Here is a 72,089-nt window from a genome sequence, read left to right on the forward strand (position 1 = left end):
CCAGTACTTCCAATTGCAACATCATTACTGTTGTTTTTACCACACAACCAGTGATCTAAAGTTTAAATAATATTTTACACATTGTATTCAAATTTATATGAACAAGATAGCAACAAAAAGCAAGCTGTAGATGAAAACAAAAGGTCCACTCACCATTATGATAATCATTTAAAAGCGAAGTCCATTCTCATGTCTTTCTTTATGAAAAGGGCAATGGCAGGTTCATATAACTTGACTTTTGATTTTAAATCCAAAATAAGTTATTTTTCGATTGAGATCATAGCCAGGGCTGACAGTCGGGCCTGTCTAGTGGTATTCCTGGAATATGTCTTGATCCTTTTTAGTGCAGAAAATGTTATTTCTACTGATGCAGTGGACACTGGAATTGACAAAACTAGACTGGAAAGCAGATACAATTGTTGCATACTATCAATTAGTCTCTTCTGCTGGAGAAAGTGGAGCAGATCAGCCGGGCTCTTGTGTCTTGCATCCCCTTGGAACTCCGGTCTCACTCACAGTATCCTCGTAGATGGAATCAAATTTTCCTTTTTCCCTCTCTGTGGTGTTGCAGAACACCACAGAGACACCACAAGCAGAACTGCATGTCAAACTCCCTGTTCTGCAAATATTCCAAATAGCACGTCGGAGTACGCAAATATGGAGTAGAACGCGGATAGCAGGAAGCAGAACTGGAAGCTTGTCAGGTGCATCATGTATCCATCTGCGCTGTGAACGGTGTCTTCATCAGAGTCATCGTGATGGTCTGCTATGTATTCAAAGAGTTCAATGAGTTCCGTATTTTTTTCCTACACAGTGTAAATTAAGCGTGAGGAGAAGTTCCATCGTGTTGGCGCCACTCTGGGTAGTCTTCGCTGGCATATTTCATCCAGTAATTTTGTTCGTTTGACAGATCTTGAAAAAAATGTTGCTAGGTCACCAAAATGAGAAAAAAAATCTTGCATTCTTTTAGTTTACCAGCACCTTGTGACATCACCAGATTAAGAGTGTGCGCATAGCAATGAATGAACAGAGTTTGCGAGATCGTTCACCTTGGTTTGTACTCCGTTTATACCAGAGGCCATGACTGCGGCCCCATCATAACACTGTGCCACAACTTTGGCCGTGCATTCACACTCCTTTAAAAAGCTGATCATTTGGGCAGCAACCGCTTCTGCTTGTTTATCCTCAGTTACAACCTGTCACGACTTCCGCTGAAGTCGGTCCCTCGCCTTGTTCAGGCGGTGTCCGGCGGTCGACGTCACCGGCCTTCCAGCCACCGCCGATCCACTTTTCATTTTCCATTTGTTTTGTCTTTGTCTTACACACCTGGTTTCACTCACCCAATTACTTGTTTATTATTTAACCCTCTGTTCCCCATGTTTGTTTGTGAGTGAATGTTCGTTGTACATCGGTCCGTTATTGTGGGCTCGCTATATTGCTTTGTATTTTGTATATTTTGAGTAAAGTACGTTGATTACTCATATCTGCTGTCCTGCGCCTGACTCTCTACACCAGCTACACACAGGACCATTACAGAATCACTCACCTGGAAGGCAGTCAGCAGGAGCAGACTGTGGCAGTAGAGGAACGCGTCCAGCAGCACGCGACCATGTTGCAACGTCTGGGCACCGCCATGGATCGCGTGCTGCAGACGATGGATCGTTGGAAGAGAGGAGGAGGTTTTCCAGCGCCTCCACCAGCCCCACTACACCAGGCCCCACTGTCCACCCCTCCTTCACCCGGTCCCAGTGTGATTCGACTCGCGCTCCCGAGGGAGTATGATGGGACGGCTGCCGGATGCCAGGGGTTCCTACTCCAGCTGGAGCTCTACCTGGCGACCGTCCGCCCGGCTCCTTCGGGGCGTGAGAGTGTGTCCGCCCTCGTCTCCTGCCTCTCAGGCAAAGCCCTGGAGTGGGCCAGGGCTTGGATCATTTTGCAGAGTGAACGTCTGTTCCACCTGAGGCAGGGGAAGAGGAGCACGCAGGATTTCGCTTTGGACTTCCGAATCCTGGCCGCCAGCACGGGATGGAACGACAGGGCCCTGATCGATCACTACCGGTGCAGTCTGCGCGAGGACGTCCGTCGGGAGTTGGCCTGCCGAGACACCACCCTCACGTTGGACCAGCTGGTGGGCCTCTCCATCCGGCTGGACAACCTACTGGCTACCCGCGGACGTCCGGATCGGGGCCTGTCAGTTCCATCCCCCAGCACCTCCGCTCCGACGCCCATGGAGCTTGGAGGTGCTGCGCTTAGGGCGACTGGAGGAGGGGCCATTCTCTGCACCATCTGTGGTCGCAGAGGGCACACTGCTGGTTGGTGCTGGGGGGGTTCCTCAGGTTGTCGAGGCAGCAGGCAGGGCACTATCGTGTCACCCCAGGTGAGTCGGCACCAGGCTCACCCAGAGCCCCCTGTTGCTCACATGTATGTGTTTATTAATTTTCCTGAGTTTTCCCCGCATTCCCAGCATAAGGCGCTCGTAGATTCAGGCGCAGCTGGGAATTTTATTGATCGTTCATTTGCCCATAGTTTAGGGATCCCCATTGTTTCTGTGGATATGCCCTTCCCTGTGCACGCCCTAGATAGTCGACCATTAGGGTCAGGGCTGATTAGGGAGGCCACCGCTCCACTAGACATGGTTACGCAGGAGGGTCACAAGGAGAGAATCAGTCTCTTCCTTATTGATTCTCCTGCGTTTCCCGTGGTGCTGGGCCTACCCTGGTTGGCCTGTCATGACCCCACTATTTTGTGGCAACAGAGGGCTCTCAAGGGGTGGTCACGAGAGTGCTCAGGGAGGTGTGTAGGGGTTTCCATCGGTGCGACTACGGTGGAAAGTCCAGACCAGGTCTCCACCGTGCGCATCCCCTCAGAATATGCCGATTTGACTCTCGCCTTCTGTAAGAAGAAGGCGACTCAATTACCACCCCATCGACGGGGGGATTGTGCGATAAATCTCCTGGTAGACACAGCACTTCCCAGGAGTCACGTGTATCCTCTGTCACAGGAGGAGACGGCGGCTATGGAAACATATGTCTCCGAATCCCTGGGGCAGGGATACATTCGGCCCTCCACTTCACCTGCCTCCTCGAGTTTATTTTTTGTGAAGAAGAAGGATGGAGGTCTGCTCCCGTGTATTGACTATCGGGGTATCAATCAGATCACTGTGAGGTACAGCTACCCGCTGCCTCTCATCGCCAGTGCGATCGAGTCAATGCACGTGGGGCGCTTCTTCACAAAATTGGATCTCAGGAGCGCTTACATCCTAGTGCGTATCCGGGAGGGGGACGAGTGGAAGACGGCATTTAGTACCACCTCAGGGCACTATGAGTACCTCGTCATGCCGTACGGGTTGACGAATGCTCCATCAGTCTTCCAGGCCTTTGTTGTCAAGATTTTCCGGGACCTGCACGGGCAGTGTGTAGTGGTGTATATTGACGACATTCTGATATACTCCGCTACACGCGCCGAGCATGTGTCCCTGGTGCGCAGGGTGCTTGGTCGACTGTTGGAGCATGACCTGTACGTCAAGGCTGAGAAATGTTTGTTCTTCCAACAGTCCGTCTCCTTCCTAGGGTACCATATTTCCACTTCAGGGGTGGAGAGGGAGAGTGACCGCATTTCAGCCATGCGTAATTGGCAGACTCCCACCACGGTAAAGGAAGTGCAGCGGTTTCTAGGGTTTGCCAACTACTACCGGAGGTTTATCCGGGGTTTTGGTCAGGTAGCAGCTCCCATTACCTCACTGCTGAAGGGGGGACCGGTGCGGCTGCAGTGGTCGGCTGAGGCGGACAGGGCTTTTGGTCACCTGAAGGCTCTGTTTACCTCGGCTGGCTCATCCGGATCCCTCTTTGGCGTTCATAGTGGAGGTGGACGCGTCCGAGGCTGGGATAGGAGCCGTGCTCTCTCAGTGCTCGGGCACGCCACCAAAGCTCCGCCCCTGTGCTTTCTTTTCGAAGAAGCTCAGCCCGGCGGAGCGAAACTATGATGTGGGGGACCGGGAGCTTTTGGCTGCTGTCAAGGCTCTGAAGGCGTGGAGACATTGGCTTGAGTGTGCTAAACACCCTTTCGGATCTGGACTGACCACCGCAATCTGGAGTACATCCGGGCGGCGAGGAGACTGAACCCTCGCCAGGTAAGGTGGGCCATATTCTTTAACCGTTTTGTTTTCACTCTGTCCTACAGACCAGGTTCCCAGAACGCTAAGGCAGACGCACTGTCCCAGATGTATGACACAGAGGAGCGGTCCATGGATCACACTCCCATACTTCCGGCCTCTTGCCTGGTGGCACCGGTGGTGTGGGAGCTGGATGCGGACATCAAGCGGGCGTTACGCACAGAGCCCACTACTCCCAGCTGGGCGCCTGTACGTTCCGTCTGCTGTCTGCGACCATTTGATCTATTGGGCCCACACGTCACCCTCCTCTGGTCATCCTGGCATCGGTTGGAGGGTGTGTTGCCTTAGTGGGAAGTACTGGTGATCCACCTTGGCCAAGGACATGAGGGTTTATGTTTCCTCCTGCTCAGTGTGCGCCCGGTGCAAGCCTCCCAGGCACCTGCCCAGAGGGAAGTTACCCGTTCCACAACGGCCGTAGTCGCACCTGTCGGTGGACTCCCTGACGGATCTTCCTCCCTCACAGGGCAACATCACGATCCTGGTTGTTGTGGATCGGTGTTCTAAGTCCTGCCGTCTCCTCCCTTTGCCCGGTCTCCCTACGACCCTACAGACTGCGGAGGCCCTGTTCACACACGTCTTCCGGCACTACGGGGTGCCTGAGGACACGGGGTCCCCAGTTCACGTCCAGGGTCTGGAGAGCATTCATGGAACGTTTGGGGGTCTCGGTCAACCTCACCTCAGGTTTTCACCCCGAGAGTAACGGTCAGGTGGAGAGAGTAAACCAGGATGTGGGTAGGTTTCTGCAGTCATATTGCCAGGACCAGCCGGGGGAGTGGGCGGCGTTCATCCCCTGGGCAGAGATGGCCCAAAACTCACTCCGCCACTCCTCCAGTAACCTCTCTCCTTTCCAGTGCGTACTGGGGTATCAGCCGGTTCTGGCACCTTGGCATCAGAGCCAGATCGAAGCTCCTGCGGTGGACGAATGGTTTAAGCGCTCGGAGGAGACCTGCGACGCCGCCCATGTTCACCTACAACGGGCCTGAGGCGGCAAAAGGCGAGCGCCGACCGCCACCGCAGCGAGGCCCCGGTGTTCGCACCGGGGGACCGGGTCTTGCTCTCGACCCGAAACCTGCCCCTCCGCCTGCCCTGCCGGAAGCTGGGCCCGCGGTAATTGGGGCCATTCATAGTCCTGAGGAGACTGAACGAGGTATGCTACAGGTTACAGCTTCCCCCAGATTACCGTATTAATCCCTCGTTCCACGTGTCTCTCCTCAGGCCGGTGGTGGCTGGTCCACTCCAGGAGTCTGAGGTGCGGGAGGTTCCTCCGCCCCCTCTGGACATCGGGGGGGCCCTGGCATATGCTGTTCGAGCCATCCTGGACTCGAGGCGTCGGACGAGGGGCCTTCAGTACTTCGTGGAGTGGGAGGGGTACGATCCAGAGGAGAGATGCTGGGTGCCGGTGGAGGAAGTCTTGGACCCTTTGTTGCTGCGGTCAAAGTCAATGTCATTGGCTGTTGTCTTCTATTCAAAGCCTGAGGGCCTAGCTAATGAGCGTTGAGCACAGCTAGATTATTTCTACCAAGAGATGGCCAAAGAAAAATTCTGATTGGATATTTTTTTCTCTTGGATATTAACCCTTCTTTTTCCAACCCAAACTGAATAAATTCAATAGGAAGATCATTACAATTAAGACACAATTACAAATTATAATATATAAAAATATATACAGATTTATGAGGTGGCAGGTTGTCTAGCGGTTAGAGCATTGCATTAGTAACAGAAAGGTTGCAAGATCGAATCCCTGAGCTGACAAGCCAAAAATCTGTCATTCTGCCCCTGAACAAGGCACTGTTTGTTCCTAGGCCATCATTGAAAATAAGAATTTGTTCCTAACTGACTTGCCTAGTTAAATAAAGATAAATGTTTTTTATTTATCCTTAGGCCCTCTCTGAGGGTGTAGAGGGCCCAGACTGCTCTCCACCCAATGTCAAAATGGGTAATTGCAGGAAATTTGCTGTAAAACAGAGATTGCTTTTGTTAATCCCTGCCCCTTTGCGAATTAGTAGGTAGAATTGCAGAAATCTTGCTTTAAAACGGTAACATTTTCTTTATGCCCCATGGCAAAATGTGTTGAATTGCAGGAAATGAAATGGTCCCCACCTTCAATAGGGGGACTTAAAATGTTTTGCAGCGAGGTGGAGGGCACCCCAACCAAATACCATTAACGGCCGCCAAAACGGCTAGAGCAAGCCCTGGAACGAAGCAAAGCTGCATTTTATAATTATTACAACAGGGAACAGGGCCCAGGTAATACAATGGGAAGCCTCTCTCTCTCCCCAGACTGTATTGTCGAAACCTGCCACTACGCAGCGCACTGCCTTCTCTGAAATCCCCCACGACTCAGCCTCCCGCCTGTTTTAACAACGAGGTAAAGCATTATCCATCGCTGAATTAGATTTCATCCTTTAGCCTACTCATTTTCTTAACCTCTTTTTCTGAATGAAATAGCTGTCTCTCTTCAATGACATGTGGATGCCATCATCATCATTTGAACACCACACCTGTCTCTCCACTGACATTGGCAAAGACATCCTGTGAATGATACATACATACATTGTAGACAGCTAACGTTATTAGATTTGATATTATCCTGAGATTGTCATTAGCGTTGCTCATTCCATGATATAGGATGGCTAAATTACAATGTATAGTAGGCTATTGAATAAGGTTTTCTGTTTCTTGCAGCCCGATTTAACACACAAAGGACCTATTTCGTTCTCAGCATGTGCACGCACGCAGGTTACAAAAGCATGTCAGAAAACCTACATGACCTAAAGTGTGATCCTCGTGAATGATAGTAGGCTATCGCTTATCATCATCATTTGTTGGGGGGGGGCTAAAATCATTGATTTATTCCACCGTTTCAGTTCAGCCGGACAATCTTAGCCTAGGCTACTTTGTTGTGATCATTTACACCACAGGACAAGACATGTCCATTCTAACAGGTCGGTGAAGAACAAAGTAGCTTACTAGAAATGGGGTCTTGCATGGGACTTTGATTAAACAGGTTGTGGCGGCCATATAGATCATATTAAATGAATCATTTTAATTATCCTATTAGTATTATATGTAGGTGGCTGGATCAATGCACGTGCAGCAGCTCATAATTCAAGACCCCTTGTGGGCGTAGAAAATGATTGGGGAGAAAAAGGAGGAGGGACAGAAACTCCGCGAAGAGGAAGACTCCAGACAAGGTGATGCAACTCTGAAAATACCGAATTGACACAACCTGCCACCAGATCTATACGACACCACGCTATGGTAAGCAATCAATGACACAAAACATTGCAATAAGATGATCATACATTATTATAGCTAGCTTTCTTGGTACGTTCAGTAGTTTGAATAGGAGCATCAATCAACTTTAATGTTAACCCACAGTCAAGACATGGGCACGTAACTTAGGCTAGCCATGTGTGGATGCTGAAATATATGATTTTTGCCTTGACTTTACTAAAGTTAATTAAAATTAGCTTGCTAGTTAGCTAGTTGTTTACTCTGAGAATGATACACATTTGGTAAGAAAGACGAGATAAATAGCAATTTCAACGCTAGCCCATACAGTGTTAGCTTATTCACTCCAGTTATAACAGGTTATCTGCAACTGGCTGTACTTGCTATTTGTAATATCACCGTTACTTCTTTTTGAATAAACTCATGCTACAGTTGTGCCTTGGTTACAGATATTTAAAACCAATTTCAACATTGCTACTCAACACGTGGCAGTGTCAGATAACGTTAACCGTAGGCTACTTCCCTAGTTGTTGTTATGACATCATGGAATGGATATGTTGACGATTCTCACAGCGTATTTTAACAGACATTAGATGCTGTGAGAATCATCAACATATCCATTCAATGATGTCAGGGCTTCATCAGTATAGAAGAAGTCTCTGTGGTTTCATAAAGCAACGTTGGACATTTCTCAACAAGTTAACTTAGCTTAAGAAGTCAACAAATATTAAAGGCACATTTTGCCGTTTCAACATCCTGACACTGTTTGGTAAACTGCGGGATTGGGTTTGGTCAGCCTGGGGAAATAGCGTAGCTCATCATCCTATAATTCATAGATCAAGCTGGTGTTATTAGACATATTTCGGGGCCTGTTTGTTTACACTCAAATTATAGGAAAACATAAACAATGGACTAATAGAGCCTGAGATCTTCCATTATGATAATATGATACAGTTATACTAAGCATGAGACATGTGTAAGTTATATTTAACTAATTTCACCCATTATAATCAATGTGTATCATTCCATGCGACTGCTGTAAATATTGGACTGTAGCTTTAACTTAACACCTGTAATCCCTATGAACATTTGTGGATTTCCCCTATTTAATGTGTTTGTTAGTAACAGTAACCTTTGGTTGTTGTCAGTTGTTGTCTATAACCATACTCACTCTGATTCTTGTGTAAAAGCTGGGAAATAGACTATGTCTTTAAAAGTCTTGTTAGAATTTTAAAATGGCTTAACAATTATTTGGTTTATTAGTTCCTGAGTGACTGTTATTGTTATTAGTGGCAGTGTGATTTTTTCAAAAGGCCTATTTCTTCTGTGCTGCTGCTGTGAAATGGTGCTACCCCCAGAGGTCAATGTTGCCATTGCAAATGTGATGGTTGTAATGGTGCAATATCACTTGTCTCAGTATTTCAACAGGTTGGACCGAAACCAGTTTAAAATAATATTATGCATTCATGTCAGTTTTATGTATAGTATGAGTTTTTTCTTTTTTCATATTCTAAAAATAGGGTACTTTGTCAGGTACAGGTATGTAAACTACTACTATGGCTTATGAAGTCATCTAGGTTTCTTTCATTTAAATATCCACCCTAAACGCCACCTTGTTTAAGAGGATTATTTTCCAAACGTCAAAAATACTCTACATGAAACATTTGTAGTAGCCTAGTATAACTGCTACTATGTTTTGGGGATTTTTTTTTAACATTCATCACTTACACTGAGTGTACAAAACATTAGGAACACCTTCCTAATATTGAGTTGCACCCCCTTTTGCCCTCAGAACAGCCTCCATTCGCTGGGGTATGGAAAGAGTTCCACAGGGATGCTGGCACATGTTGACTCCAATGCTTCACACAGTTGTGTCAAGTTGGCTCAATGTCCTTTGGGTGGTGGACCATTCTTGATACACACGGGAAATTGTTGAGTGTGAAAACCCCAGCAGTGTTACAGTTCTTGACTCACTCAAACCAGTACGCCTGGAACCTACTAGCATACCCCGCTCAAAGGCACTTAAATATTTTGTCTTGCCCATTCACCCTCTGAATGGCACACATACACAATCCAAGTCACAATTGTCAGGTGTTCCTAATGTTTTGGTCCAATCAACATTTTTGTTTTAACTGTTTGGACTAATGATTAGCCTACACCCATAGGGTGTATTCATTACGGAAACTGTTCGAGAACCAAACTGACGCAAATGGAACGAAACGGGACCTACATGAATTTGTCTAATAGAAACTCTTGCTTGCGTTTTCCGTTTGGAGTAAACAGTTTGTTACAAAATGTTTTGCAACAGACTAAATGTTTTGCCACAGAATCGGCATGAAGAAGGATTTTTCATTTTTGTGACATGGATGACAATTGAGACATGGATGTGTGCCATTGAGGGTTAATGGGCAAGACAAAATATTTAAGAGCCTTTGAACGGGTTATGGTAGTAGGTGCCAGGCGCACTGGTTTGTGTCAAGAACTACAACACTGCTGGGTTTTTCACACTCAACAGTTTCCCGTGTGTATCAAGAAGGGTCCACCACCCAAAGGACATCAAGCCAACTTGACAACTGTGGGAAGCATTGGAGTCAACATGGGCCAGCTTTCGAAACCTTGTGGAGTCCATGCCCCAACAAATTGAGGATATTCTGAGGGCAAAAGGAGGGGTGCAACTCAATATTAGGAAAGTGTTCTTAATATAGGCCTAAATCAAAGGCATGTGTGGTAGGCCTAGTAAGCTTGTAATACATACAGTTGAAGTCAGAAGTTTACATACACTTAGGTTGGAGACATTAAAACTCGTTTTTCAACCACTCCACAAATTTCTTGTTAACAAACTATAGTTTTGGCAAGTCGGTTAGGACATCTACTTTGTGCATGACACAAGTAATTTGTCCAACAATTGTTTACAGACAGATTATTTCACTTATTGTGATAAGGTGCGTCTCGGTGAGAGGTGTAGGAGTCAGGCGCAGGAGAGCAGGGATACTGAGAAGCTTGTTTAATATATATATATAGTCCACCAATACAAAAATGGCACAGATCCCTCTATATAAGGTCTCACAGTTCATAGAGCAGATCAGTGAAAACAAAACCGAAACTCGTGCCAAACGCACGGAGGAACAAACTCAGTTCCGAAAAATAAACTACACGTGCGTAAATACGAGAACAAGAAATATCAACGATCAATGAGCGCAAAACCCCCACAAGCTTAATCCCGCACGAAATAAGGCAGGAAACAAGTACCCTATATACACACAGAAATAAACGCAATTGAAACCAGGTGTGAAAATGAACACAGACAAAAAAAACAGAAAAGGAAAAAGGGATCGGTGGCGGCTAGTAAACCGGCGACGCCGAGCGCCGCCCGAATCGGGAGAGGGGCTATCTTCGGTAGAAGTCGTGACACTTATAATTCACTGTATCACAATTCAGCCTTTCAGGTTATGTAGATATAGGACTTGTTTTACTGTGGATACAGATACTTTTGTACCTGTTTCCTCCAGCATCTTCACCGGGTCCTTTGCTGTTGTTCTGGGATTGATTTGCACTTTTCTCACCAAAGTACGTTCATCTCTAGGAGACAGAACGCGTCTCCTTCCTGAGCGGTATGACGGCTGCTTGGTCTCATGGTGTTTATACTTGTGTACTATTGTTTGTGTAGATGAACGTGGTACCTTCAGGCATTTGGAAATTGCTCCCAAGGATGAACCAGACTTGTGGAGGTCTACAATATTTTTTCTGAGGTCTTGGCTGATTTATTTTGATTTATCCATGATGTTGTTGGAATTGGCCAAACTTTGATAATTGAGATAGTAAATGAATGATAGGAAATGAAAGAGACTGGGTTATGTCAGAAGTTAATGGTTCTATGAAGAAAAACAATGGACATCTGTGGATTAGATGAAGGAACGTGTTGAGGTCAGAAGGTGAAGACAGATTCTCTTAAGGCAGTAATAAAGGTTTATCATCCTGTTACCCTCTTTATTAGCTTCTTGTGGAGCCATAAACTGTAAGGATTGGAGGAGGAGTGTCTTAAGTAGGATGTATATAAACTGTGATGGAGAGAAATGTTTGGCTGTCTGATTACAGCTGTACAGAACATTTGGGAATAATTAAACTTGGTTAAAGCTTCTCTAGTGTCCGTGAGTTATTTACTCTGAAAACCTGAACCTAACAGTGTCAAGCAAAGAGGCACTGAGTTTGATGGTAGGCCTTGAAATACACTGCTCAAAAAAATAAAGGGAACACTTAAACAACACAATGTAACTCCAAGTCAATCACACTTCTGTGAAATCAAACTGTCCACTTAGGAAGATACATTGATTGACAATAAATTTCACATGCTGTTGTGCAAATGGAATAGACAAAAGGTGGAAATTATAGGCAATTAGCAAGACACCCCCAATAAAGGAGTGATTCTGCAGGTGGTGACCACAGACCACTTCTCATTTCCTATGCTTCCTGGCTGATGTTTTGGTCACTTTTGAATGCTGGCGGTGCTCTCACTCTAGTGGTAGCATGAGACGGAGTCTACAACCCACACAAGTGGCTCAGGTAGTGCAGCTCATCCAGGATGGCACATCAATGCGAGCTGTGGCAAGAAGGTTTGCTGTGTCTGTCAGCGTAGTGTCCAGAGCATGGAGGCGCTACCAGGAGACAGGCCAGTACATCAGGAGACGTGGAGGAGGCCGTAGGAGGGCAACAATCCAGCAGCAGGACCGCTACCTCCGCCTTTGAGCAGGAGGAGCACTGCCAGAGCCCTGCAAAATGACCTCCAGCAGGCCACAAATGTGCATTTGTCCAAAAGAATCGTTGCTAGGTTGGAGAACGTCGTCTTCAGAGTTGCAATTAGCAGTAAACATTAGCACGAAAGAGAGAGATACCCAAATTCCTACAGCGCCAAGGAAATAAATACCCGAAAATCGCAATATACTGACATAAACTGATATAATTCGGTTCAAAATAACAAGATTATGATGTCTTTAAAGCCTATATCGAATAAAAACACAGCCGGAAATGTCAAAGATCTATAACCGATGTTTCCAAAAGAACGTCCCAAGGTCCTCAATGCGCCAGAGCGAAGGTGAAAGGAATGAGCCACCTCGTTCCCAATCAATTTATAAACTTTGGGAACTACGTAGAGAGTCCATTTCAAGTCTCCCTATTCGCTAACAACCAGGGGAAGGCGTATGCAGTGCATCTCAACCAATAGAAGACAGTCAGAGTTATCCACAGGTCTGGGAACAGCGAGCAGATTTCAGCATTTTCAAATCCTCATAGGAGAATTGCTCTAAGTCCAGTTCTGTTTCACTTACAGACATAATTCAAACGGTTTTAGAAACTAGAGAGTGTTTTCTATCCAATAGTAATAATAATATGCATATTGTACGAGCAAGAATTGAGTACGAGGCAGTTTAATTTGGAAACGAATTTGTACTATGTCGAAATGGCACCCCCCTAGTGGCAAGAAGTTAACAAGAAATTTGTGGAGTGGTTGAAAAACGAGCTTTAATCACTCCAACCTAAGTGTATGTAAACTTCCGACTTCAACTCTGTATATATACACTGCTCAAAAAAATAAAGGGAACACTTAAACAACACAATGTAACTCCAAGTCAATCACACTTCTGTGAAATCAAACTGTCCACTTAGGAAGCAACACTGATTGACAATAAATTTCACATGCTGTTGTGCAAATGGAATAGACAAAAGGTGGAAATTATAGGCAATTAGCAAGACACCCCCATTAAAGGAATGGTTCTGCAGGTGGTGACCACAGACCACTTCTCAGTTCCTATGCTTCCTGGCTGATGTTTTGGTCACTTTTGAATGCTGGCGGTGCTTTCACTCTAGTGGTAGCATGAGACGGAGTCTACAACCCACACAAATGGCTCAGGTAGTGCAGTTCATCCAGGATGGCACATCAATGCGAGCTGTGGCAAGAAGGTTTCCTGTGTCTGTCAGCGTAGTGTCCAGAGCATGGAGGCGCTACCAGGAGACAGGCCAGTACATCAGGAGACGTGGAGGAGGCCGTAGGAGGGCAACAACCCAGCAGCAGGACCGCTACCTCCGCCTTTGTGCAAGGAGTAGCACTGCCAGAGCCCTGCAAAATGACCTCCAGCAGGCCACAAATGTGCATGTGTTTTTGAGTTAATAAAGAAAATGTACGCTCACCACGCTGCACCTTGGTCCTCATTCTTCAACATCCACAGAACTTCCCAGCAACAAAGGACCAAGCAGCGTGGTAAGAAGGAGGACTGGACATGGGAGGACATCCTAAATGGCAAAGGATCCTGGACATGGGAGGAGATCCTGGCGGGAAAGGATCGCCTGCCCTGGGAGCAGGTAGAAGCAGAGAGGAAGGCGAAGGCAGCAGCTAAAGCAGAGAGGCATCGTAATGAGGGAACACGGCTGGCAAGGAGAGGCACACGGGGAGTGTGGCAGAGTCAGGTTGGAGACCTGAGCCAACTCCCCGTGCTTACCGTGGCGTGCGTCGTACTGGTCAGGCACCGTGTTATGCGGTGAAGCGCACGGTGTCTCCAGTACGCGTTCGTTTTACCCGGTGCGCTATATCCCAGCTCCCCGCATCTGCCGGGCTAGGGTGAGCATCCTGCCAGGAAGGATTGTGCCAGCCCTTCTCTCCAGACCTCCAGTACGTCTCTACGGCCCAGGATATCCTGCGCCGGCTCTGCGCACTGTGTCTCCAGTGCGTCTGCACAGCCCAGTGCGTCCCGTGCCTGCTCCCCGCACGTGCAGGGCCAAAGTCACCATCCAGTCTGGACGGGTTGTGCAGGCTCTTAGCTCGAGACCTCCAGTGCGCCTCCACGGCCCAGTGTATCCGGTGCCTCGGCCAAGGACAAGGCCTCCTGCATGTCTACCCAGCCTGGTGAGTCCTGTGCCTGCGCTAAGAACTAATCCTCCTGTATGTCTCCCTAGCCTGGTGAGTCCTATGCCTGCTCCCACAGCCAGGCCTCCTGTGTGTCTCACCACTCCAGTGATGATCCATGGCAAGAAGCCTCCAGTGATGATCCATGGCACGAAGCCTCCAGTGATGATCGATGGCACGAAGCCTCCAGTGATGATCCATGGCACGAAGCCTCCAGTGATGATCCATGGCAAGAAGCCTCCAGTGATGATCCATGGCAAGAAGCCTCCAGTGATGATCCATGGCACGAAGCCTCCAGTGAGGAGTCATGGCACGAAACCTCCAACGAAGGCCTCCAGTCCGGAGCCTCCAGCAACGTTCCCCAGACCGGAGCCTCCAGCGGCGTTCCCCAGACCAGAGCCTCCAGCGACATTCTCCAGTCCGGAGCCTCCAGCGACGTTCCCCAGACGGGAGCCTCCAGCGACGTTCTCCAGTCCGGAGCCTCCGGCGACGGCCTCCAGTCCGGAGCCCCCGGCGACGGCCTCCAGTCCGGAGCCTCCGGCGACGATCTCCAGTCCGGAGCCTCCGGCGACGTTCTCCAGTCCGGAGCCTCCGGCGACGTTCTCCAGTCCGTAGCCTCCGGCGACGGCCTCCAGTCCGGAGCCTCCGGCGACGGCCTCCAATCCGGAGCCTCCAGCGATGGCCTCCAGTCCGGAGCCTCCAGCGACGGCCTCCAGTCTGGAGCCCCCAGCGAGGGTGCCCAGTCCGGAGCCCGCAACGAGGGTGCTCAGTCCGGGGCCCGCAACGAGGGTGCCCAGTCCGGGGCCCGCTACGAGGGTCCCAGCACCAGAGGTGCCACCAAAGTGGGGTGAGCCAGCGGTGGAGCGGGGTCTGCGTCCCGCACCTGAGCCGCCGCTGCGGATAGATGCCCACCCAGACCCTCCCCTATAGGTTTAGGTTTTGCGGCCGGAGTCAAATATCAAATCATAGACTTAATTATAATTTATTAAACACAGAAATACGAGCCTTTGGTCATTAATATGGTAAAATCCGGAAGCTATCTTTTCGAAAACAAAACGTTTATTCTTTCAGTGAAATACGGAACCTTACCGTATTTTATAGAACGGGTGGCAACCCTAAGTCTAAATATTGCTGTTACATTTCACAACCTTCAATGTTATGTCATTATGTACAATTCTGGCAAATTAGTTCGCAACGAGCCAGGCGGCCCAAACTGTTTCATATACCCTGACTCTGCGTGCAATGAACGCAAGAGAAGTGGCACAATTTCCCTAGTTAAAATTGCCTGCTAACATGAATTTCTTTTAACTAAATATGCAGGTTTAAAAAAATAGACTTCTTTTTAGATTTTAAGAAAAGCATTGATGTTTATGGTTAGGTACTTTCGTACAACGATTGTGCTTTTTTCGCGAATGTGCTTTTGTTAAACCATCACCCGTTTGGGGAAGTAGGCTGTGATTCGATGATAAATTAACAGGCACCGCATTGATTATATGCAACGCAGGACAAGCTAGTTAGCCTAGTAATATCATCAACCATGTGTAGTTAACTAGTGATTATGTTAATATTGATTGTTTTTATAAGATACGTTTAATGCTAGCTAGCAACTTACCTTGGCTCCTTGCTGCACTCGCATAACAGGTGGTCAGCCTGCCATGCAGTTTCCTCGTGGAATGCAATATAATCGGCCATAATCGGCTTCCAAAAATGCAGATTATCGATTGTTATGAAACTTAAAATCGGCCCTAACTAATCGGCCAATTAATCGGTTGACCTCTAGTATAAATGTGAGTTTCTGTGCCTCTGCTTCCACACACATTGTTTTCACCATATCGATTGTGGCGGTAATATATAAGTAGGAATGGTTCAAATGGGAATGATTTTCCCATGATCTAAGGGCGCTCTCTGGTTTATATTTATCTTTTAGATTAGAATAATTTTCATTTGGATTTTTAAGGTTAACCACTTTACAATGATTTTCGCGATCCCGTTTTTCATATCAGGTGAGTCATGACCCCTAGTTTGGTAACTGCTGACATACAGTAGGGTCTCATGGTCCCCTTCTGTGTCTTCATCTGTTTCTTTCTTGTTAACCATTTCCCATCCTGGAGTCTGAGACCTTATAGGAATCTGTGGGAGAGAAGAGGCATAGCGTAGACACTACACATAACTCTACTATCATCATCATCATGATTTATACCATGTTATCCACTCTTACACTCTTAGAAAAAAAGGTGCTATCTAGAACCTAAAAGGGTTCTTCGACTGTACCCATAGGATAACCCTTTGAAGAACCCTTTTTGGTTCCAGGTAGAAACCTTTTGAGCAACCGTTAATAATGTAATTACAAACCCTTTATAAACTCTATACAAATAGAACCTTATTGAAAAGTGTTACCCGATTTTCTTGTCATTTGCTACTGATACATTTAACTATCACTTAATAAAACCGCTCAAAACTGATAACTATTGAACCAAAATTGTGTAGTGCCTAGTTTACGTATACATTTTGAGAACTGCTGAACACTACAAAAAATTGAGTCGAGCATGTCAATTACTCATTCAGTTGTAATGGTGTGCATGCAAATTTGCTACATTCTCCTCTATGCCAATCTACACCTATGATTTTAAAATCCTGTCTTGCAATGGATAAGAGTATCTGTGACTAACGGGTAAATGTAATGTATATGTAAAATTATAAATGTATCAATTGACAACAATTTAGGTTGGTATAGGGTTAGTTTAGATTTAAGCAATAAGGCCCAAGTGGGTGTGGTATATGGCTAATATACCTCAGCTAAGTGCTGTTTTATATGGCCAATATGCCCTTAGCCGTGGTATATTGGCCATGTACCACAAAACCCAGAGGGGCCTTATTGCTATTATAAACTGGTTACCATCTTAATTAGAGTATTCAAAATAAATGTCTTGTCATATGCGTGGTATATGGTCTGATATTCCGTGGCTGTCAGCCAATCAGCATTCAGGGCTCGAACCACCCAGGTTATAATACAACTACTAAGCTGTTTCAGTAACCGCATCAACTATATTTTCTATCAACTTCTGGAAACATCTGTCTGGAAACACTTCTGGAAACATTTTGACCACTTTCCAAACAACTTAGACAAAAAAGAGCATATGAAATCTTAGTCTATAAATAACTTAAACCAATCAAGAGAGACAGCTGCTTTAGTAACCACATCAACTACTTAAATTAGGTTAACTTTCCGCTGTTGAATTTACTGCCTTGGAACTTTCAGAATTGTCAGAGGTGGAGCACAAGGAGGAGCACATTCTAAGACTGATTATGCCACACAGCTCACTCCAACCCACTAAAATAGCCCACTATAACAAACCTACACTCACTAAACACTACAATAGCTATCCCACATAGTATAGCTAACCCTACCTATCTACAGCAATCACTATTACTACTGCTATTAGGCATACTTCTACCACAGTCGCTGCTACTACTACTGCTGGGCTACAGTCACTATTTCCACTACTACGGCAGTCATTACGTCTATTGTTACTATCCAATTAAAGGCTACTATCCCACTGCTTATTATATAGTCAGTACTACACTAGCCTACATTTTTCAACACTAGCCTCTAAAAACTAACATAAATACTTTGACAGCTAAAGCTAGTCACACAATTTTACTTCATGTAAAATTACCCTTTCTAGTTTGTATCAGATCATTTGCATAATGCGGTTAGTTAGGCTATGACACGACACAAGTAGTCTGCTCTTACATAAGGCCAGGCCAATGTTCACGGTCACCGACAACCGTTGTAGGGGAGGGCTTTTCCCTGTGGCTTTTCTCTGCAACTTCACTATTACTATTACACTTCGTTATTATCAGTAACATTTAATTATTATTCAAGTTATTACTTCTAAATATGAGTCTAGTATACAAATTAAGAAATGTCTGATTGGAGAGGAATTCCCCAAAAATACAGATTCCGATTTTGACCCACGAAACCATTCACACCAAGTCCGATAAGTTTCTCTCTCCACTTTTCCGAACAATTCGCATAACGGCACCAACGCTGTGGTCATTCTCTGTAAAAATATTAGGTTAGAGGCTATACATCCTATAGGACGAATCATGAAAGGAGCTTGGCTACGTTTAATTCACTTGCACCCCATTGAATAAGAAGAAATGTAAAACTGGCATTTTAGGAAACTTTTTGAATGGACATAGAGAATTAGTGAACTCATACACACCCACCTAAAAAAACATGAAAGCCGCCTGCAGCGCTTCTCACTCAGAAACATAAGCAAATCACATTTGTCCTTTCCCAAAAATGTATTAAAAACCTTGCCTTAGCATCAACTCCTTTCTGTCGGATATAAAAAAATTGTCTACATAATAGGATGATACAAAATCAATGTAGCCTATCATATAAATTGAAAGGCAAAGTTTTAAGGGGGATGTATAGAAACAGCTGTGATAGGCATGAAGATGAAATTGACAACCATTAGAACATTGAAACACATGCACAACAACCTGTCCATAGCCTATTGATCAACCTGTCCATAGCCTATTGATCAACCTGTCCATAGCCTATTGATCAACCTGTCCATAGCCTAATGATCAACCTGTCCATAGCTTATTGATCAACCTGTCCATAGCCTATTGATCAACCTGTCCATAGCTTATTGATCAACCTGTCCATAGCCTATTGATCAACCTGTCCATAGCCTAATGATCAACCTGTCCATAGCTTATTGATCAACCTGTCCATAGCCTATTGATCAACCTGTCCATAGCTTATTGATCAACCTGTCCATAGCCTATTGATCAACCTGTCCATAGCCTATTGATCAACCTGTCCATAGCCTAATGATCAACCTGTCCATAGCTTATTGATCAACCTGTCCATAGCCTATTGATCAACCTGTCCATAGCCTATTGATCAACCTGTCCATAGCCTAATGATCAACCTGTCCATAGCTTATTGATCAACCTGTCCATAGCCTATTGATCAACCTGTCCATAGCTTATTTATCAACCTGTCCATAGCCTATTGATCAACCTGTCTATAGCCTATTGATCAACCTGTCCATAGCCTATTGATCAACCTGTCCATAGCCTATTGATCAACCTGTCCATAGCCTAATGATCAACCTGTCCATAGCTTATTGATCAACCTGTCCATAGCCTATTGATCAACCTGTCCATAGCTTATTGATCAACCTGTCCATAGCCTATTGATCAACCTGTCTATAGCCTATTGATCAACCTGTCCATAGCTTATTGATCAACCTGTCCATAGCCTATTGATCAACCTGTCTATAGCCTATTGATCAACCTGTCCATAGCCTATTGATCAACCTGTCCATAGCTTATTAATCAACCTGTCCATAGCCTATTGATCAACCTGTCCATAGCTTATTGATCAACCTGTCCATAGCTTATTGATCAACCTGTCCATAGCCTATTGATCAACCTGTCTATAGCCTATTGATCAACCTGTCCATAGCCTATTGATCAACCTGTCCATAGCTTATTGATCAACCTGTCCATAGCCTATTGATCAACCTGTCCATAGCCTATTGATCAACCTGTCCATAGCCTAATGATCAACCTGTCCATAGCTTATTGATCAACCTGTCCATAGCCTATTGATCAACCTGTCCATAGCCTATTGATCAACCTGTCCATAGCCTAATGATCAACCTGTCCATAGCCTATTGATCAACCTGTCCATAGCCTAATGATCAGCCTGTCCATAGCCTATTGATCAACCTGTCCATAGCCTAATGATCAGCCTGTCCATAGCCTATTGATCAACCTGTCCATAGTCTAATGATCAACCTGTCCATAGCCTATTGATCAACCTGTCTATAGTCTAATGATCAGCCTGTCCATAGTCTAATGATCAACCTGTCCATAGCCTATTGATCAACCTGTCTATAGCCTAATGATCAACCTGTCCATAGCTTATTGATCAACCTGTCCATAGCCTATTGATCAACCTGTCCATAGCCTATTGATCAACCTGTCCATAGCCTATTGATCAACCTGTCCATAGCTTATTAATCAACCTGTCCATAGCCTATTGATCAACCTGTCCATAGCTTATTGATCAACCTGTCCATAGCTTATTGATCAACCTGTCCATAGCCTATTGATCAACCTGTCTATAGCCTATTGATCAACCTGTCCATAGCCTATTGATCAACCTGTCCATAGCTTATTGATCAACCTGTCCATAGCCTATTGATCAACCTGTCCATAGCCTATTGATCAACCTGTCCATAGCCTAATGATCAACCTGTCCATAGCTTATTGATCAACCTGTCCATAGCCTATTGATCAACCTGTCCATAGCCTATTGATCAACCTGTCCATAGCCTAATGATCAACCTGTCCATAGCCTATTGATCAACCTGTCCATAGCCTAATGATCAGCCTGTCCATAGCCTATTGATCAACCTGTCCATAGCCTAATGATCAGCCTGTCCATAGCCTATTGATCAACCTGTCCATAGTCTAATGATCAACCTGTCCATAGCCTATTGATCAACCTGTCTATAGTCTAATGATCAGCCTGTCCATAGTCTAATGATCAACCTGTCCATAGCCTATTGATCAACCTGTCTATAGCCTAATGATCAACCTGTCCATAGCCTAATGATCAACATGTCTATAGTCTAATGATCAGCCTGTCTATAGCCTATTGATCAGCCTGTCCATAGCCTAATGATCAACCTGTCCATAGCCTAATGATCAACATGTCTATAGTCTAATGATCAGCCTGTCTATAGCCTATTGATCAACCTGTCCATAGCCTATTGTTCAACCTGTCCATAGCCTATTGATCAACCTGTCCATAGCCTACTGATCAACCTGTCCATAGCCTAATGATCAACCTGTCCATAGCCTATTGATCAACCTGTCCATAGCCTAATGATCAGCCTGTCCATAGCCTATTGATCAACCTGTCCATAGCCTAATGATCAACCTGTCCATAGCCTATTGTTCAACCTGTCCATAGCCTATTGATCAACCTGTCCATAGCCTACTGATCAACCTGTCCATAGCCTAATGATCAGCTGTTGATTTTAGTGAAGCAATGGGTGGTAATTCTGACACTACATTTTCTTTTGAGCGCTTTATCTAAATCTGGGCAACCACTTACTGATAGGGGTAAACGCCGGCAGATATTTTTTTATTTTAGGGTTGCCTATAGCACAGGTAGTCGCCTAGATTCACTTTAGCAGGTCTATAATATGTAGCACAATATATAGACTATATGAATGATGCATTCATATATTAATTCACTTCTAACTTAAATATCTCTCTGTCTTCACTGTTCCCTTCTTGCACAATTCACGCCACTCCACTGACCTATCTCTTTCTTCTCTTTCTAGCTCTTGAACAAGTGGCCTATTTATAGACAATGAACAGCAATATAGTTTGAAACATATTTTGAGCTATTTTTAAAAACAAATATAGGCCTATTTTAGGAGACAAGCATCGATCGATCCTCTTGCTTGCTGAAAGGCTATAAAATAGTGTTACGTCCGTCGTCGGAATGAGACCAAAGCGCAGCGTGGAAAGTGTTCATCGTACTTTATTTGAATGAACACCAAAAAACAACAGGGGACAAGGTCTTGTCCCCTGCCATAATCTCCTCCCATGTCCATGATGTCCTCCACTCACTTTTCTCCCGAGCCCAGGATCCCTGCTCCTCCTGTCCACGCTGCTTGGTCCTTTGGTGGTGGGATGTTCTGTTACGTCCGTCGTCGGAATGAGACCAAAGCGCAGCGTGGAAAGTGTTCATCGTACTTTATTAGAATGAACACCAATAAACAACAAAGGATAAACGAATGTAAAGTTCTGCAGGGCTCAACAGCTACTCTGCAAAAACAGCATCCCACAAACTAGGGTGGAAAACAGGCTGCCTAAGTATGATCCCCAATCAGAGATAACGATAGACAGCTGCCTCTGATTGGGAACCATACCCGGCCAACAAAGAAATAGAAAACTAGAATGCCCACCCAAATCACACCCTGACCTAACCAAATAGAGAAATAAAAAGGCTCTCTAAGGTCAGGGCGTGACAAATAGGCTACAGCATTGGCAATAAACTGGCAGGGAAGTTTGAATGGCGAGAGCGACGTGTAGCCTAGCTCTGGTGTGATGTGATAACATTGGTTACATTGATACCTTGCTGCACTGATGCATTGCAAGCGTAAAAAACAGGCAGAGAGAAATTAATTAATTTATTCACATCACGAATCCACAAACCTGTCAGTAGCAGTGCATGGCCTGTTAGTGGCGGTGTCCCAGATAACAATTTCTATTGGTCAATATCGTATTGCAAAAATCGAACCTGTTACGAATAAATAATTGATTGATTGTTGGAAAACGATATTCATTTATCGTATACATTTTTTTCTTCCAAATGTGTCGGACGAAAATAACGGACTTGGTGAGAAAGGGCCTTTCCTGAAAATAGGCCTTTTACAAGATTAAATCATGACAGGAGCGTTTGATTCTTATTAAAGAGAGAGAGTGCAGACAGGCTACTTTAGAAAACTTTCTGAATGGACATATAGGCCTATAGAGAGAATCAGTGAACTGACACGCACACCCGCGTAAAAGGACCCGTCAATCAAAGCCCCCAGTATGTCAGACTCAAGCAAATATTTCTCCTTTCCTTAAAACATATTAAAAAACCTAGGCCTACCATAGGCTTTCTGAAAGTAAGGTATAAGATAATGAATTGACAAGGAATGTATGAAGGGGAGAGACAGCTATGCGATAGTATGAAGATGAAATTGACAATCATTAAAATAGAAACAAATACATGGAACATGTCCATAGCCTTTTTATCAGCGTTGATTAGTCTATAAATTAAGAAAAGATTCCGTATCAAATTACATCTTGCCAGGTTGGATAGGATTGGTAGCATTGTCCATTTGGCACAACATTAGTGCATTATAGACCTCCGAGCCAGAACAACTTTGTCGGCTGCTGTTTAATAATTAATGAATAGTCAGACACATCCAACCTTTTTTAAAGGTGCACTTTTTGAAATTGCTACACCCTTTCCTGGTTGCAAAAATTATAATAGTTCGCCTAATTTCAGTTTCTGACAAAACAAGCAAGTATAGTGTAAAGAATCATTGTACCATCTTAACCACTGTGAAATATATTTTCCATTACCAAAAATATTGTATTTTCAGCAGTTTGAACCTGGTGTACAAAACCAAAAGTAAACCACACAAAAACAAAACTTAAGAACGGGAAACATAGAAATAGTGCACATAGAACAGATCTACCGCTTCATAGACTTGCTTTCAATGAGAATGACAGATCTATAACTCACATTTTATATGTGGATTTGGTCGGGTCGCCCTCAAAAGTTACATATTGCAGCTTTAAAAGAGACAAGCAAGCAATGAAAACATGCATTGTATAAAAGAAAGTCCACACATCAAATTTTTTTTTTACTGAAGTGCCATAGCCTATGGGCTAGCGCTTCTACATCCCCACACATCTAGCAGATTAGCTGCTTGAGCATCAAACGACAGTTGGAATGAGGAGGAGATGTAGACAGACTACGTTAGCAAAACGATTTCTTATGATCACTAGTAAACAGTACCGCTATTAGGTCAAGTTTATCTACATGAAAATAAAGTTAATAAAAATGAATGAAAAATGAATGTAGGCCTATTTACAAGCATTTCGCTACACTCGCAATAACATCTGCCAATCATGTGTATGTGACCAATACAATTTGATTTAAACAAGTTTTAACTTATTTATGTTTCTCATGGTGGTCTTCATCCATAACCATCAGTTAGAAAGTTATTCAATTACCGTCACAGACATAGCTGCATTGAAATTCAACAATGCACTACATCAAAGCAGTGTGTAGCCTAGACCTACTGAGTAGACTACATTCCAGTTATCACAGTGTGTGAATGAGGAAAGTGTCTCTGTGAGACTCACTTGTGCATTGTGGTAAGACGCTCAAGAGGAGGTATGGGTGAGAGACAGACAAACAGAAACAGCACATAGGCCCTAATGGAAATTTTCAAAGCTCTATAATGAATCTGAAAGTAGATTGCCGTGTCCACTGTGTACTTTTGCTTTCATTGTTGTTTTCGGGAGGGTGTTAGCGGTGCATATCTCACAACTAACCAGGCGTATACAAGAGGACATTTCAGAATGCCAGCCATGCAGTATTTTGAGTAGCAGGGATTAGTGTTGCCACGTAGGGCTGTGGCGGTCACGACAATTCGTCAGCCCGGTGATTGTCAAAGAAATAACTGTCGGTCTTATGGTAATTGCCGTTAATTAACATAAACACATTTTGCATTTCCTGGCTTCCACACATAGCCTACAAGCCACTGATGCAGACCTTTGTAACATCTACATTTTAAAAAGTCTAATACATCCATGTAATATAGCCTACACCTTCACAATGAATCCATTATTTATTTTAGACAGGTCTAAAGAAGCATGATATGAAGAAAATGTAGTCTATATCAGAAGAACAGAGTTGCATAGTTGTCCTGATCTGGCTATGCCAAATGGCTGTGGGCTACACTAGTTAATTTAGCAGACAAGATTTTCTTAGAATTCCATGGCATTATTTTATATTATTTTATAGTATGAAAAATACAATTGAACAAAGCTGAATAAAATAGAAAGGATATTTTCTCCAAATGATTTGAGAGAGTGCGCACATGAGGCTATTCTGTGTTCAGTGGTTAACAAAGAAATAGGTACTCCTATATGCTTAATTTATTAGTTATTAATGTAACTTTAGTTGTTCTACAAATGATGGGCTATATGTTTAGATTTGTAATACGTTGTAAAGCTGCATGATGCAACTCTAGTGATGCTCTCTTCGTTTTTTTGCGCAGGCTGTACACACTTATCAGTCTCTCATTCACAATTTGACAAGCACTTGATATTGCCTCGAATTTCACGGCTGCATCCCTTTTGTGTGGCCGTAATGCACCCTAAAAAGATGCCATGCCTTTTGTGGCCATTGTGCCCTTGGCCCGGTGTGCTGTGTTGTACCCTTCTCCCTGAGTGCTGCGCGCTCTGAAACACCTCTCACATGGGTCTGCATCACGTGATTGGGTTGTTCTCACAGGCTACAAGTGAAGACAGATATGGGACGCAACTGCGCGTGTCCTTATACAATTCCGAGGTGCATATTGAACTGTCCACATTTACTTTTCGTCAGCCAACAAGATGAGTAGGTCTGACGAACAGCAAAATGTGTCAATGTCAGTCTACTATCCCCCATAGTACAAAAGTTGACCTATTCTGTGCGTGAAATAAATATTCCAAACATAGTCTGGGACTATTGTGGAATGTAATAGATCCCAAATGAATACAACCACTAGCATCAACAACAAAAAAATGCATTGTGGCTGACGCAACAGATTAGAACGTTTAGCTTTAAATGTTGATAAACTATTAGGTTATTTCTTCACATTATAAGCTCAGCAATGCGCACATGGTAGTAGGCTATAAGCGCAAATGTTCCATTAGCGGAAAACACCAATATCAAAAGTGACCGCAAATGCAATTTTGCATGTAATGCTTTTATTATAAAGGTGCATTTTTATGGTGAAAATTATCTCCCCCAAACTTGAAACTCACACACTGTTTATGTATGACAGTTAGGCTCTACACCCCTTGTAAAGCAGATTAATGTGCTTAATTTTAGTTTGGTCACTTTAGTTGTGACACAAACCTTATCAAACATATAGGCCTATGGGATAGGCTACATGAGGTGTGGGACTATGATTTGAAAAAGTCGTCAAAAAAAGTATTTATTTGTTGCCTTATGCTGGGCATAATTCACAAGTGATAGGCTAATATTGTCACCCATCACACTATTCTTGATGTAATCTTGTCTTTACATATATTATTTAGTATATGTGTGTATGTTGGCTACTAATGACTGTTTCATATGATACTACAACATTTTTCAGCCATACTGATCTAAAGAACCCGCTGCCGGCTGTTATATAATGTTTATAAAGTTTTTTAAATAAATTCTGTTATGTTTTTTAGGCAACAGCAACTCTTCTCTTGTATGTGCCTGTTCAATAATGTCCACTTCACTTTCATGCACATATCACGTGTGGCAGCTGTAATCTGCCAGCTACATCCCCTTCCAGCCATCACTCACCCGTGCTTCTCTCCGTCTGCTCTTCATGCACATCTATTCCATCAGCTTTTAAAATGTGAAGTTGGAGACCCTGATCAGTCTCCCATTGTTAAATTTGTACATTTGATACATTGGAGAAGCGCGCAGAGCGAGAAAAGTTGATACATGGTATATCGTTTAATCCCTGTATAACCATATAGGCCTAATGTAAGCCTAAACTATCAAAAATCTATCTCTTTCTGGTGCTCCTTACATTCTGTTTGGTGCCCAGTGGTCTAAATCAAGGTCACACAGTGATTTTTGGTAGTCTTAAACAAATCTACTTTGAAAACAAAAGTATACATGTTACACACATGGTTATGGGCTTAAAAAAGGAGACACCTGTACCATGTCAGATATAGAGTTGATTCAATTTTACACTTTATATACAGTACCAGTCAAAAGTTTGGACACACCTACTCATTCCAGGTGACTACCTCATGAAGCTGTTAGAGAGAATGCAAAGAGTGTGTTATTTCATAGTTTTGATGTCTTCACTATTATTTTAAAATGTAGAAAATAGTAAAAAATTAAGAAAAACCCTTGAATGAGTAGGTGTGTCCAAACCTTTGACTGGTACTGTATATCAGAGAGAGAGAGAGAGATTTCCTCTTACTGACACAATGACATGTATATTACTTTCTGCCATTCCTCCAGCCAAATCACAGGTAGGCCTTTGCAAATAGGTAGGCCTTTGCAAATAGGTAGGCCTTTGCAAATAGGTAGGCCTTTGCAAATAGGTAGGCCTTTGCAAATAGGTAGGCCTTTGCAAATAGGTAGGCCTTTGCCATTATATGCAGTATTCTATTATACAGTGAACAGTGGGAAGTTAAATGCAATATGTGTTGAGTAGAAGTGTGAATATCAGTGACAGTTTTTTTTTGTGTAGCACATGCGCATCGCGTTTAAAAAACTGGAACAAGTATGGAACAAGACGCTATGCCACTCTGAAGTTTCCTCCCCATGCTATCACTATACTATGTTGTTCAACATCCATGTTTTGCTGGCCCATAATTGCATGTTTTTTGGGCATTTTTATCATCGTCATTCATGCTGGTATGAAATGATCGGCCTACCCTCATCTGATCTAGTCAAACATTTGAATTATCTGTCCTGCCTCTTCTGTTTGTATTGATTTGAGATTTTATGGCAATAATATGTTAATGTTCTCATTGGTTGAGTGAACTAGTGGAATGCAGGGGGATTTGCCCAAAACCACATCGACTCAATTTCAGAGTAATAACTCACGCATGGCTGTCAATTAGAGATATGCACCAAAATTCAGGTGACTCTCTGATCTTAGGTTATTAGCAGTTACTAAGGTTAGATTCAAACTACAACTTACATAACTGTGTGGTAGCTAAAAACCTAAATGGACAGTGGGGAATTTACTTTACTTTTCCGCTGGACTGGTGGATAATCATGAACAGGTTATCTGATCGAAATTGGAACCTCTATTTTTTTATTTTTTTTATTTTTTTATTTCACCTTTATTTAACCAGGTAGGCCAGTTGAGAACAAGTTCTCATTTAAAACTGCGACCTTGCCAAGATAAAGCAAAGCAGTGCGACACAGACAACAACACAGAGTTACACATGGAATAACATGGAATAAACAATAAACAAGCCAATAACACAATAAACAAGTCAATGACACAGTAGAAAAAAAGAAAGTCTATATACAGTGTGTGCAAAAGGCATGAGGAGGTAGGCAATAAATAGGCCATAGTAGCGAAGAATTACAATTTAGCAGATTAACACTGGAGTGATAAATGAGCAGATGATGATGTGCAAGTAGAGATACTGGGGTGCAAAAGAGCAGAAAAGTAAATAAAAACAGTATGGGGATGCGGTAGGTAGATTGGGTGGGCTATTCACAGATGGACTATGTACAGCTGCAGCGAACGGTTAGCTGCTCAGATAGCTGATGTTTAAAGTTGGTGAGGGAAATATAAGTCTCCAGCTTCAGCGATTTTTGCAATTCGGTTGAAAAGCATGCATTTGGTTTTACTAGTGTTTAAGAGCACTTGGAGGCCACGGAAGGAGTGTTGTATGGCATTGAAGATCGTTTGGAGGTTAGTTAGCACAGTGTCCAAGGAAGGGCCAGAAGTATACAGAATGGTGTTGTCTGCGTAGAGGTGGATCAGGGAATCACCCGCAGCAAGAGCGACATCATTGATATATACAAAGAAAAGAGTCGGCCCAAGAATTGAACCCTGTGGTACCCCCATAGAGAATGCCAGAGGTCCGGACAACAGGCCCTCCGATTTGACACACTGAACTCTGTCTGTAAAGTAGTTGGTGAACCAGGCGAGGCAGTCATTAGAGAAACCAAGGCTATTGAGTCTGCCGATAAGAATGTGGTGAAAGCCTTGGCCAGGTCGATGAAGACGGCTGCACAGTACTGTCTTTTATCGATGGCGGTTATGATATCGTTTAGTACCTTGAGCGTGGCTGAAGTGCACCCGTGACCGGCTCGGAAACCAGATTGCATAGCGGAGAAGGTACGGTTGGATTCGAAATGTCAGTGATCTGTTTATTAACTTGGCTTTCGAAGACTTTAGAGAGGCAGGGCAGGATAGATATAGGTCAGGCTGGTAATAGGGGTTGCAACAATGGCGGCGGATAGTTTTAGAAAGAGGGGGTCCAGATTGTCTAGCCCAGCTGATTTGTACGGGTCCAGGTTTTGCAGCTCTTTCAGAACATCTGCTATCTGGATTTGGGTGAAGGAGAAGCTCAAAATGTATTTGTCACATGCGCCGAATACAACAGGTGTAGGTAGACCTTACAGTGAAATGCTTACTTACAAGCCCTTAACAAACAATGCAATTCTAAGAAAAATAAGTGTGAAGTAAAAAATAGATAAGTAAAAAAATGAATAAAATAAATATAACAAAAATAAAAGTTACAAATAATTAAAGGGCAGCAGTAAAATAACAATAGCGAGGCTATATACAGGGGGTACCGATACAGAGTCAATGTGCGGGGGCACCAGTTAGTCGAGGTAATTGTTTTCAATCAGAGCACGACAGTAAATGCCGTTGAGGCTGGCGGTGAATACTGTCAGCCACCACGGTAGACGGGACATGCCACCAGAATTAAAATATTTCAACGTCTGAGCGTAGCGTTGTTTTCTACCGGATGTTGATTTGCACTGTTTGTTTACTGAAATCACCATAGCAACGCATACTGTCGTGCTTGCTTGCTTTTCCTGTCACCCTCTTTCTTGCTTTCTTGTCCTTTTATACCGACTGGTATGACGTTTTTTGCACCCCTCGTCTAAACGCAGCATAAGTGGTTTGTCAGTATTGAGGTCAATATTTGCCAGATTCCAGTCTGACAACAAGCCCCTACATTACCCTAGCCCTTAAGAACAACCCCCCAGCAGTAACCACAGGAGGCAGTTCTGACTTAAGTTTGATCCTCCTGAGGTGGGTTGTAAAAATCTGCACCTACCACTTGCAGACACAGTTCCCAGTGATATCAACAATACAGTCAGTGCCCGTTACTGAGCCAAGGCCTTATTCCACTAATCCAGTGAAAAGATTAACCACGACTGGCCTAGCGCACGTGCTTCTGTGTGTGTGTGTGCTTGTGTGTGCTTCTGTGCACGTGTGGGGTGTTCAGTGCATGGAGGGCCCGTAGATGGTAGCAGAGATTATGGCCTTGAAAAGAGATTCCACATTCACAGCATTCACAGCATTCACAGCATTCTCAGCAGCATTTGGCTAGAATGTCTGGCGTAGAAGGAGTTCACAAAGTGATCTTCGTATGTCATCACTGTTCATTCAACAATAGCTAATTAAACCACCCCTACCCGCATGTAACCCATTATTCTTTGTTGAGTAACATCTAAATGTTTGTTGTACCTCTTATACCACAAAAACATACATTAGATATATATACAGATACCGTTATATATATATATATATATATAAAGGCTACATTAATTTCTCAGCTGAACAGATACCGTTACATTGTTCCATGAGTTTGGATGCTTCTTGATCATGCTGTAAGTAAATGCCAATGTACAGTTCGAGCATGTACCAACCTGTGTCTATGTCAGTCTCAGTTGTGGTTATTCATAGGTTACCTCAAGCTTCTGTTTACTTGAATAAACTCTGTCATACAGTAGATTCAGATTGATTCTTTACATTTCCACTCGTCCTCATCAAAGTTATGGCTCTTGCTCCTGTTTTACCCTCTTAGCCAATATTTAGTGTGTCTATTTTGAGATTGCCTTATTGTTAGTTGGACTGAAATGAGCTTGTATTTTGTTTTCACCCATTGCAAAGGAAACATTCCAAAGAGAATATGCTTGGCTGTATTACAGCCAAACATCCTTAGCAGAAACCGTAAACCCCAGAATAGTGAAATTCAGTGCTTTGTGCAGCTCCACTAAACCACGAGGCTGACACTAGGCCTAGCTCGTATCTGTCTGTGCCTGGTGTAGTAGTGGGGTGTGTGGTGCTCCATAAACATAGTATTTACTGGCTTAATGCCAGTAAATACTATGATAATAACTTTAAGAAATTGTTTCTAGAATGTGTCTTTCCCAATTTCACACTTAGCTGGTTCAATTTGGTTTTAGTAAACTCCCTCAGGAGGGGTAAAAACACAATCCTAGGCAACACAGTGACTACGGTCTGGTTTCAATGATGGACTCTTTTGGCATAGAGAACCTACGTCACTACTTTATCCGCTGGAATAAAATGCAGAATAGTAGCTAGCAAGATGGAGATCACAGAAGTTATTTTTAATGAGTGCTGTTCGCAAGTGGCTAGTTGGCATCTACTACCTTAACTAAAACCACTGCAAAGGTTTTGCCTGCAAACTTTGTTTTTGAATTGTGACCGGCTGGATGGCTGCCTTGGTATTTGTTGGGAGAGCCCTGATCCCCCCCCCCCCCCCCTTATTGATGTAGGCAGTGATGTAGTTCCTCTATGCCAAAAGAGTCCATCATTGAAACCAGACCCTAATCACTGTGTTGCCTAGGATCGGGTTTTCGAGACTAAGCAGAAAGTGCCATGGGCCTAGCCCAACAAGCAGCAGTGAGGAACTGTAGTGTGAGCTCCCAGTGCTATCTATAGGGTGGTGGGTGGGTGGAGGGCATGTGAGGAGGTGTAGTATCATGTAGCTACAGAGACAGTAGGAGGAGGCCAATCTTACCATAGCAGATTGTCATTACTGCTTGTCCTGTAGTGATGAGGGAAAAATCTATACAGTTACATATTGCAATATTAAGTATTGATTTATTTTTATTTTTAATTATGGGTAGCGTTAGTCGGCTGTACCTGCTTATAAACAAATGTTCTCATGCTCTCTGTCGTCTCTCTCAGACATATAATGAGTAATATGTGTGGAACATCCAATCGCAATAAAATCACATTGTCGAATCGCAATACATATAGAATTGTGATAATCGCAATACATATCGCATCGACACCTAAGTGTTGTGATATTATCATATCGTGAGGTCCCTGGCAATTCCTAGGCCCATTATCCTGCTATTGCTTAGGATAGGAGTAGTGGAGTTGGAGTTCAGCTAACACCATTTAGCCTAAAATTGACCACAAAGAGGCTAAAGGACAAGGGCCAAGTGAGTTTTAGGACCTGTCGACTGGAGAAAGCCATTGTATGAATGAATCTGTTTGATGTTATGGCAGACATCCGCATGCATGTTTTACCCATTTCTTCTATAATCCCTGCCAAAGCCAATAATGATATCATTGTCGTTAGTATATATTATTGTAGCCTACTTCAAATGATTGGGTCTCAATTCGAAGACCATATCTGGATAATATGTATAAGCCACTTCTAGATCCATTTGTTTGGCAACAATAACTGGGTAGCATATCTATCTTGACTGAGAACACATGAGGGCATCCAAACTGTCCACAGGACTTTGAATGCTTTAACATGATTGAATAGAGTTAACAGCACCACCCCGGAATGGCTATTCCTCAACAATTGGGTGGCTAAGCATAATAAACATTCAGTTTGTGATAAAAGCACCAAATTTGGCACACGTTAATTCATTCCACATTCTCTCCCTTGTTTTGAGCCGGCATATCAGGAAATTGACCAAGAAGTTGTTCCTGTAAGTTGTGTGCTGTTTACTCCTTCATCAATGTTAATGCACAATATTTGCCGCATGTGATTCAAGCTGACTCAAATACAGCTGATTCAGGGCCTCCCGGGTGGCGCAGTGGTCTAGGGCACTGCATCGCAGTGCTAACTGCACCACCAGAGTCTCTGGGTTCGCGCCCAGGCTCTGTCGCAGCCGGCCGCGACCGGGAGGTCCGTGGGGCGACGCACAATTGGCATAGCGTCGTCCGGGTTAGGGAGGGTTTGGCCGGTAGGGATATCCTTGTCTCATCGCGCTCCAGCGACTCCTGTGGCGGGCCGGGCGCAGTGCGCGCTAACCAAGGGGGCCAGGTACACAGTGTTTCCTCCGACACATTGGTGCGGATGGCTTCCGGGTTGGAGGCGCGCTGTGTTAAGAAGCAGTGCGGCTTGGTTGGGTTGTGCTTCGGAGGACGCATGGCTTTCGACCTTCGTCTCTCCCGAGCCCGTACGGGAGTTGTAGCGATGAGACAAGATAGTAATTACTAGCGATTGGATACCACGAAAATTGGGGAGAAAATGGGATAAAGTTAAAAAATAAAAAAAAAATACAGCTGATTCAAATAACTAACTCATCATCAAGCTTTTTGAATTTTTGAATGTTATTATTTTTTTTTTTAAGGAGCAGATCAGCTATAATATTGCAGATTGTGGCTTCTATCAATGTAATTGTCTGCCTCATTTCCAATCCCCCATATATTTTTTTCTATCTTTATTATTTGCCCCTAACCCTACCGCCCCTCCGCTAATTGGAGTTAACTAATTAACAACAATACTTAAGCTTCTACTTCCAGTTTATACATACTATATACATTTTTCGGATACAGTATATTTTGCATTCGTTATCTTTTGTTTGTTTTTAGTCCCAGCCTTCAGCTACCCTCAACCCCTCCCATCTATCTCTGAAGACCATCCAGTTTTGATTTCTAGCTGCCATATATTTTTCCACTGTTCTGAGATGTTTTACAAAAGTTCTTAACCTTTCTATTATAATAATTTCTACAGATTGTATGTTAAAGAGAAACATTCATCAAGCATTGATTATTTGAATCAGCTGTGTAGTGCTATGGCAAAAAACAAAATGTGACCCGTTTCAGGGAGCTAGGCGTATGTCACTACTTCACAGGAGAGGCATTTGAAGCGTTATCAAAATGCTTTTTTGGGCAGAAATTATTTCTGGAACTTAAACTTTCATGTGTCTTAATAACAAACTTGTATGCCATCTGTATATACGAATACAATTGTTAAATTACTAGCCAAGTTGGAACCTTCCCGCTAGCCATGATTGAATGAGATAATAATGGGCTGTGCATGCCGAGAGATGAGTTTGGAATGGTCTGCCATGTAGCATGCTTCTGTCTATAACATGAGATGCTCAGTATGTGTAGATAATCCTTGCTACCGCAGCTTTTTTGAAAGATATAACGTTAGCCATGGAGAACTACAAAAGTGTTTCTACCGCTCTCAACAACATTGCTGCCCTGAATTTAGCAGGCACTATCGACAAAGATCAATAGGAAAACGTTGTGATGGACTACTTTCTGCACACGGTCAGTATGAATCGGGGTGACTTGGGACCATGTAAACAAGCTGCACAAACAAAACGGAAATGACACAGGATGTCTTACTTATACATTTTCAGATATTATACGTTTCACATGTTTCAGAAGTCAAAAGTGTTGAAGTGTACTGTTAGCCAGGTAGTAAATGTTAGCTTGCTGGCTCGCTAGCTAACGTTACGTGTATGATCTGTGTTTTGTATGATGATGAGCTAGGGCTAGGCAATATGGCCAAAATATTATATCACGGTATTTAAAATTAAAAAATGGACGGGATTGATGGTATTTTTTGTTTTTGAATAATAAAAGTTCTACATTTGCTTTATGAGTAGTGAGTGATCCTAGGGTGGCAACACATACATTCTAAGTGATTTCAATGAGACTTTCTCCATTGTGATTGTTTTATACTGTTCAATTCAACTTCAACTAAAACAAATTTCAGCACTTTTATAATTACTGCATTTCTTGCACTCAATTGCAGTGGTGGAAAAAGTACCCAATTGTCATACTTGAGTAAAAGTAAAGATACGTTAATAGAAAATTACTCAAGTAAAAGTGAAAGTCACCCAGTAAAATACTACTTTAGTAAAAGTCTAAAAGTACTTGGTTTTAAATATACTTAAGTATCAAAAGTAAATGTAATCGATAAAATGTACTTAGTATCAAAAGTAAAAGTATAAATAATTTCAAATTCCTTATATTAAGCAAATCAGATGGCACAATTTTCTTGTTTTTTAAATTTACGGATAGCCAGGGGCACACTCCAACACTCAGACATAATTTACAAACAAAGCATTTGTGTTTAGTGAGTCCTCCAGATCAGAGGCAGTAGATGACCAGGGATGTTCTCTTGACAAGTGCGTGAATTGGACCATTTTCCTGTCCTGCTAAGCATTCAAAATGTAACGAGTACTTTTAGGTGTCAGGGAAAATGTATGGAGTAAAAAGTACAGTATTTTCTTTAGGAAAGTAGTGAAGTAAAAGTTGTCAAAAATTAAAATAAAATTAAAATACAGATACCAAAAAACGTTACACACTGCTCAATTGAGATAATTTCCACACTGCCACGTTGGGCTGCACGATATGGGCTAATAATCTAGGATTTATTTTTAACCAAATGTTAGAATTGCGATTTGACTTAAGAATTAGAGCAAAACTGTTGGAATCATGGAAATAGAATGACTATTCTAATTCTATAGTTAGAATATAATAGTGGGCACTTTGAATACAGTGTTTGAGATGACAACAAATTAAAATGCCAGAGAGGAATTATTGTGACAGGACGGGAACTAAAGTGTTGATAAGTGTTTCCTAGGGGACCCTATAAGCTTTGGCTACATTGCATGTTTTCTCTTAGCTACTTCATGTAGCTAAAATATTTTTGCTTTGCATATTCCTCTTTGATTTAGAAGATACTGTTGCACAAACAACATGCTGATTTAGGTCTACACCATCACTGATATTATCAGGCTGTATTAGCTAGCTACGTTTGCTCTTACTCAGTACATTTATTAGCTAGCTAGTTAGCTAGCTAATAAAGATAGTCCTGAGTCCTGAGGATAGTCCCGAGGCATGGTCCTAGCTAGTTAGCTAGCTAGCTATTAGCGCTAGCGGCTAACAATTAGCATCTCACAAGATTTAGGGCAACTTGCTAAGAAAAGACAAACTAGCTGTTGTAAGAAACACAAACGAATAGTGTCATTATAGAACGCTAGTGGATTTATATTAAGAAGCAAAGTGAAAACAGCATTGTTATCAACATTGTTGCATGTGCTGCATTGACCATGCAGACTGAACGCAAGTGTCTCGTGGTAGAGGAACATCAAATGCTCTCCATGAGTGACAGGGGGCATGGCTAGGTCTGTGTGGAAAGTGGCATGGAGAGAAAATGCGGAGACGATGACTCAAGTAGCGAAGTAAACTATAGAAATTGACATTACACATGGTGTATCACATTTAACAAACCAAACATTCAAATACCGGTATAGAAGGTAAAGTAAAAACCCAAAGCGGTCCCCTGCTTCAATATCAAATCAAATGTATTTATAAAGCCCTTCTTACATCAGCTGATATCTCAAAGTGCTGTACAGAAACCCAGCCTAAAACCCCAAACAGCAAGCAATGCCGGTGTAGAAGCACGGTGGCTAGGAAAAACTCCCTAGAAAGGCCAGAACCTAGGAAGAAACATAGAGGGGAACCAGGCTATGAGGGGTGGCTAGTCCTCTTCTGGCTGTGCCGGGTGGAGATTATAACAGAACATGGCCAAGATGTTCAAATGTTCATAAGGGTCAAATAGTAATAATCACAGTGGATGTCGAGGGTGCAACAGGTCAGCACCTCAGGAGTAAATGTCAGTTGGCTTTTCATAGCCGATCATTCAGAGTATCTCTACCGCTCCTGCTGTCTCTAGAGAGTTGAAAACAGCAGGTCTGGGACAGGTAGCACGTCCGGTGAACAGGTCAGGATTCCATAGCCACAGGCAGAACAGTTGAAACTGGAGCAGCAGCACGACCAGGTGGACTGGGGACAGCAAGGAGCCATCAGGCATGGTCCTAGAGCTCAGGTCCTCCGAGAGAGAGAAAGAAAGAAGGAAAGAAAGAGAGAAAGAAAGAGAGCGAGAGAGCATACTTAAATTCACACAGGACACCGGATAAGACAGGAGAAATACTCCAGATATAACACACTGGCCCTAGCCCCCCGACACAAACTACTGCAGCATAAATACTGGTGGCTGAGATAGGAGTGGTCGGGAGACACTGTGGCCCCATCCGACGATACCCCCGGACAGGGCCAAACAGGCAGGATATAACCCCACCCACTTTGTCAAAGCACAGCCCCCACACCACTAGAGGAATATCTTCAACCACCAACTTACAATCCTGAGACAAGGCCAAGTATAGCCCACGAAGATCTCCCCCACGGCACAACCCAAGGGGGGGCGCCAACCCAGACAGGAAGATCACGTCAATGACTCAACCCACTCAAGTGACGCACACCTCCCAGGGTCGGCATGGAAGAGCGCCAGTAAGCGAGTGACTAAGCCCCTGTTACAGGGTTAGAGGCAGAGAATCCCAGTGGAGAGCAGTCAGAGACAGCAAGGGCGGTTCGTTGCTCCAGTGCCTTTCCGTTCACCTTTACACTCCTGGGCCGGACTACACTCATAGGACCTAGATGAGTCTTCAATAAAGACTTAAAGGTTGAGACCGAGTCTGCGTCTCTCACATGGGTAGGCAGACCATTCCATAAAAATGGAGCTCTATAGGAGAAAGCCCTGCCTCCAGGTGTTTGTTTAGAAATTCTAGGGAGAGTAAGGAGGCCTGCGTCTTGTGACCGTAGCGTACGTGTTGGTATGTACGGCAGGAAAAAATCTGGAAGATAGGTAGGAGCAAGCCCATGTAATGCTTTGTAGGTTAGCAGTAAAACCTTGAAATCAGCCCTTGCCTTAACAGGAAGCCAGTGTAGAGAAGCTAGCACTGGAGTAATATGATAAAATTATTTGGTTCTTGTCAAGATTCTAGCAGCCGTGTTTAGCACTAACTGAAGTTTATTTAGTGCTTTATCCGGGTAGGCGGAAAGTAGAGCATTGCAGTAGTCTTACCTAGAAGTGACAAAAGCATAGATACGTTTTTCAGCATAATTTTTGGACAGAAAGTTTCTGATTTTTGCAATGTTACATAGATGGAAAAAAGCTGTCCTTGAAACAGTGTTGATATGTTCGTCAAAAGAGAGATCAGGGTCCAGAGTAATGCCGAGGTCCTTCACAGTTTTATTTGAGACGACTGTATAACCATCAAGATTAATTGTCAGATTCAACAGAAGATCTCTTTGTTTCTTGGGACCTAGAACAAGCATCTCTGTTTTGTCCAAGTTTAAAAGTAGATAATTTGCAGCCATCCACTTCCTTATGTTGAAACACAGGCTTCCAGCGTGGGCAATTTTGGGGCTTCACCATGTTTCATCGAAATGTACAGCTGTGTCATCCGCATAGCAGTGAAAGTTAACATTATGTTTGTCAGAGGACAAATCATCCACAGAGACAAACTGATATCTTTCCGACAGATAAGATCTAAACCAGGCCAGAACTTGTCCGTGTAGACCCATTTGGGTTTCCAATCTCTCCAAAAGAATGTGGTGATCGATGGTATCAAAGGCAGCACTAAGGTCTAGGAGCACGAGGATAGATGCAGAGCCTCGGTCGAACGCCATTAAAAGGTCATTTACCACCTTCACAAGTGCAGTCTCAGTGCTATGATGAAGTCTAAAACCAGACTGAAGCGTTTCGTATACATTGTTTGTCTTCAGGAAGGCAGTGAGTTTGCTGCGCAACGGCTTTTTCAAAAAAAATTGAGAGGAATGGGAGATTCAATATAGGCCGATAGTTCTTTATATTTTCTTGGTCAAGGTTTGGCTTTTTCAAGAGAGGCTTTATTACTGCCACTTTTAGTGAGTTTGGTACACATCCAGGGGATAGAGAGCCGTTTACTATGTTCAACATAGGAGGGTCAAGCACAGGAAGCAGCTCTTTCAGTAGTTTAGTTGGAATAGGGTCCAGTATGCAGCTTGAAGGTTTAGAGGCCATGATTATTTTGTGTCAAGAGATATAGTACTAAAACACTTGAGTGTCTCCCTTGATCCTAGGTCCTGGCAGAGTTGTGCAGACTCGGGACAACTGAGCTTTGGAGGAATACGCAGATTTAAAGAGGAGTCCGTAATTTGCTTTCTAATGATCATGATCTTTTCCTCAAAGAAGTTAATGAATTTATCACTGCTGAAGTGAAAGCCATCCTCTCTTGGGGAATGCTGCTTTTTAGTTAGCTTTGCGACAGTATCAAAAATACATTTTGGATTGTTCTTATTTTCCTCAATTAAGTTGGAAAAATAGGATGATCGAGCAGCACTGAGGGCTCTTCGATACTGCACGGTATTGTCTTTCCAAGCTAGTCGGAAGACTTCCAGTTTGATGTGGCGCTATTTACGTTCCAATTTTCTGGAAGCTTGCTTCAGAGCTCGGGTATTTCTCATGACAAATGTTTTTAGTTTTTAGGGGTGCGACTGAATCTAGGGTATTGCACAAGGTTAAATTGAGTTCCTCAGTTAGGTGGTTAACTGATTTTTGTACTTTGATGTCCTTGGGTAGGCGGAGGGAGTCTGGAAGGGCATCAAGGAATCTTTGTGTTGTCCGAGAATTTATAGCATGACTTTTGATGATCCTTGGTTACGGTCTGAGCAGATTATTTGTTGCAATTGCAAACATAACAAAATGGTGATCCGATAGTCCAGGATTATGAGGAAAAACATTAAGATCCACAACATTTATTCCACGGGACAAAACTAGGTCCAGAGTATGACTGTGGCAGTGAGTAGGTCCGGACACATGTTGGACAAAACCCACTGAGTCGATGATGGCTCCGAAAGCCTTTTGGAGTGGGTCTGTGGACTTTTCCATGTGAATATTAAAGTCACTAAAAATTTGAATATTATCTGCCATGACTACAAGGTCCGATAGGAATTCAGGGAACTCCGTGAGGAACGCTGTATATGGCCCAGGAGGCCTGTAAACAGTAGCTATAAAAAGTGATTGAGTAGGCTGCATAGATTTCATGAATAGAAGCTCAAAAGACGAAAATGCAGTTTTCTTTAGGTAAATTGAAATTTGCTTTCATAAATGTTAGCAACACCTCCGCCTTTGCGGGATGCGCGGGGGATATGGTCACAAGTGTAACCAGGAGGTGAGGCCTCATTTAACACAGTAAATTCATCAGGCTTAAGCCATGTTTCAGTCAGGCCAGTCAAATCAAGATTATGTTCAGTGATTAGTTCATTGACCATAACTGCCTTGGAGGTGAGGAATCTAACATTAAGTAGCCCTATTTTGAGATGTGAGGTATCACAATCTCTTTCAATAATGGCAGGAATGGAGGAGGTCTTTATTCCAGTGAGATTGCTAAGGCGAGCACCGCCATGTTTAGTTTTGCCCAACCTAAGTCGAGGCACAGACACAGTCTCAATGTGGATAGCTGAGCTGACTACACTGACTGTGCTAATGGTAGAATCCACTAAGCTGGCAGGCTGGCTAACAGCCTGCTGCCTGGCCTGCACCCTATTTCATTGTGGATCTAGGGGAGTTAAAGCCCTGTCTATGTTGGTAGATAAGATGAGAGCACCCCTCCAGCTAGGATGGAATCCATCACTCCTCAACAGGCCAGGCTTGGTCCTGTTTGTGGGTGAGTCCCAGAAAGAGGGACAATTATCTACAAATTCTATATTTTGGGAGGGGCAGAAAACAGTTTTCAACCAGCGATTGAGTTGTGAGACTCTGCTGTAGAGCTCATCACTCCCCCTAACTGGGAGGGGGCCAGAGACAATTACTCGATGCCGACACATCTTTCTAGCTGATTTACACACTGAAGCTATGTTGCGCTTGGTGACCTCTGACTGTTTCATCCTAACATCGTTGGTGCCGACGTGGATAACAATATCCCTATACTCTCTACACTTGCCAGTTTTAGCTTTAGCCAGCACCATCTTCAGATTAGCCTTAACGTCGGTAGCCCTGCCCTATTGTAAACAGTGTATGATCGCTGGATGATTCGTTTTAAGTCTAATACTACGGGTAATGGAGTCGCCAATGACTAGGGTATTCAATTTGTCAGAGCTAATGGCGGGAGGCTTCGGCGTCTCAGACCCCGTAACGAGAGGAGTAGAGACCAGAGAAGGCTCCGGCCTCTGACTCCGACTCGCTGCTTAATGGGGAGAACCGGTTGAAAGTTTCTGTCGGCTGAATGAGCGACACCGGTTGAGCATTCCTATACCATTTCCCTCCAGAAGCCATGAGAAAGTTGTCCGGCTGCGGGGAGTGTGCGGGGATTTATACTACTATCTGTACTTACTGGTGGCACAGACGCTGTTTCATCCTTTCCTACACTGAAATTACCCTTGCCTAACGATTGCGTCAGAAGATGGGCTTGCAGCACAGCTATCCTCGCCGTAAGGCGATTGTTCTCCTGTATATTATGAGTACAGTTATTGCAATTAGAAGGCATCATGTTAATGTTACTACTTAGATTCGGCTGGTGGAGGTCCTGACGAACCACGTCCAGATAAAGCATCCGGAGTGAAAAAATTGAATGAAAAAAGTAGAGCGAGGGAAAAACTAAAACTATAAAAGTAATTAAAAAGTAAAAAAACATCAAGTTGTCAGGTAGCAAAGTAAGGTTAGCAACAAAACGCACAGCAGCACCTAAACAAGTCTGCAAGTTGTGACCGGAAGTTGTGACACATCGACCGGAAGTTGTGACACAGGCCGCTCAGCAAGGAATACCGGTATATCATAAAATACGGTATACCGCCCAGCCCTTTGATGAGCCAGGTGTGTCTCGGGTCGATTACAGCCATCTATTGTATTTCATGAACATGTCTAGACAATAGTGACCCATCCACTACATGTGGCTGGGTTGTGGTTATAGCATTTATTTCACATGACCCATCAATTTAGACGTGTGCCTGAGTAAGCATCATCTAATAATTATAAAATATCTTTATCTGTACACTTTCTATTTTTAGTATTGCTACTATGCAAATATGCAAGTAACTATTTGACTGTATCGTTTACACCTTCTGTATCCTGTGCATGTGACACACACAATTTTATTTTATATAGTGTCTCTTTACCAGAGATGGTAATGTAAAGAACAACATTACCTTCACCAAAGTCAGATTAGGATATAGGCGAAGGACTAGATAGTGTTTGTTTCCCTACAGTTTTTCCTTACTGCAGGCTACTACTTTCACCACTTTTAGTCTTGAAATCTTTGGTTGTTTACTACACTACATCACTCACTCTGTAATATTTAGTATTAAAACTAACTATGCATGAGATTTTGTTGCAAGCAGAACGCATCAGAGTAGGATTAGGTCTACACAGTGCCTTCGGAAAGTATTCAGACCCTTTGACTTTTTAAACATTTTGTTACGTTACATCCTTATTCAAAAATTGATGAAATAGTTTTTTCCCCTCATCAATCTACACACGATACCCCATAATGACAAAGCAAAAACAGCATTTTAGAAATGTTTGCTAATTTGTAAAGTAAAAAAAACATGAAATATTACATTTACATAAGTATTCAGACCCTTTACTCAGTACTTTGTTGAAGCACATTTGGCACTATTACAGCATCGAGTCTTCTTGGGTATGACGCTACAAGCTTGGCACACCTGTATTTGGGGAATTTCTCCCATTCATCTCTGCAGATCCTCTCAAGCTCTGTCAGGTTAGATGGGGTGCATTGCTACACAGCTATTTTCAGGTCTCTCCAGAGATGTTCGATCGGGTTCATGTCTGGGCTCCACAGAAGAACTCTGGATCTCTATCAGAGTGACCATCAGGTTCTTGGTCACCTCCCACCACCTCTTCTCCCCAGTTTGGCTGTTTGGCTGGGTGGCCAGCTCTAGGAAGAGTCTTGGTGGTTCCAAACTTCTTCCACTTAAGAATGATGTGTTCTTGGGGACCTTCAATGCTGCAGAAATACTTTGGTACCCTTCCCCAGATCTGTGCCTTGACACAATCCTGTTTTGGAACACTATGGACAATTCCTTCAACCTCATGACTTGTTTTTTTTTCAAATCCTTTGCAAATCATGTCCAATCAATTGAATTTACCACAGATGGACTCCAATGAAGTTTTAGAAATATCTCAAGGATGATCAATGGAAACAGGATGCACCTGAGCAAAATTTCGAGTCTCATAGCAAAGGGTCTGAATACTTATGTAAAAATATTTTTTTGTTTATTATTTGTAAATAATGTGCAGAAATTCTTAACCTGTTTTGTCTTTGTCATTTGGGGTATTGTGTGTAGATTGCTAAGGTATGAATTTTTTAAAATCCATTTTAGAAGTGTCTGAATACTTTCTGAAGGCACTGTATATCACGGTCACAAGGCATATGAACTAACAGGTTATAGAGCAAACACTGCAATTAACACAACACATAGGTTGTAATATGGCTTCCCCAGTGATTTTTATCCATGCACCGCTACTGTATCAAAGCCAGAGTTACATTTGTTCATATCCTTTGCTAGTTAGTGAGTTATTAGCCTAGTTATAGATAATTTGAAGTCAGCAATGGGGGAGTGATTGCTTCTTACGAGAACACAAAATGTGTACATTTCTAGACATCTGTGAAAAGTGAGTCAGGTAAAGAGCTTTTTTTTGGTCTTAAAGGGGCGATGTTGTATTTTGAGACAGGCTTGAATAAGCTAAGTAGCCAATAGGCAGAAGTTAGCATAATTTGTCTGATTTTCTGTAATAATGGTATGGAATAATAATACATTTTATTTTGTAAAGTGGTTTCTTGCATCAAACAACACAACATTTTCAATCACCTCCTTGTCTGAAAGACAAGTGGAAACAGGTTTTTTCAAAAGTCTCATGGAATGTAGGCTTAAATTGAACACCACACATTGGCTGCTACTGTAGGCTGAATGATACAACAGCTATTTCCATGTAAAAAATGTATGGGATGCATTTTCTCTGTTGTTTTTGATAGTAAGCCACTCTAGTAGGCCTACATTATGATCAAATAGCCTACTTAACCACTGTCTGATAGTGTAACTCAAAGTGGGTACAGCCTCAGAGTTCACAGTAAACACACACTGGAAGTTGCACAGAATTTTCACAACGTTCAAGTTTGCGCTCAGCAGACCTGAAATTTGGTCAGGGCCAAATTTCTTCTGAGGGAACATTGGTGTGAACGATGCTGAATAGGTGTAGACAAAGAAGAGCTCTCCAGTAGGTGTACCAAAACATTCAAGGGCCAACCTTTCTCCAACGTCGTATAGACTACTCGAAGAAATTCATCAATTATTTGTACATACTCATTCTAGGAAATGGGTATTGAAATTGAGAACACAAAAAAGGGAAGGAGAAGAGACCTGTAATTTCCCACCAATAACTCACTTTCACTCCTCCCAGGGGTGGAGCAACACTCGTATGTGCTATACATACTACTAGAGCAGACCTGAGGGAAATGAACAGAACTGACTGAGTGGAGTGCATGGGATAGTTATAGGTTGGTCCACTCTGCAGACCAGTTAGTTCTTCATTGCTGAGGCCATCTTCTAGTAGCTCCTTTGAAAGCCAACACTGTCTGGTAAAACCCAAAGCCTGTTCTATCTTTGAGGGGAATTGCTCCTTCTGTGACGGTAAGACTTGGCTTTTAACCTAGTTTTATTTTTCTTGTTGCATTAACTTAACTATTTAACCCTGGGGCATGTTTGATTATTTTGTGTGTTACATTGGAATGGGAGCTACACATTGAGTGTACACAACATTAAGAACACCTGCCCTTTAGTGACCAGGTGAATCCAGATGAAAGCTATGATCCCTTATTGATGTCACTTGTTAGATCCACTTCAATCAGTGTAGATGAAGGGGAGAAGATGGGTTAAACAAGGATTTTTAACTCTTGAGACAATTGAGACTTGGACTGTGTATGAGTGCCATTCAGGGGGTGAATGGGCCAGACAGGATTTAAGTGCCTTTGAACGGGGTATGATAGTAGGTGCCAGGCTCACCGGTTTGTGTCAAGAACTGTAACGCTACTGTTTTTTTCACGCTCAACAGTTTCCCGTGTGTATCAAGAATGGTCCACCACCCAAAGGACATCCAGCCAACTTGACACAACTGTGTGAAGCATTGGAGTCAACATGGACCAGCATCCCTGGGAAACGCTTTCATCACCTTGTAGAGTCCATGCCCTGACGAATTGAAGCTGTTCTGAGGGCAAAAGGGGGTGCAACTCAATATTACGAAGGTGTTTGTTCCTAATGTTTTGTACACTCAGTGTACATCATTAATCCTAACACACTGTCAGGTCAACCGACTCCCAACACATTGATGCTGAAGATGATAAAGAGAGATTTTACCCAAGTTACAGAATGACACATTGGTTTTGTTACCGTCTAAGCAGTCCCTGGCACAGGTCCCACATGCTAACTTTTAAGCAAAAGTTTATCAAAAGCTAACTGTTGGGGCTCCCGAGTGGCGCAGCGGTCTAAGGCACTGCATCTCCGTGCTAGAGGCGTCACTACAGACACCCACTAAAGACACCCTAATCCAGGCTGTATCACAACCGGCTGTGATTGGGAGTCCCATAGGGCGGCGCACAATTGGCCCAGCGTTGTCCGGGTTTGGCCGGTGTAGGCCGTCATTGTAAATAAGAGTGTGTTCTTAACTGACATGCCTAGTTAAATAAAGGTTAAATAAAAGTATAAAAAAGAAAATACATGCATTTGTTATACAAATCCCATTCAAGTCATGGGACCGATATTATCATTTTTTGCGCATCATGTCCAAATCTTCCGAAAGTATCAAAAATGTATTGAGAAGCTCAACAATCTCCTATAGATGTTTTGAGCATGATGAGCATGGATTGCTGTTATACCTTGTCCATAGACTGCTTCTAGGTTAAGGAAACCAATATGTCAAAAGATATAGATCATCCTAAATATGTTAAAAGGGCATTGTGTCATAGTACTTTTTTCCCCTTAGAATAAATAGGCATAATAGTTTTGTAATGCCCATATTTGACTCCTGGAAGGAAGCCTTTTTAAATGGTGTAATCATACCTAGTTACATTGTATTATCATGTACATTGCCTTCAGAAAGTATTCACTATGGCTGTGGCGGTCATGAAATTTTGTCAGCTGGTTATTGTCATGCAAAAGCCTGCCGGCCTCATGGTAATTGACCGTTAATTAACATAAACATGTTTAGCATTTCCAGGGCTCCATGCTTACAAGCCACTGATGCACACCTTTGGAACATCTATATTTAAAAAAAAAAGTCGAATAAATACATTTTATATACTGTACACCATCACAATAAATCCATGATTTATTTTAGGCAGGTCTAAAGAAACATTATGATATGAAGAAAAGTTATTTCAGAAGGACAGAATATGAGTTGTCCTACTGTATGTTATCTGGCTATGCGCCATGCCACAAGCTGTAGGCTTGTTAATTTAGGAGATAAGATATGCGTAAGTCCCATGCCTTTATTTTTAGATTATATGATTTTATAGTAAGAAGAATAGAATTGAACTTAACTGAATAAAATAGAAAGGATATTTTTCCCATTCTGGAGCGAGTGCGCATATGAAGTGCATGAAAGTTGAGCGTAAAAGTGATAATTTGAAACGTCCTATACGCTAGATTTAGAGTTATGTGTCAATTTTAGTTGTGAATGATACAAACCTTAGAATGACTTAGAAGTGAAATCATATATCGACTGCATGATGCGACGATAGGCTATTGATTTGAAAAATTATTTGTAAAAAGCTTGTGCTCTGTTCCTTGCCTCAGGCTGCACACGCTGTTTGCTCAAGTGATCATATTTTCACCTATAAGACTATTCTCAATGTAATCTTATCTTTACTAATATGTCAAATTAGTCTAAATTAGATTTAGAATGGCCCATTTAGTATGTTATCCATATGCACTGGAATAGTGAATGGAGGCCGCTTTCCCTCTAGTTCGTTTTTCAGGCTACTCCGGTTATTTCACTCCAAGCATCAACCACTGTTTAGGGAGCATGCAGCCTCTTGCTGCACGACAGGTGATATTCTGCCCAAACTCTGAATGCGATGGGTTCTCCAACCCTGTTCCTGCATTTGACCAGTGCTTAATTTGGAAAACCTAGTGAAATCGTATAATAACATGTATTCATAACTAAACATATTTCATTAAACTGTTGACAGCCCCTCTCTCTGCGCACTGGAGAAAGGAGAGCGAGGAGGAGATGGAAACGCATGGTGGTGAGATACAAATACAAATTCACTATAATTGTAGGCTTAGCTGCCCTGCACAATCAATCAACCAACAGCCCCTTACAAAAATGAACCATGCTAGTACAATGAAAACAATACCAAGGTTTTGTAGTGAAACATGAAAACATGAAAGCATGGTAGTTGTTTACATTGTATTATGATGGTCTGTATCCAACCGTTTTTCAGGTAAGGTGACCAAAAACGTAGTAATTTATGGTACTCACATAATGCAACATTGACTACTCGCGCTGCAATGGTAAGTGTATGCCTAGTAGACTCGTAAACCCATTTTAGCTCATAGTGAAAACCCACATGGTAGTGTAGTGTACCCTCTTAAACCTTGGGACCTGAATAGGGTATGGTGAGAAGAATGAAGGGAGTCTGAAACCTTAAAGATTTAAAATAGTTTGTTTATCTGGTGCTTCTCTCTTCAATACAGTTTTCAGTTGGCTCTCTCTCATTCAACTGACTTGGCTATTCTTATACAATTGTAAATAGCCAACATACTAAAACATTATTTGTTAAAAGGTGTAAATTATCATCTTATCTCATAGATACATTTTCATCATGTAATTCACAACATACAGTGCATTCGGAAAGTATTCAGACCCCAGCACTTTTTCCACATTTTGTTACGTTACAGCCTTATTCTAAAATGGGTTAAAAATAAAATTATCATCAGTCTACACACAATACCCCATAATGACAAAGCAAAAACAGTTTTTTAGACATTTTTGCATATTAATTAAATAAACTGAAATATCAAATTTACGTAAGTATTCAGACCCTTTACTCAGTACCTTGTTGAAGCACCGTTAGCAGCGATTACAGCTTCGAGTCTTCTTGGGTATGACGCTACGAACATGGCACGCCTGTATTTGGGGAGTTTCTCCCATTCTTCTCTGCAGATCCTCTCAAACTCTGTCAGGTTGGATGGGGAGCATTGCTGCACACTTATTTTCAGGTATCTCCAGAGATGTTAGATTGAGTTCAAGTCCAGGCTCTGGCTGGGCTGCTCCTGTATTGTCTTGGCTGTGTACTTAGGGTTGTTGTCCTGTTGGAAGGTGCATCTTCGCCCGAGTCTGAGGTCCTGAGCGCTCTGGAGCCGGTTTTCATCAAGGATCTCTCTGTACTTTTCTCTGTTCATCTTTTCCTTGATCCTGACTAGTCTCCCAGTCCCTGCCTCTGAAAAATATCCCCACAGCATGATGCTGCCACCACCATGCTTCACCGTACGGATGGTATTGGCCAGGTGATGAGCAGTGCCTGGTTTCCTCCAGATGTGACACTTGGCATTCAGACCAAAGTTTGATCTTGGTTTCATCAGACCAGATAATCTTGTTTCTGATGGTCTGAGACTCCTTTAGGTGCCTTTTGGCAAACTCCAAGCGGGCTGTCATGTGCCTTTTACTGATGAGTGTATACCACCCCTACCTTGTCACAACACAACTGATTGGCTCAAACGCATTAAGAGGGAAAGAAATTCCACAAATTAACTTTTAACAAGGCACACCTGTTAATTGAAATGCATTCCAGGTGACTACCTCATGAAGCTGGTTGAGAGAAGGCCAAGAGTGTGCAAAGCTGTCATCAAGGCAAAGGTTGACTATTTTGTAGAATCTCAAATATAAAATATAGTTTGATTTGGTTACTACGTAATTCCATATTTGTTATTTTATAGTTCTGAAGTCTTCGCTATTATTCTACAATGTATAATATATTAAAAATAAAGAAAAACCCTTGAATGAGTCCGTGTGTCCATACTTCTGACTGGTACTGTATGTAAGTGTGATATTTCCGTTTTTATGTTTAATTTCATTTGCAAAACTGTTTTTGCTTTGTCATTATGGGGTATTATGGGGTATTGTGTGTAGATTGATGAGAAAAAAATAACAATTTAATACATTTTAGAATAAGGTTGTAACGTAACAAAATGTGGAAAAAGTCAAGGGGTCTGAATACTTTCCGAATGCACTGTATCTCACATTCTTCCAACATTCTCCCACATTTCATGTTGGCAACACAGGGAACCCAAACATGAGCAAAATACGGTACTATTAATACAGAAAGTATTGCCTCTTTTTCACAGCAACTACTTAACTTTTTCTCTGACGTTGCAGTCAAACTAGGACCAAGAATAGTAGCCTGCCTCTGACTTGTAGCCCGCCCCTGAAACTTGCCCATACTGGTATATAAATTCATCAATATAATGCCAACCAACTTCTTTTGTACCATGTATCTTAATTGTTCATTACCATGTTATTTCCATGATCCACATCTATACCATGGTATAATGGCAGTACAATGGCAGGACCATGCTAGTACCATCATACTTCAAGGCCAAACCATTTCCATCGTTCTCACAGGCTACAAGTCAGACACATCCGGGACGCAACTGCACGTGTCCGTATCCAATTCCCGAGGTGCATATTGAAGATATTGGAAGAACTGTTGAAATGTACTTTTCGTCAGCCAACAAGATGAGTAGGCCTAACAAACAACAAAAGCACTAGCCTATGTCAATCTACTATCCCCCATAGTACAAAAGTCAACCTATTCTGTGCGAGAAATAAATATTCCAAACATAGTCTGGGACTGTTGCGGGATACGATAGATCAATTAATACAACCACACGCAACAGATCAGAACGTTTAGCTTTAAATGTTGATAAACTATTAGGTTATTTCTTCACATTATAAGCGCAGCAATGCGCACATGGTAGTAGGCTATAAGTGCCAATGTTCCATTAGCGGAAAACACCAATATCAAAAGTGACCGCAAATGCAATTATGCATGTACCGGTAATGCTTTTATTATAAAGGTGCATTTTTTGGCTCAAAATTATCTTCCCCAAACTTGAAACTCACGCGCTGCTTATGTATGACAGTTAGGCTCTACACCCCTTGTAATTAATGTGCTTAATTTTAAGAAGTTATTTGGCGACTTTAGTTGTGACACAAACCTTATCAAACATATAGGCCTATGGGATAGGCTACATGGACTACAGGAAAAGGAGGACCGAGCACGCCCCCATTCTCATCGACTGGGCTGTAGTGGAGCAGGTTGAGAGCTTCAAGTTCCTTGGCTTCCACATCACCAACAAACGAACATGGTCCAAGCACACCAAGACAGTCGTGAAGAGGGCATAACAAAACCTATTCCCCCTCAGTAGACTGAAAAGATTTGGCATCGGTCCTCAGATCCTCAAAAGGTCCAAGACGCTTCTATCCCCAAGCCATAAGACTCCTGAACAGCTAATCAAATGGCTACCCCCCTTCTACACTGCTGCTACTCTCTGTTATTATCTATGCATAGTCACTATAATAACTACCTACATGTACATATAACCTCAATTACCTTGACACCGGTGCCCCCGCACACTGACTCTGTACCGGTACCCCCTGTATATAGCCCCGCTATTGTTATTTACTTCTGCTTTTTAATTATTAGTTATTCTTATCTCCTACTTTTTATCTCCTACTATTTTTTGTATATTTACATTTTTTTTGTATTTTCTTAACTGCATTGTTGGTTAAGGGCTTGTAAGTAAACATTTCACTGTAAGGTCTACATGTAACGATGTACACTGAGAGTCAGTGAACAGTGCACCAACATGACAAACAGAAACAACGATAACTGGGGAAGAAACCAAAGGGAGTGACATATAAAGGTCAGGTAATCAAGGAGGTGATGGAGTCCATGTGAGTGTCATTATGCGCGTAACGCTGGTGACAGGTGTGCGCCGTAACGAGCAGCCTGGTGATCTAGAGGCCGGAGAGGGAGCACACGTGACAGTATCCCCTCCCAGATGCGCGGATGACGACCCCGGGGATCAGGAGCGGACCGGTCTCCTCTGCTAGGGCGCGGGAACCTGTCGATCCGGCTGAGGCGCGGGACCATGACAACCTAGAGCGCCGGAGAGAGAGCATACGTGACAGCACCCCCTCCCCGGCGTGTTCGGCTCCAGCCGCAGGACGCCAACCAAAAGGACGATCCCGGGGATCCGGAGCTGACCAGTCGCCTCCGCTGAGGCGCAGAAACCTGACGAACCCGGCTGAAGCGTGAGAGCCTGATGAGCCGGCAGAGACCTCCCCGGTTGCCTCGGTCGAGGCATGGGAACCTGTTCACCCGCTGATGCATGGGAGCCTGTCGAACCCGCTAATGCATGGGAGCTTGTCGAACCCACTGAGGCATGGGAGCCTGTCGAACCCGCTGAGGTATTGAAACCCATCGGGCCCGCTGAGGCAGGGGAACCTGTCGATCTCGCTGAGGTATTGAAACCCGTCGGGCCCGCTGAGGCAGGGGAACCCGACAAACCGCCTGAGGCCTCCCAGGAAGCTCCGGTTCGGACACCCGGACCCGACATCACCTCCAACACCAAAACAAAACAGAAAAAAACAGTCTCTGATGCTTCCCTTTGTTGAGTCGTCATTCTGTAACGATGTACGCTGATAGTCGGGAAGCAAGTTCAGGGAGTGAATACGTTTAATAAATAAACGAATAGCGCACCAACATGACACAGAAACAGAAACAACGACGACTGGGGAAGAAACCAAAGGGAGTGACATATAAAGGGCAGGTAATCAAGGAGGCGATGGAGTCCAGGTGTGCGCCATAACGAGCAGCCTGGTGACCTAGAGGCCGGAGAGGGACACACGTGACACTACACCTGTTGTATTTGTCGCATGTGACAAATAAAATTTGATTTGACATGGGGTGTGACTGATTTGAAAAAGTTGCTAAAAAAAGGCTTTGTTTCTTATGCTGAGCATCATTCACAAGTGATAATTTATCATTCACAAGTGATAGGCTGATATTGTCACCCATCAGACTATTCTTGATTTAGTCTTGTCTTTACATATACTAAATAATATATGTGTGACATTTGTTTTGATTTAGAATGGACCATTATCATGCACCTGTATCGAAACAGGGGCAGCGGAAAAAATACATGTCATCTATGCACTTAAATAGCAAGTGGCGGATGCTTTTCCCCGTGGTTCATTTTCATGCCAGCCAGGTAGGCTATACTCCTGTTGTAAATATAAGCAATGTGCATAATATTAGGAATGTTGAGTAATACATATCGTAGGCCTAGCCTGTAGAAAGCTGATGGGATCCTCCTCTTTTTATTAGCGGTTTTCTCCCACGATTGCATAGCCTATAGAAATGTTGTGCAACATGAGCTCATGGGCTCTCAGGAAGTGTTTGATTAGATTTTCGAAACACATTTGCATTGATGTCAGAGTGATTAGAGGGACAATAGAGTTTTGAGTACCAGGCAGTTAGCAAGTTTGGTAATTTAAATAGAGCAGCATCAGAGCTTAGAGAAGTCTAATTACTGTGACTAAACGGTCATGTGGAATTTGACTGCCTTCATGACTCGTGACCGCCGGTGTGGCGGTAATACGGTCACCGCAACAGCCCTATGCTTAAACTCTAATATGCATATGGGTGTTTTGACTTCATCATCATCTTAGAAAGCGTTGTCCATTTCATTGTGTTAGGCTTTGAAACAACAACCACAATGAACATGTTTTCCACTCAGTTTCAACCTGTTTTAGAACTTCTTTCTTCAAATTGACCAATCACAGTGAGGTGAGTTTTTAAAGTATGATAGGCCTACTGTTTTGATGGTAACAAAACAGTAGTATTGATGTCAGAGTGGTTAGAGTGACAATAGAGCCCTGAGTACCAGGCCATTAGCACCTGATGGTTGTTAGCAAGTTAGCAAGTACTACCAACGCATGTCCAGTGTATTAAGAGGAGATTACTGTGACTCAACGTTCAAGTTAAATTTTACTGCGGTCATGACTCATGACTGCCGGTGCGGCGGTAACACGTTGGCAACACTGCAACAGCCCTAATATTCATACCCCATTTTTTTTAATCCATATTTAGTTTTGTTACAGCCTGAATTTAAAATGTATTAACATTTTATTTTGTCACTGATCTACACAGTACCGCATAATCTCATAGTGAAATTTTGTTTGTCTAATTTTTCAAAAATGAATACAAAATTGAAAGCGAAAATGTTTTGAGTCAATAGGTATTCAACCACTTTGTTACGGCAAGCCTAAATAAGTTCAGGAGAAAAATGTGCTTCACAAATCGCATAATAAGTTATAAATTAGGCCGTGGATGGTGTATCAATACACCCAGTCACTAAAAAGATACAGGCATCCTTCCTGACTCAGTTGCCAGAGAGGAGGGAACTTCTCATGAATTTCACCTTGAGGCCAGTGGGGATTTTAAAACAATTACAGAGTTTAATGGTTGTGATATGAGAACTGAGGATGGATCAACAACATTGTAGTTCTTCCACAATACTAACCTTAATGACAGAATGAAAAGAAGGAAGCCTGTACAGAATAAAACGTATTACAAAACATGCATCCTGTTTGCAACAAGGCACTTAAGTATACAAAGAGTTATGTTTGGGGCAAATCCAACACATCACTGAGTACCACTTTTCATATTTTCAAGCATGGTGGTTGCTGCATCATGTTATGGGTATGCTTGTCATTGGCAAGGACTAGCGAGTTGTTTAGGATAAAAATCAATGGAATATAGCTATAAGCACAGGCAAAATCCTGCTTTCCAACAGACACAAATTCACCTTTGAGCAGGACAATAACCTAAAATAAAAGGCCAAATCTACACTGGAGCTTACCAAGACAAGATTGAATCATGAGTGGCCTAGTTACAATTTTGACTTAAATCGACTTGAAAATCTATTGGCAGACTTGAAAATGGCTGTGTAGCAATGATAAACAATGAACTTGACAGAGCTTGAAGAATTTAAAAAAGATTATAAAAAAATAAATAAAAAATATTTATTTTTTATTTTAAATAGGATTTTATGAAGAATAATATTGTACAATCCAGGTGCGCAAAGCTCATAGAGACTTACCCCCAAAAGACTCAGGTGTAATCGCCACCAAAGGTGCTTCTACAAAGTATTGACTTATCAATTAAATGATCTAATATGTTTTCACCATGTCATTATGGGGTATTGTGTGTAGAGAAAATATATTTAATCCATTTTGAATTCAGGTTGTAACACAACAAAATGTGCAATAAATCAAAGTGTATGAATACTTTCTGAAGGCACTGTATGTATGATATTAATTATTGTTGTGTAATTCAATTTAAATATGGTGAATTTTAGCTTTAGTGAATGTTAATGAATTTCCCCATGGAATTAATTAGCTTATAGGATAAACAGCATCTTCCCCTGATACGGAGAGTAATTGATTTCCATGTGCTCCAAATGTAAAAAAGTGTTTCTGACTTGAACAATTTTACCATTGTCACATAATTGAATAAAAGAGAACAATGCAGACATCAAATTTCAATTCAATTTATACTGGGAAGTCATTAAACACTGTTAGTTTCCCATGTTCTTGGGTTCATTTCGATTACTGCTCTCTGCACTTGTTGTGCAATGTGCAGTCATTGACAAGTCTGAGCTTTTTCTCTAACAGTCGACTAATCTGTTTGTACACTAGCACATTGTTTCAGCGATTAGTTTTCAGAAAAATGTCAATCTAGTTTTCTCCCCAATCTGTGGCATATATCAGCATCCTCACCACTGGTGCCTTTGGTCAGCTAAAGACAAGTGTCTTCAACCATTAGAAAGGGAGGGAGTTTTTTTCCCAGTGATGAAATTTATGTTTGAAATTGGGAAAGGAACTAAAAGTGTTGCCTCCACCCCCCTCCTTGTCACATGTCCCTTTCACAGCATAGAAAAGTTCCTGGATTAGTGGAGAATTAATACAAAGGAGAGACGCCACTTCAGCTTCGGTCGGAAACAAGGGAATCGAGAGAGCAACGGGACGACGTCGCACGCGAGCCGCTGTTACTGCAACATACCAGTGTCCAGAAGAAGACGAGTCCCCAAAAAGAGACGCGCAGCAGCACGGACTTAGACTACATCCTCACGGAAGAGAAAGAGGTCCCTCTGCTTGAAAGCGCTCCTGACTGAAGCATGGAGGAAAAGCAGTTTTCGGGGATTCTGGTGAGTTGAAGTTTTTGTTTATTGTATTTCTATTTAGTCTTTCCCCCTCCCTCCCATACTCATCTCCTCACACACCCCGTCATAGACTGAGGGGAGTAGGACGCCACACAAGTGTCTGGTGGGAAGACTAGAGGAGTCTTGTTTAGGACTGGTAAAATAACTTGTGGAGGCTTCTCTTCTTTAAGGGTGGCAAATCACACTTGAGCTACAGTATTGTTTTGTCAATGATGAGGAATAGCAGTGTGCAGCTGTTGCCCAGCAATTGAACATTAGTTGACCTTATGCTGCTGATCATGTATCCCTTTGTTACTTGGTCACTGGTCTAGCCCTATAGACCAAGGATCAGCTAACTGGATGACAACTGGAAAGACCTATAGTCTACCTAACAAAATGTAGGCTAATGAAATATAAACATGTCTACTGTTTTTGTTGCTTTGTTCAATATACTGTCAAGGCCAGTAGTGAAGTAAAGTTTGTGTTATTTCCCAAGTTTTCTGTTAATTCCTCTCTGTAGCCCTATTGCCACTTTGTAGTCCACACTGAAATGTCAGTAAACACTACAATTTCTGGGGGGGTACTTAATTTTCCCTGAAATATAGTTTTTCTAATGTAATGATTTTGGGTTATAGTGCCACATTTATAATGTTTGTGGGAGATAATCCAATGTTTACTTTAAAGACTATAAATTACATCCAGTTAAAATATAGAATTATTTTGGTAAAGGAAAAATAAATCATGTTTCATACCAAAAATAAAATGTTATTGCATATCAACCAAATATCTGGTTAGTGACTTGAAAGGTCCTTTAGATAATATACAGTATGTACTTGGGTTAAAGTAATTAAATAGCACTTTCATTTGAATGAAATGTTTTTTTGTGTGTGAAGAATTATCCTTTTGGTTTAGCCTATCATTTGAAGACATAGAATAGGCCTATTTATCAAGTCGACAAGGTGTTACCTGTACTTGATCAATGAGATTTTCCAAGATTCTTGCTTGAATTCAGCCAAACATTCCTAAGTGTCCTGTCTATTGTTTTATGTATTTTGTATGTGTTTAATGTTTGTATAACTTGTATGAAATTGGTTTTTGACTATCCCTAATATTTCATTCCATGCCTTTATCCCTTTTGATTTTGACTACTGAGAACACTGGGGAACACTGGGGATAGTGGCTAGCAGCCACCCCTGGCCACAGTATTAGTACTGAAGTTACTGGACCTTGGGTGGCTTTACCCAACCGGACCCCTTGGGTGGCTTTACCCAACCGGACCCCTTGGGTGGCTTTACCCAACCGGACCCATGTGTCTGTCAAGCAGGTATACTGCAGGCTGATTGTTTGACTTGGCCGAGGTGGCTTTCGCAGCAGCCACTTCTGTAATTGTCTGGACAGTGTGTCCCTGGCTGAGGGCCACAGAGAAACTCTCCACTGAACTCAAATACAGCTTACTCACCACTTTAAAACTGCCTTAACTGTAATACATTACACATCTTGCTAGGTTAAATGAAATGATTAATTCATTTAATTGTAGAGGTTATGATGTAATTTTCCAGGAAACTAGCGTAACTTGATAAATCATACACAAAATACATATTTTGAAAAAATGTACAGGCTCTTGCAGGTTGTTCCAAGGTTATACAGTTGAAAGACAATTTGATATAGAGTTAGCTTATAGAATAAGCAAATAAAGATCGCAAGTAGTCACATAAATTATTTGTATTGTATTTCATAAGTGAGTCCTACTAGTCCTAGTCATCAAACCACTCTGTAAATATTTTTCGGCCAAGACGTCAATAACAACATCACATGTTCTTCACAACAACATTTTCAAATTTCACACTGCTGTTAGTAAAACAGAGAAATGGACAGAGAGAGATAGTAAAACCTCTCTTATCTGGACAGGAAAAAAACATACGAGTAAGGTCAAACCTTGAGGTTTAAACGTGAAGTCAAAAGTAGAAAGAGACAAAATCCCTCAACAAAAAAAATCCCTCCAAAAATCCCTCCCCTCTTGTGATTGGTTCCCCCCTGCTCCGGTCCCCATTGCTGAGTCTGTTGTCTTCCACTGAGAGACAGTGATGCTAATCATTTCACAGGACCGAGCCCTTCTCCCGCCATCAATAACTGCCACGGCTCCCCTACATACAGTGTATTATATTACATACAGTAGAATTGCCTCCATCTTTAGATTTTATGACATGATGTATTACTGATTTATAATGTTTTGTTCTTATACATAACCTACAGTAATTGACGTTTTAGTACTTGTATACTTATTTTCACTTACTGCTAAAATTGCTCTTTCTAGTTTTCTATCTATTTGAGAGCTTACTTGCCATGGACATGCTGCTTATTCTGCTTGGGATTGTGCATTAGAAACCCAAGTCTGACTCTTTCCAACCTTTCTAAGAGAGGCATTATCTTCTGAATTGCTCTCCTGCATCTTTTATAGCGTATGGACTCACTTTCCCTGAATTGGCAGCCGGATGAGGTTTTGGTGCACCGTTTTACGAGACAGCTAGCTGTCTTATGCATTGAGAGAGGATATGTTGGGGAAGGGACACGCATCACGTGTCGTTGTGCCTCTTCTGTAATCGTCTAAGACAGTGTTTGCCCTCTCCAGTCCTCCAGTACCCCCAACAGTATACATTTTTGTTGTAGCACCAGACGAGCACACCTGATTCAACTTGTCAACTAATCATCAAGCCTTCAATTAGTTGAATCAGGTGAGTTTATCAGGGGCTACAACAGAAATGTGTGCTGTTGGGGGTCCTGGAGGACTGGAGTTAGGAAACACTTCTCTAAGAAAGCGAAGAGAAAGAATGCATGTGAAACAGACATTGAAAACATATTTGTGCCCGGTAATGACGGGGGTATTTCTGCTTGGCCTGTCAGAGACGAAAGACTAAAGATCAGTAGCAGAGCGACTGTTAACGGTGGTGACTTCTTGCACCCCCCTCCCCTGGGTACTAGGGTAGTGCTGCAGTGAGTTGCATTTCCCATGGGCTGCCTGCTAATGTGGGCTTCTTTGAAGGGTCCCGCAGGACAGGAGCCATTTCTGCCATGTTAAGAACCATTCTGCCATGAAATGGTTTACAGTAGGTTAGCTGCAGACTAAGAGATACAAAAACGTCTGTTCCTTAGCAATGAAAAAGGGGAAAAAATAAGTATATTGCGAATATTGATGTAGTTTGTCTTTTATGTTTCTTACTTGTTAACATTCTCACCTTGGAAAACTGGCAAGACATTTAGTGTAGTATTGAGGTGTTGAGGATCTAAACGACTTGTATGTTGTACATAATTGCCTTGCCATGTGAAGTTTGTGTAAAGACAACGGGTGGCAAGCATAAGTTCGTCTGTCCGTCAAGTCTTCAGTCTGCTTAAAGCTTTTCCTTCCCTTCTTATGTAAGGAGGACCATATTGAGCCGTCAGTCATTCACTTGAATTAGCTTGAGTGTTCACATCTTTGTAACTGTGCAACTGTGCTGCCTTCAGGGGCATAGGAACAGATGTGACGGAGCAAAGGGGAAGTCAAAACATGATTTCTGTTTGTTTGAGCCTCTGACTGTACAGTGCAGTGCACCAAGAAGCAGAGCCAGGGAAAATGCAGCCACTGTGGCGAAGGTACAATGGGGGGACAAGGGCCACCAAATGCCAAACACGTCCACTGCTGCGCTTCCTTTAAAAAGTTTCCCCAACCAAAGGGCCCATTGAGTTTCGGCCTTTAGATTTCATTTGAAGAAACCACTCAGGCTGAAAATGTAGTTTTTTCCTACTTTTCTTCCTCTCTCTTCTGTTTAATGGCAGCCCCCTCCAAATAAAGGATAAACAAAGTTAAAAGAAAAAGGGAGAGACCCACTTTCGCTGGCTACTGTGTGAAATTATGGACAGCAGTTGAGCATTGTGTTCCCTCGAGGCCTCTTAAATCTTCTCATCTCTTTTATTATTATTATTTTCAACGGTCCAATTGAGGTCCTTCAAAAGGCTTTTCACCCCATATTTAGGTAATTTGTTGCGCTTGAACTCCACCTGCTCTGCCCCTTGTCTCGTGAATGGGAGATATAGGCATGGGACGAAGGCGGGTCTGCTGTTCTCAGGGCTCCCTCACAGGAACACCGCCTTCATATTATGTATCACTTTGATTCCGTCCATGTCCAAGGCCCCCCGAAAGCATCTCCAAACGTTTTCTCTTTCTTGCTCACATTCCATTGCACTAGATTTGCAGCGGCAATATGTGCATACACATGTAGCCTAATATATTAATTATTTCTCCAAAAAGGTATTGTTTTGAAGTAATTTACTAATACAACTAATTATTCTGTTGAGTTGTTATCATGACTTGACAAAGAAAAGTCTTCCTTTTTAGAACATAGCTGTAACGATCGTCGTAATATTCTTCCTCCTCCTCGGACGAGGAGAGGCGAGACGGGTCGGACCAATAAGCAGAGTGATTCGTGTCCATGATATTTTAATGAATCGAACTGAACACTTAACATACAAAAAAACAACAAAACGTGACAAAACCGAAAACAGTCCCGTGTGGCACGAACACTGACACGAAATACAACCACCCACAAAACACACGTGAAACCCCGGCTGCCTTAGTATGATTCTCAATCAGGGACAAACGATCTACAGCTGCCTCTGATTGAGAATCATACCAGGCCGAACACAAAACCCCAACATAGAAAAACACACATAGACCAACCCACCCAACTCACGCCCTGACCAACTAAATAAATACAAGAAAAAAGGAAAACAGGTCAGGAACGTGACATAACCCCCCCCTTAAGGTGCGAACTCCGGGCGCACCCGCATAAACTCTAGGGGAGGGTCTGGGTGGGCGTCTGTCCACGGTGGCGGCTCTGGCGCTGGTCGTGGTCCCCAACCCACCATAGTCAAACCCCGCTTCCGTGGTCTCCTCCCAATGGCCACCCTCCATGTCAAACCCACTCTACCAAAAGGCAGCACCGGACTGAGGGGCAGCACCGGACTGAGGGACAGCACCGGACTGAGGGGCAGCACCGGACTGAGGGGCGGATCCTGGCTGGCTGGCTCTGACGGATCCTGGCTGGCTGGCTCTGGCGGATCCTGGCTGGCTGGCTCTGGCGGATCCTGGCTGGCTGGCTCTGACGGATCCTGGCTGGACGGCTCTGGCGGATCCTGGCTGGACGGCTCTGGCGGATCCTGGCTGGACGGCTCTGGCGGATCCTGGCTGGACGGCTCTGGCGGATCCTGGCTGGACGGCTCTGGCGGGTCCTGGCTGACTGGCTCTGGCAGGTCCTGGCTGACTGGCTCTGGCAGGTCCTGGCTGACTGGCTCTGGCAGGTCCTGGCTGACTGGCTCTGGCAGGTCCTGGCTGACTGGCTCTGGCAGGTCCTGGCTGGACGGCTCTGGCAGGTCCTGGCTGGACGGCTCTGGCAGGTCCTGGCTGGACGGCTCTGGCAGGTCCTGGCTGGACGGCTCTGGCTGGTCCTGGCTGGACGGCTCTGGCTGGTCCTGGCTGGACGGCTCTGAAAGCTCAGTACCGACGGACAGCGCTGGGCAGGCAGACAGTTCAGGCGCCGCTGGGCAGACGGCAGACTCTGGCCGGCTGAGACGCACTGTAGACCTGGTGCGTGGTATAGGCACTGGCTGCGCTGGAGAGGAGGAAGGCTCTGACAGCGCTGGACAGGTGGGAGCAGCTGGAGAGAGAACCCGGAGAGACAGCCTGGTGCGGGGGGCTGCCACCGGAGGACTGGTACATGGAGGTGGCACCGGGTATACCGGACCGTGAAGGAGGACACGTGCTCTTGAGCACCGAGCCTGCCCAACCTTACCAGGTTGAATGGTGCCCGTAGCCCTGCCAGTGCGGCGAGGTGGAATAGCCCGCACTGGGCTATGCTGGCGAACCGGGGACACCATTCGTAAGGCTGGTGCCATGTATGCCGGCCCGAGGAGACGCACTGGAGGCCAGATGCGTTGGGCCGGCTTCATGACATCCGGCTCGATGCCCAACTTAGCCCTACCAGTGCGGCGAGGTGGAATAGCCCGCACTGGGCTAAGCACGCGTACTGGGAACACCGTGCGCTTTACCGCATAACACGGTGTCTGACCAGTACGACGCCCTCTCACTCCACGGTAAGCACGGGGAGTTGGCTCAGGTATCCTACCCGGCTTTGCCACACTCCTCGTGTGCCCTCCCCCAAGAAATTTTTGGGTCTGACTCTCGGGCTCCCAACCGCGTCGCCGCGCTGCCTCCTCATACCAGCGCCTCTCTGCCTTCGCTGCCTCCAGCTCCGCCTTGGGACGGCGATATTCCCCTGGCTGAGCCCAGGGTCCTTTGCCGTCCAGGATCTCCTCCCAAGTCCAGTAGTCCTGTGTATTCCACTGCTCGAACATACGCTGCTTGGTTCTGATTCGGTGGGTGGTTCTGTAACGATCGTCGTAATATTCTTCCTCCTCCTCGGACGAGGAGAGGCGAGACGGGTCGGACCAATAAGCAGAGTGATTCGTGTCCATGATATTTTAATGAATCGAACTGAACACTTAACATACAAAAAAACAACAAAACGTGACAAAACCGAAAACAGTCCCGTGTGGCACGAACACTGACACGAAATACAACCACCCACAAAACACACGTGAAACCCCGGCTGCCTTAGTATGATTCTCAATCAGGGACAAACGATCTACAGCTGCCTCTGATTGAGAATCATACCAGGCCGAACACAAAAACCCCAACATAGAAAAACACACATAGACCAACCCACCCAACTCACGCCCTGACCAACTAAATAAATACAAGAAAAAAGGAAAACAGGTCAGGAACGTGACAATAGCAAAACATTTAATTTTGAAATGATTAGAATTAAGCATTTTTGTCTCCTTTTAAATTTTTCACATGTTCACTAACCTACATTATCTCCCTTACACATGTCCGTTACTAGAAATCTGGCATCATTTCAAATACTAGATAAAATCCTACAACCACCCTGGACCAGTTCTGTTTACCTAGCTAGATAAAGGGCCTTCATTCACCATAGCATGTATGCAAACAAATGTCAATTCTACTTTTGAGCCCGTGTGAATATATATATATTTTTTAATGTAGCCTAACTCTTGAAAAAGCACCTGTACTAACCTTGTGGTAGCTATTTCGGACAAAAATTATATTTGGAGTTAGTTTTTTCCCTATAAAGCCCTCTTAATTTTGATCACTTCTCAAAAAAGTCAGGTCGACAACAATTTCTGCTGCTGCTCTTCTAATTTGCTCATTGGTTAATCCACGTGAGGTGAACTAAAGTCACATGTACCTCACTTTCATCCCCAGCAATGGTCCCATATGTTTGTCAAAATGTGTATGTTGTGTGCTTTATCTGGCCCGATTTGTTCCCCAGCTACTCCACTGAGCCCCATTCTCCCTGGAGGCAATCTGAGCTACACGCTATTTATAAAGAATTAACAGCTGGGGCCCTTCCAGCGTAATTACGGAGGGGAGATATTATCATGAAAACTTCATGTTAACCCAAGCGTTAGAGATTGCTCTCCTGTGTCCCTGAAAGCTGCCAGGCTAAGCAGAACTCGCTCTTCTAACTGGAAGAAATGCTTAGGACGTTGTTTTCCGACCATAGCTTAATGAATTTGTCCTTTTGTTGTCCTGACAAAGACTGTCAGATGCGCCAAAAAAAGGGAAGTTTCTGACCTCTCTGCTTTCTGTCCTCCACGTTACCTAGTCTGTCCGGTGAGAGAGATTCCCCAGAGCTATTTTCAGTCACTTTTCTGTTTTTCAGTCTGAACTGTTGAGAAAATGTAGGGTTATCCTAATTTTCCTTGTACCAAGCTTTCACGCACCCCATCACTTAGGTGAAACTAATCAGAGGTGATGAGCTATTAAGTAAATTGCAATAATGGACAGAAATCTAAATGCAGGTGGATTTAATAGGACCAAACATCATTACCATGTCCACGGGAGAGCTGAATATCTCTGAGCACTGCACTGGGTACTAGATGTATCACTGAAGAAGACTAGACCGAGAGATCCATCATACCAATCTACTGAGAGGTCTCTATGATAATATTGGGAATGATTACTAAAAGCTTCCCTGTGACCCTGTCTACACCTGTATTAAAATGTGTAGTGTATCAGATTCTGTACAGTGAGATCAGATAACACTCAATAGTTATTTTGATCCCAATAGTTAGACTATTGTTACCTTTGTGCAAAAAACAAATCACTATTGCTAAAACAGTTAAAATGAGGAGAATGGTAAGAATGATTCCTACATTTTGAGCAAGGGCAGCTCAGTGTTTTCCCCTATATTCATTGCCGGCATGCCAAAAAATATGATTATGGGGAGGGGAAATAATTATTGGGATGGTAAAACGTTTTCAGTGTAAACTTAAACGACTAAAGCCAGATATAAAATATGTAGAAAAGATAATGGTTCTATATATTTTTAAATAAGATAATCTTTGAGAACTAACAATTACTATCTAAATCACTACCCAAATGTCATGGCATGGGGCCCCTATTGATTTTCTTATCATGTTTGAGTCATAAGCCATGGCAAAATGTGTAGAGTTGCAGGAAATTAGCTTTAAAATTGCAATTTCTTCTCATCCCCATGACAACATGTGTACAATTGCATCAAACTATCTTTAAAACTGTAACATTTTCTCTCCGCCCCATGCCAAAATATGTAGAATTGCAGGAAATGTTGTCTCTGCGCCAAGAGGAGGGCCTTTAAAATGTAGGATCGGAGACCGCACCATTGGCCATGGCCACTACGACGCACCCCAGTTGTGTATGTTTCACTCAAAACTGAATGAGATTGCTCACAAATGGATTTTCTATGTGTGTGCTTTCCTATTATTTCAAATCAATCAGCAACAAGCTTTGTGTGTCAAGCGGTGGGGTAACAGTCATGTTGGTTTGCGCTTGCTTTTGCAATATTTGTGTGTGCGTGTCTGCGTCAGTATCTCTAGTCTGCAAACCAACTGAGTGAGAATACGATCCGGAAACCGCACATCAATAGGGCAGTAAGTTGCGAAAGTGACATGTTTGGTCAGCAGTAGTAATTTAGCCCACACTGAAGTCCCTTGTTTGGCTTGTCAATAGAGGCAGCGTGCTTTGAATAGGAATGAGTCCCAAAGGCGGCTCATTTCAAACCGTCCTGGAACCATTCTGTGTCACTTCAGTGATTTGTTTTGTTTGAATAAGATTGAGATGTTGTTGTGTAATAATAGAGGGATTTTCTATCTTATACCTGATATAACGCTAGCCATACCCTTCCAATAAGTATTTAAAAAATGCTTGCAGATGTGATGGGCTAGACTAGAACTCAGATGTTCTCAGCAAATGAAATTGGCATGTGGTGAGATCTACTCTCTGATAGGAGCGTAGTAGGAAATAAAGACTGCAAGTTAAGAATTGAAATGGAACACCCAGTGTTAATCCACACACTGCCCGCCCCCCCTCTGTCACTCTCTCTCTCTCCCGCACGCTCTGCCTCTATTAGGACTGTGGCCTACCCCTGCTCTCTATAGCAACTGGGCTTTTCTCAGGCTGCCGGGCTGCCTCATTGATGGGCTGTGCACAGCCAGACGATCCTTCCTAAATTCTTGCATGCCTTAGTCGGAAATTGTCCCGTCCCAATGGCCCCCCTCACCCTGCCCCCTCGCCACTACCATATTCAGTATCATTAGTATGAGGAGTGTAGTGATGATGATGATGGTGAGTTCTCATGGAGGTCCCGGTCTCCCTGTCTCATTTGGGGGTTAGGGTTAGCCTATGTATTCTTAGCAGCAGGGTTGTGTGTGATGGGCAGCGTATGACCCGGGTATGACTGACGCCCAGTAGGGAGGTGCCATGAAAGGTTTAGTTTTACCTGTTAACCCCAATCCTCTGTGGAGTCAGAAGGTTGAACTATGCTGGAACAGTCCACATTTACTTTTCCTCTGCAAACAAAATTAGTAATGAATACAAAAATCCAACACCCTATAGTTGACTAGTTTATCTATTGATCTAGTCGGCTTGTTGTTGTGTGTTCTATACTAAATAAATATTCCTCTCGAGGCGCGTTCAAGTTATGAGTGCCATTGGGAGCGAAACATGTATTCTAACAAGCAGTCAGTCAATGCACAACAAGTCTTGCAATCGCCGGGAAAACAGCAGTTTTGATGGACTTTGTTAAAAAGAAGAGTATCCCAGGGGAATTGTAACAGGAAGTGGTTTCTGTGAGAAGTACAGGCAGTGTTACCCTGGATGGCAGTTTACCCCAAACTACCCTTACAGGTCGGCCTACATTATATTAACTGTGTTTAAGCAAGTTTTTGGGACATACAATTCATCAATAGGATGCTAACTAATTAAAAGATCACCCTAGCCCACTAGGGTAAGTGCAGATAGGCTACCCCTTGTTTGAGACTTTATTTATTTATAGCCACTATGCTGCATCAGTTGGGCTACAGGTGATAATGCTTATTGCTGATAGCATACCTGATAATATGGACCATGCATAGGTTGTAAAGTGCATTCGGAAAGTATTCAGACCCCTTGACTTTTTTCACATTTTGTTACGTTACAGCCTTATTCTAAAATGGATTAAATAAAACATTTTCCTCATCAATCTACACACAATACTCCATAATGACAAAGCGAAAACAGAAATATCTTATTTACGTAAGTATTCAGACTCTTTGCTATGAGACTCGAAATTGTTTCCATTGATCATCCTTGAGATGTCTCTACAACTTGATTGGAGTCCACCTGTGGTAAATTCAATTGATTGGACATGATTTGGAAAGGCATACACCTGTCAATATAAGGTCCCACAGTTGACAATATATGTCAGAGCAAAAACCAAGCCATGAGTTTGAAGGAATTGTGTCGAGGCACAGATCTGGGATGCTGCAGAAAATGTCTGCAGCATTGAAGGTCCCCAAGAACGCAGTGGACTCTTAAATGGAAGAAGTTTGGAACCACCAAGACTCTTCCTAGAGCTTGAACCATTGCGGGAGAAGGGTCTTGGTCAGTGAAGTGACCAAGAACCTGATGGTCACTCTGACAGAGCTCCAGAGATCCTCTGTGGAGATATGAGAACCTTCCAGAAGGACAGTCATCTCTGCAGCACTCCACCAATCAGGCCTTTATGGTAGAGTTGCAAGACGGAAGCAACTTCTTAGTAAAAGGCACATGATAGCCCGCTTGGAATTTGCCAAAAGGCACCTAAAGGACTCTCAGACCATGAGAAACAAGATTCTCCAGTCTGATGAAACCAAGTTTGAACTCTTTGGCCAGATTGCCAAGCGTCACGTCTGGAGGAAACCTGGCTCCATCCCTACGGTGAAGCATGGTGGTGGCAGCATCATGCTGTGGAGACGTTTTTCAGCGGCAGGGACTGAGAGTTTAGTCAGGATCGAGGGATAGATGGAACAAAGTACAGATGAAAACCTGTTCCAGGCGCTTAGGACCTCAGACTGGGACAAAGGTTCACCTTCCAACAGGACAACGACCCTAAGCACACAGCCAATACAATGCAGGAGTGGCTTCGGGACAAGTCTTTGAATGTCCGTGAGTGGCCTAGCCAGAGCCCGGACTTGAACCCGATCAAACATCTCTGGAGAGACCTGAAAATAACTACAGCTACGCTCCCCATCCAACCTGACAGAGCTTGAGAGGATCCGCAGAGAACAATGGGGGAAACTCCTCAAATAGAGTTGTGTCAAGCTTGTAACGTCATACCCAAGAAGACTTGAGGCTGTAATCGCTGCCAAAGGTGCATCAACAAAGCACTGAGTAAAGGGTCTGAATAATTACTTCCACTCCACCATAAAGGCCTGATTGGTGGAGTGCTGCAGAGATGGTTGTCCTTCTGGAAGGTTCTCATATATCCACAGAAGAACTCTGGAGCTCTGCCAGAGTGACCATTGGGTTCTTGGTCACCTCCCTGACCAAGGCCCTTATCTCCTGATTGCTCAGTTTGGCCAGAAATAATATTTCTGTTATTTATTTTTAATACGTTTGCAAAAATGTCTAAAAACCTGTTTTTGGTTTGTCATTATGGGCTATTGTGTGTAGATTGATGAGGAAAAAAACAATTAAATAAATTTTAGAGTAAGGTTGTAATGTAACATAATGTGGAAAAAGGGAAGGAGTCTGAATACTTTGCGAATGCACTGTAAGCATGGTCCAATATGTTAAAATAATTTCAACAAATAACTTTACCAATATGGTGTCAGCATTGTTTTATTTCAATTCATTTTTTCCACCCACTGCTACACATTTTTCTAGAGGAAACACTGGCCCATGCCATTACAATGAGAAATCATTATGTGTGAATGTTAGTTTCAAATTTTCAATTTACATTCCTGCAGTAAAAGATTTGAACAGATCCGGGCAATTACAGAGCATGGCATGTGTGGTGTCTAATTGGAGCTAAATAGCAGACATAAAAGGACAATTAGGAAAACAAGTTCCCCAACATGTCAACTGGCTTTTATAGTAAGTAATCTTGTCTCTTTTCCTGGTCATAGTCACCCCTCTACACAGCTCTCTCCATTCAACTATTGATAAGCGGCAGGAAAAATAGTGCATCGCAAAATCCTCATTAATTCTGACCTATTCTGGGTCTGACTAATAGGAGTTGGCTGTGTCCCCTGTAGAGTTTTTAATGACCTACAGTGTCAAACTCCCCCACCGCCACGCTCGTGGCTGCCTGGGCCTCATATGGAAGCCCAGAGGAGCTCTACATGTGTGTAATTTATTCCACTATCCCACACACACACACCACACACTCGCTTGTCTGCAGACCTTTACTACTAAAGAGCATGCAGAAAGTGTGCTGTCGCCTAGCTCAGGGTTTCCCAAACTCTGTCCTGGGGCCCCCACTGGGTGCACATTTTGTTTTTTTCTGTAGCACTACACAGTTGGTTCAAATACTTATTACTTATTTATGCTTTATTACTAGCCTAACTTGCCCCTTTATGTTGTTCAATTCAAAAGCAATGTATCTGCTAATCTAATTTTAAATGTTGTAAATTACATTTGGCTAATAGTAGCTTAATTGTTGGAATATTAGTTTTTCTCTTTAAAAAAGCTATATAGCACAACTACTTTATTATATGAGCCAACTTTGTTTACTTCCCTTTTTAAACTGATGTGTGTACATCATCATTTCCTCCAATGAGGGTATGGCAATTTGCCTTTATGCAACCTCGTAATGTAATGCAAAGTCATGTTCCAACGCTGATAGAGAAAGCAGTACCTTCTGTCTTGGCTAGCCAAATGGCCAGCCAAATAACAGCGGTCACCGTAATAACTGTTCAAATAGCAAAAAAATGAGGGGGGCATATTTTCTCTTCAGCTACACTCCTGACTGCATGTCCTGCCATAGAAATAGAATGAATAGATTGGCGTCCCCATTCAAGTCAATGATGACATAATGGGTGGACTGGCATGCATTGCAAGTGTAACTATAGGAGCAAAGCAGGAAGTAAAATATGTGCTAAAATATGTGCAGAGTTGATTCAACTCAACTGACATATAAAAACATATCCAAAGCATGAGCCACATCAGTTATCATCATTTGAATGAACATTCTACATTACCATGGAAATTATTGCATCACAATACCAGGCAGCCATAGATGTGGTAAAGGACTCAATAGAACGTAGACATTCTATTACCAGATTGGCGCACATTCAACAAATCTGATTTACCAAAGTGGATATTTGTCAAATCCATCAAGATTTATGTATTATAACAGGCACACAATCTGGTCACTTACGTCCGATTTGAATATATTTGTGACTGCTAAATGTTAACTCCTGTTCGTATAAGCTGGTTGGCATAGCTGACCAATAGTTGATTGGTAACGATGACATGAACATGTGTTGGGGTTGACATCCATAAAAGCATTATACTCCGATTTTTACCTCAACATAGTGTAAAATACATATAAACAATAGCCTAAATGTAGGCTAATTTTCCTGGGGGGCAAAAAGGAGACTCAATATATTTTCCCCATGGCCCTTTCCCCCACGTATTTCCATGGCAATTACTTTGTTTTGGTTGAGTTCGATTTACCTATTTATCTATTGCAAGTGTACCCATGAGTTTACCAGTCAAATTGGCAGGGTTAGTTATTTTATTTTCATGACGTCTTCATCCATAACCGTCGGGTACACGGTTATACGATAATTGTGCCAGCCCTACTCATGGAGTCTATCCACTGAAGCAGTTGCCACCATTGTCCCCCACTATCAAACATCCATTAGGATCCATGCCAGGTGTCTGTCAACTTTTGACACCACTAACAGGATACTCTTTGGAGGACTTGGCCAAAAGCAGAGTTTTGAAAGGCCTCCTTTGTAACACATTTTGGCATTTTGTTGAACCCTTCCTTACATTGTGATGCAATTCTAGTTCTCTCACTTAATGCTGTCTTTGTCACGTATCGGTTGGCCATACATTGTCAAGAGCACAAATAATATGGTATCTTTGGACCTCTGAATAAAGAGGAAGAGCATGAATTAAAAATGGGTGGGGGGGACCCTGCAAGCATGTTGTAGGCAGTGAGAGAGGTATGTGCCCCTGTGCTTTTTGCACTACATACAGGAAGGAATTGGCAATGTCAAGGGACAAGGATTTGAGAGTCAAGTGTTCATGAATGAGAGTGTTGGTGGTCTGGGTGCAGCTGCCTTGAAAACAAGTGGAAGAAATGGAGAGACAGCAAGGGTAGTGAGTCCAGTGGAAGCACACGGCTCCTCACTTTTTCTTTAATCTCTTGAGGAAGGTTTGGCAGGAGCCCTGACTCCAGGCAGCTAAACCAGCAGCTCCCCTCGCTCTGTATGCAGCCAAGGTGCTGGAATGACAACAACCCATTCATTGTGGAGGTAGAGGCAAAAGCTGTGGATCTCTCCTGTCTTTTTGGGAATGGGAGGGGGGCATTTTCCTGAAATCCTGAAGTAGAACAGAAAGGGGACACAGAGAGGGAGGGCAATAAAAGCGAGAGAGGGGGAGGAAGGGAGGGTGAGTGAGAGTGTGGAGGGAGAGAGAGCGCTACCATGCCGAATGATTGAGAGAGGCGGAGAGGAAACAGAACTCCATCAGATGAAATGAGGTGAAAATAATTCAGGCATTAATCAACCCAGGGCAAAAAGAGGCTGTTCTTCCCCCTCCCCTCTTTCTGCGGAACCGAAAGGAAAGGTGTGAATGAAGAACTCAGGAGTGGAAACGAGATAACCACTGGGCACTATCAAACCATGTCAGACTCCAACAGCAATGCAGCCTGTACAGCTGACCAGGTCAGTTTCTTTTTACTAATTATTTTCATCTTGTGACCTATTTGATACACAGATGTATGTGATACCAATGATCTCGAGCAAAATGTTGTAATTTTGTCGACTCGTGGAGAAAACCTTAGACAGTTAACTGTTTTTAAAAAAATGGATTGGATTTTTTAGATTAGACGGAGAGAGTGAGTTTATCCAAACTATCAAAGCAGCAATTGTGTGGAGCTGCCCGGACGACGGTACAAGGTCCTGAAAGAATTGAATGAATCAAGAAGACCTATTGTCTGGACCGCCTTATTTTTCGGCGATCATTCAGGGGGTCTGTGACGACTCAATAGCCCCCATACCACGTGAGAAGGGGGATACAGCTCTTTAAAAACCAGACCACGTGTGGCTGGACTGAAAAGTTTTTATAACTAATTGCAGTGGGAAGTTCTGGTGGTGCTGGCTGAGGGGTGTGTGATAAAGTTTCTAAGGAAGTGGGCAGGCTAACTGTGTGAAAGAGTGACAGAGTGGGAAAGGGAAAAGTGTTCTAAAAGGGGGGGTTGGCTCATATTTATGTTTTTTCTCTCTTCCTTTGCCACTCTCTTTAGTGGCCAAGGGACTTGTCAGTTAAACAATTCCACCAAAAGATTTGTTTAAAATAAAATATATACATATCCGTTATGGCACTTTGTTCTTTGCCGATTTATGTGGAGCGCCAAGTCTTGTCACATCTTTTGGTTGGCCGCTGTGAAGACTGAGCAAGCCTCCTAGTTCAGTAGCAAACACAAAGAAACGGGCCGCTGAGATCATTGCACATACTTTTAAAGAAACATTTCTATGAAGATAAAAAAATGGCATTGCTCGCGGTAGGTAAAGCTTTAATTTAGCCCTATTTTTTCAGAGATATATATTTTGTTTGTACGTGTGTATCACCCTGTTTTGGTGTGTGTGTGTGTGTGAAGATAATGTAATGCAAATTTGTCAAAGCCATGCATCTAAATGAATGTACCGTGCTCCTAGAAGTGTAGGGGCACTTAAAGGGTTGACAAGGAGTCATCTAGATTTCTCATCTGTAGAACAATTCTTCATTTACAATGGAAAGAAAAATGTTGCTTGTTGCACCACAAAGTTGTCAAGCCAATATTCATTGATATAACTCTCTTAAAAGGCTCATGGCCTGTTAGGTATAACGCTTATCTATTTGGTCTAATTTTAGGCTTGGCTGTTCTCAATGTATCTTTTTTTGTTCTGCTTGCTGAGACTGAACATCCTATCCATTTTTCTAGTGTGTCCACAAACAGTCTATTTAGAACGTTGAGTTCCCTATGCCCTGTTTGCAGACTGTTCTTATCGTTCACTTTCATTGAGTGCCTCGCCTCCCGTCGCCCCCTTATTAGGATGGATACAGATTTGAGTGAAAGCTTTCTTATCTATGTAGGGCGAAACAGCCTCTATTTACACAGATGAAGGGATGGCCCTTGGTGCATGTGACAAAGGATGCAATCAATGTTTGTGCAGTTATTTCCTTGAATGATGCAATGTCCCTCTGATTCAGTCCTGGTATGTGACATGCTCTAGAATCTATTTGATATTGTGTTCTTCAGAAGGTTCAGGTTTCAGATAGCATTAACATCAGAGTCTACCTGGTGATGTATTTCTGCTGGAAAATGTATGTGTCACATTGCTATAGACATATTCCTGAAAGTGTATATAGACCACATACTGTTTGATTGGTGAATTGCCTACAAAGCCGTTGGCGATTGTTGACATTTTATGTTGAAGTTATACTGAGAAGTCTCATTGA

The sequence above is a fragment of the Salvelinus namaycush genome, chromosome 25, assembly GCF_016432855.1.
Source record: "Salvelinus namaycush isolate Seneca chromosome 25, SaNama_1.0, whole genome shotgun sequence".
Taxonomy (NCBI): Eukaryota; Metazoa; Chordata; class Actinopteri; order Salmoniformes; family Salmonidae; genus Salvelinus; species Salvelinus namaycush.